The sequence below is a fragment of the Hibiscus syriacus genome, unplaced genomic scaffold, assembly GCF_006381635.1.
Source record: "Hibiscus syriacus cultivar Baekdansim isolate YM2019G1 unplaced genomic scaffold, ASM638163v2 tig00111276_pilon, whole genome shotgun sequence".
NCBI lineage: Eukaryota > Viridiplantae > Streptophyta > Magnoliopsida > Malvales > Malvaceae > Hibiscus > Hibiscus syriacus.
In genome coordinates this window covers 115113-175099 of record NW_024063043.1, presented here as the reverse complement: position 1 = coordinate 175099, position 59987 = coordinate 115113, and the positions used below count along the sequence as shown (strand labels likewise).

The following is a 59987-nucleotide window of genomic DNA, read 5'->3' as shown; positions in this document are numbered from 1 at the left end:
GCTAACCTGTTATTATATTTAATAACTGCCTCGCAGTCGCCTTTCGTCTGCGATTTGTATTCCAACACTAATATATGACTATTAGATTATGATATAAAAAACACAACTTCACATTCTTTTCATTTATACTCCTTTCTTTGGAGTCGTGTCGTCTATTTATTCCTTTAATTATACTTAATTCAAATTTAATATAAAATGTTTATCGGATTTTATTCATTAAAATTGTACATTTTTATATAATACATAAAAAAGCTTTATTATGTTTAGATAAGAAGTAATTTTTTTAATTAATCACTGGTATCTGATCTATTGATCGACTAATCCAGATCGGATTTTGCAGAGGCCCATTATGGGGGAGACTCTCCCAACCCATTTTGCTTTATCACAAACATCAGGATTCGAACCCCTGATCTTACTTAAGAAATCTAGTGTCTCATCTTACTAGACCAACTGATTGTTGATAGATAAAAATAAATTTAAATCAATAAGGTATTGCTTATCTGTAAAGTTGAATAGTTTAAGTTATAACATAATTATAGTTTGAGGTGAATATTAATCGTCATTTAATTTTTATTAGGCTATATTTATTCAGAGTTTATATTTAGTTATTATAAGATAATATAATAATAGTATTTTTATTGGTCACCCTTCGATTAATAAAAAATGATATAATAGTATTTTTTTTAATTAAGGTAAAAATTGATCTAGAATGAATAGGGAGTATAATATCTTAATTACCGGATTTTGTTTATTCAAAACTTTTTATTTATTTTTAATATAATAATACATTTATTATGACATTGAGGCGGAAGTGTTCATGGTTTTGTAAATATTATTAAATATCAAATAATAATAAGAGCATCAAACATTAAGTAATAAAAATCAAATATACCAAACAATAATGAAATTTTAACCTTTTTAACGATGATAGCAATACTTGTCAAATATACCAAAAAATAATTTTTAGTGTGAAAATGTAAATTTGATCGATGTTAATAATGTGTTTATTTTGTTATAAAATAAATATTACATTATTAATTATCGTCAACCAACATTGAAAGGAACGGCGTGATATATTAATTAATGAATATTATTATCTTTTGCTACTTCTAATTAGTTTTATTTTGGTACATTTTCAATATTTTTAAATAATAATTTTTAATTTTTTTAAAAAAAATCAGAAACTATATAAAAAATTATAATATATTTTTAAAATTAAGAAAAAAAAAGCTTGAAACATAAAGTTTTAAATATATAAATACAAAACCTACCAAAATCTTCAAGCTTTGGGTATAATTTGAGCACCAGTCCTCTTGATACAATTTAGAGAAGTGATTGAAAGAATTGGGATAGCTGTTTTTAGAGGAGATGAGAAAATTGGCCCTCCGATCAAAATGAAAAGTACAGTACAAAATAAGCATGTGGTCATGAAGTACCACTTTCGAATTTAGTTTAGCCGCCAGTGCCCAGCTGTCCCTGACGGTAGGTCCCAAAAAGAAAATGTAGTCACCAAAATCATTTAGCTCAATGAGTGGTCTCTGCAAACTCACTGATGTTCCCGGGGATTCCATCATCCACCCATCAATCTTTCAGCACTTCACGTAAAAATTTAAATTCGAATATAAATTTAAGAAATTATATTAAAAATATAAGAGATATGAAAATCTAAAAATATAAGAAAAATTAAAATTTTTATGGGTGTGATTGTATCCATTGGACCCATCTCTCATCCGTGAGCACGAAATAATTTTAATTATAATCATGAAATTATCGTTACCTTAAAAGAAATTCAAAAACATATTATCTTTTTGTAACGTCACGAGTTCAATTCTCGTTATCTTAAAATTATCTTAATTATAATCTTTATATTATAATTTTTAATTATAATCATGAAATTAATTTTTTATTTTTTTATTAAACATGATTATTATATTACATTACATTACATTATATAAAATTAATTTGAATATTTATGAGTTTAAATTATTTTAATGTAATAATTAATTAATAATTTAAATATATTTTACTTTAAAATTTTAAAACATATAAAAAATAAATTTAATTGAGATTGAAAATTGAAAATTTTAAAATTTAAGCATCAATTTAAAATAAATTGTATCATATGAGTGGTGGGATAATTTTTTAAACAAATATTGGTTTTTGAGGGGAAATATTGTGGGAGAGTTTTCTAAAAGAAATATTGGTTTTTTGGAGAATTTTGCAGGGAACGGCGGGAACTTTTGTCCCAAAATTGTTTTGGGTTAATTAAGTTTTCACTCCTCCAACAATAATCAATTTTCTATTTTGTAATCTGATTTTGGATTTCTTTTATTTCAGTCATGATTGAATTGTAAATCTCTTCTTCAATTTTTAATTCAATTCAATTTAATCCTATATACATTTGTGCATAATTACTTTATATATATATTATACTTATATTTATATATAATATATATATATATATATATATATATATATATATATATATATATTTATATATATACTTTATACTTTACTTATGCTTTATATATATATATATTGTTGAATTATATTTTGATATAACAATTTAAGGCAAAATGTTTTTTGACTTAAATTGAATTTATACAAAATTTTTCAAAGTTTTCAAAAATAATTCAAAGTCCTTAAAGTTTGGAATTGAGCACAAAACGTTTTCTGGACAAGCAATACCGATATTGTTCTTACGTTATCGATACCTAATGAACAGTACTGATATTGTTCATATGGTACCGATACCAAGGTAAGGGAAGTATCAGTACTCACTAGGTACTATCGATACTACCAGCTTTGCTCAAATTTCAGAATGCAAAAATGGTACCGATACCCAAAGGGGTACCGATACTACTTTGTATTGTAGTATCGATACCAGCAAGCCCCAACAGCTAGTTGATTTAAATATAACAAAGGTAGTACCGATACTCCCTTTAGGAAAATCATACACTCTGTTCTGGGCAGCTTTATTTTGCACGAAAATTGATCCCCAACGGCTCCAGACCATCTTCAACTGCTAGAAACAACCACAACAACATTCTAACACATAAATACAAGTTGAGGACATTTGAAGAAGGGTTAGAACACCTATCCAAGCAATCAAACACAACAGAAGAGTTTTCCAATCTAATTTTTATCTCTCTTGTAAATATTTGTTCTTGTGAGCTAAATTTTGTAAACACCCTACCTTGTAGAGGTTTATTTGTTTACTTCTTTTTATCTTTTTGATAAAGGGGTTGGTTCTATCTTAGCCAAGTGAAAAAGATAGGGAGTGTAAAGGTTATCTCTTGATCCTTTAAAAAGAAAGGACAAATTAGTGAATTTGTTAGAAAATCTTTGGTGAGGAGCTAAGGTAGTGGAGGTAAACTAATTTGAGAAGTTGAGCCACTTTAAATCCTTGTGCCAAATCTTTCTATCTTTTGTTCTCCTTATTCCTTAATCACAATTTTATCAATTAACCCCTTTGCACATTTTCGGTTATTCAATTGAGCCTCTTCAAAAATCCCAACATATATACACACTTAGTACTTATATTATATATTAATTTTAGTTTCATATTTTACAATTATTTGAATATAGTCCCTATGTGTTGTGTAATTTATTTAAATATTAATTTTTAATTTAGTCCTTAAAATTATATTTTTATATGAATTTGGCTCATACTTATTTATACTTTTGTAATTTACTTCAATTTTGTCCTTAAAATTATATTTGTATATGAAATTTGCCCACACTTTTTATATTTCGATTTGATTCCTCATACATGCTTGTTGTTTAATTTATTTAAAATTTTGTTTGTAATTTGTTGTTTGTTTAATTTTGTCCTTCAAATTATATTTTATTAAAATTGAATGTCAATTATTTATATATATTTTTAATTTAGTCCAAATCATATACAATTAAAAATTACAATTCATCGTTCATGAAGACGAAAAATAATTAATCCAAAAATGGTTTGACATAAAGTCAATCCATACCCGGTATAATCCGACCTGAATTTTGTCTGTCAATGATATGACCCGATCTGAACGAAATCCGACCTGAACTCCATCCAAATTTGAATTAACATGGAATTTATCTGATTCAGACCTGAATTAACATCGAACCGAACTGAAATTAACCCGATCGAAACTCGAACTGAATATGATGTTAAAATCAACCTGAAAAAAACTCGAACTGATTTGACTAAGACCAGACCTGATCCGAATAGAACCATCAAAATTAACCTAAAATGATCTATATCTAATTTAACTCGACTTGTCAAATCCCGACTGAAACCTGAACGATTACATGATTTTACATCCCTAAAAAAGAAATAAGTGTTGGCTCAAAGCAAGTCACGTTTTGAAATCATGAGACATTGACCCACAAATTTAGAAAATTTACACCACTTTATGGGATCATATATATATATATATATATATATATATATATATATATATATATATAATGTGTAACTGTAACAGTAATCAATTAATATATTATACAAACATAATTTTAATAAATATATAGATAAATTACACGGATGATTAATCAATTATCTAAATGCTTTAATTAAACCACAAGTCATTAAAATTTGAGAAGGTGACGTGGTAGTTGATAATTTTGGTATAATTATAAATTTAATCTCTCTTACCTATATATTTTATTAATTTGATCATAATTTTAATAAATTAAAATAAATATAATCATTGAATCACATGGTGTCATGTGTCACCAGTGACAATATTTAAACCAAAAACCCTTGGGTGAGGAAGCAAGCGAAAACCACTTAGCCAAAATAAATACTTTATTTAAAAAGTATCTTACTTAAATTCACACTAATATTTTATATAATCTTAATTTTTTCAAATATATTTTATTTTTATCTTATCTTATTAAATACAATTTATTCTTATTTTAATATAAAAACATATATCTTATTCTTATCTTTATTTAAAATATATTGTATTCTTATTTTAATTTGAAAAGTATATTTTATTTTATCTTAACTTTTTAAAATATATGCTTTAAAATGTCTTAGCATAAAATATATTTAAATATTTTATTCTTATTTTAATATATATATATATATATATATATATATTATTCTTATTTTAATATAATATATATACTTTTTTCATATATTCACTTAAAAATATATTTTATTATTATTTCAACTTAAAAATATATTTTATTCTTGATTTTAAAAATATATTTTTTTCTAAAATATCTTAGCTTAAATATATTTTAAGCTAAGATATTTTAAAATATATTTTTAAAAATTAAGGTAAGAATAAAAACATTTTAAAGGTAAAATAAGAATAAATATATATTTTTAAGTAAAGATAAGAATAAAATATATTTTTATATAATTAAAACAGAAAAAAGATATATTTTTAAAGTTAAGATATATAAATAATTAAAATATAAATTTTAATTAAAATATTTATACCCTAAAATATAGGATATATATTACATGTTGTCTCTAATGTATAAAAATGTAGTCTTGGCTCAGTGGTTTGAGCTTACTACCTAATTCAAGCCTCAAGGGGGTCCTTAGTTTAACAAAAGCCCTCTGCTTGGTGAAAATTAAATCTATTGAATTAAAAAAATAGTTTAATCTTCTAATCGAATGATGACATATGTCCTGATACATAGCATCATATGATTTGAAGGTTAAATTTAATTTAATTTACTTCTTTGTTAAATTTTAACAACTGATGGCTTGATTGAAACATTTAAATAACTTGGTGGTATGATTGGCTTTATCGAAACATCGATAATGAAAGAAGGCAATAGTTGCATGTCATTCACCCTAAAGATATTATATAATTATGATCAAAATTAATTATTATTGTAATATATAAATAAATTTATAGTTTTTTTATGGTTTGAAGTAATTGCAAAGTAGTATATACTAATAATTTTCTTAATTCATTGACAACGTACACACTCTAAAGATGTAATTGCTCGAATCCTAATTATTTTTTTAAAAAAATCCCTTTAAACAAATTCATAATTAAAATATATTTAAATTCATATCACAATAAAATAAATAAGGCTTACCCATTATGATATTGTCATAAAATATTTTTATCATTAATAAAAAAAATTTAGTGTCTTTGCACAAAAGCATTTGAGTCGGCATATTACTAATAATCGCCACACAACTAGTTATCATAAGTCAGCATCACACAACTCAATTTTGAACCCACTTTATTACTATAAATCTTTAATTTAAAACCCACTTTATTTCTATAAATCTTTCATTTAAATTTAAAGTCGAAAATTTATTGTGTAACTTCAACGGTTAAAGAAAGTGTTGGTTTTTCTAAAAATCATAAGTCTGAGTAACTACTTTAAGGATGTATATGTATTATCAATTATTAAAAATAATCTGAACAAATATTATCTTACAAACACCTCAACCTATTAATCCAGAGTCGGATAATAAGATTGTAGGTAACTGAATCGTACATGTCTAGCTTTTGATACTGTGAGAACCCACTGTTTTTTTACCATTAGATTTTGTTTCTCAAAAAAAAAAAAGTTTATATTTTAAATAAAACATATCTCATATTTTGAAATAAGCTAATAGGTTTTAGCATAACGTTTCCTTACTGGATAAGATTAGGACTACATTATTGTGATCGACACATGAACATAAGAATATCACTTCTAAAGATCCTTTAAATATAAAGAAGTTTAATTTTTTTATTAAATACATATTTATATCTAACATTCAGACTCGCATAGATGAGTTCTTGTCGAAATGTGCTTAATTTACAGTGTTATTCACAAGGCTTCTGCAATGTAGATAATCAGGATTTTGAGAGATGATTGAAGTGGAATCGGACGTTGACGTACCTCATCCGGTTAATGAAGATCCTGCCAAACTTTTTAAGGAGTTGTTCACATCTGTGTTGCTCCGATTTCTCAACCCGATACATGAATATAAGGAAATGACCTTCAATGATCTTCCAAATACATGAATTTTCTTTAAAAGAAATCTTGTTATACCTCTCAGAATCATACCTGTAGTCCAGGACTCCAGGTAACATAAATTCATATTCATGTTTCAGTTTTAACTGTAGACAAGTGAAAAAAAACCAGAGGCTTAACTGTCACAATATAGAGTTCCAAGATATAGTGAAATGCATGGTTCTACTTCTTGACATAATGAAAACTAAGCTTGTACGATCCTTTTTCGGTTTCTAATAAACTTTGTTAGCTCTAACGAGTAGCTGTTTAATCCCAACATAGGTGCGATGATAAGAATCATATGATCCTTCAAAGATCCTCCACACACATTGGAATCTTGAAAAAAGGTGAAAATCAAACATATTTGTGTCCAAATAACAGTGAAGAACAAATAGACAGAACATATGCTTATATGCACCCAGGTTTCTGCCATCATGGAATTTGTCAATGAAGTTCTTGAGGTGCAGCATTTTCGATCACTTGCTGCAAACATTCAATGACATAGGAGAATGGAGGGCGTTTCGAAGGCTCCCTGCAGGTTAATGAAAGAACAATATTAGGACGACGAAAATAAGAGAGGGGGTCCCAAGTAAACAATGCATGAAAAGTTTGATTATTGTTTTTTTATAAGAATTGGAGGTCTCGTTAAAAGCACCCTTCATAATTACCAAAAACCGATAAGGTATTCGACAAAAAGCGGAAGGGGAAAAGAGTACCTCAAGTTTTATTAATAAAAGAGTTTTAAAGACCCCAAATTACAAGCTAGACATCAGAACCCATAACAATCATAACCCAGCAAAACTCAATACAACCATTAACTTTCCTAAAGTTACCCTATCCCTTTCTTTTTCTTTTTCTTTTTTTGGCTAATTCATCCGCTTCCCAATTTGCACTTCTATTAATCACCTTAATAAGATTTCATCCCTACTAACCAAAGAAGCAATCTCCTTTACCCACTCAACAGTATTTCTGCAATCACATTCCAAAATCAACCGACCCTTCTCACACCAGTCAGACACTGAGCAAAGAAGGATACCAGCTCTGACAGCCTTTAATTCATCCAAAGCTGGAGGGCCAGGACCTACAGGTTCCGAGAAGGAGCCAAAAGTTTGGCCATTAGAGTCCCTTACTAAACCCCCAATACTTCCCTTATTCCAATCCATTTAACAGCTCCATCCACATTCACCTTCAAAAGCCTGGAGGAGGAGGAATCCAGAAAGCAGCAGGAGGCCTATAATTCTTCCTCAAAATGGAACAGGTGTCTGCTATGGTTGGATCGCTAATCAGAGTTAAACTCATATTCAATGTGTTTGATTATAAAAGACCGAGGTTTAGTTGAGATTCAATCCCACAAAGAAGATAGACGCTAATGATAAGCATTCAATGTTAAACTCATATTCAATGATATGAGACTGATTAAAATAAAAATAAAAAAAAGATGGAAAATCACGGCCAACTTGCTGTTTCAAACATCTTTATTCCAATTCTAACTACGGTTAAACTTAAATACCTGAATATTTCACTTTTCAAGTAAACTTAGATTTATGTTAAAAGCTTATTTAGTTATAAATTTAAGAATAAGGGTTTTTTGGGTAATTAAAGACTTACTTGAAAACAAATTAAAGGCGAAGAGCATATTTGGGAGTAATAAAAGAGTTTATTTAAATAAAGTAGGTTTTTCTATTATTATTTTAATCATAAATTTTTAATGACTAATAATTGTAGTGGCTGAAAGAGGTGTACTAGTTTATTAAGTTGTTCCATCCATTCCAAATGGCTAGAACCCTAATGAGTAGAAAACCATGACCAGTAACCCAAACAAATTGAAATCATGACTAAAACCCAAGCAATTGACAAGGCCAAATGACAAGAACCCGAATCTTAAAAGTTGAATGACCTAAACCCGAAAGAAGCCTGAACTTGAGTGACCTGAAGCCTAAAGATGTCTGAGCATGAAACAATCAGAAACTTGAAATGACATCACCTAAACTCATCTAATCACCTCTTCTATCTTGGAGAATGAGTTCTTTATCTGGTTGATGGCTTCAAATTTTCAGAAATGTGCAGAGTGGTTTCACAAGTTTTAAGATTATTGAGATGTAAACATTAGTGCAACAAACTTTGGCAGTTGATATTGTAAGCAAGCACACTTACTGAGCCCAACAGAGTTCAATCAAGGAAGCCACAATTCGGTTTACATTGCTTGGTATCTCAAGCCTTTTACCTTTAAAACCTACAGCAGCCACAACCTACAGAAACAAATCACCAAGATTATTAAGACTATATACATGTATTTATGCTTCTGCATCTATAAGTATATAAATATGCAGGTTTTATATTTAACCTCTGAACTATACTTGTTTTCCCACTTTAGTATTGTCGCATCCGTCTTTCGGTTGGGCCCCGGAATTGGGCTTCGACTTAGGAAAATGTGGATTGGAGTCGCCACCGATCATTTATTTAAAAATAAATGGGTTGATCGGATACCCTATTTCTTACCTGATCTGTGTCTTACCAGAGATGTGTCGGATTCGGGAGTCGGTTACAGTCAAGGAAGGGCTAGCACCCTTGAACTGCCCTTTCGGTACTGTGTAATTTCCAGTTGTCTTTAATTAAGAAAATTGAAAGTTAAGTTAAAAGGTAAAATATTGATCCAAATTGCTTACCACTGATTGTTTGAAGTTCTCTCAAAAAGGCAAGGAAAGGGTTAGGTAATGAAAGTAATAAAAATAGAAAAATAAGGCGGACAAACGAAATAATATAAAAAAACAATGTATACAAAAAGGAAAGAATGAAATATGACTAAATACAAAATAAGATATGCAGAAGAGAAATACAAACGAAAATACAAATAAAGAAAAAGAAGAAAATATAATAAAACATACAAAAAAAATTACACAGAGTAAGATAAAATATAAAACAATGAAAATGAAAAAAGAAAAAATATGCGTAATATATAAATAAAAAATAACAGTTATAATAGTAAAAATAGTAATGAAATAATAATGATGAAAATAATAAATAAAATATATATACATATATATGTAAAATATGAAAAATACATGAAAGATATATAAAATAAAAGGTAAAAAAAAAAGGTAATACATACACGAATGTAATAATAAAAATATAATATAAATAAATAAATAATAATAATAGTAAAAAGTAAAAGGGAGAAATAATAAAATAAACGTGGAATAAATAATTAATGAATGAAACGAGAATATATATATATTAAAGTATTAAAAAGGAAAAATATCAATAATAGGTAAAATGAATATATATATATATGTATATACATAAATACAAAAAATGTTAATAGAAATAATTATAAGACAAAATGAGTAAGGTTGGTAAATAAAAAAAATACACATATAACGTATAAAATTATAAGATGTAGTAGCTAGATAAAGAAATGACCAAAAAGTTAATTAAAATAATATATATGTATTAACACTAAGTATATAGATGAAATGTATAGAAAATACGTATATATATATAATTACATGAATAAATAAAGAATAGTAATAATAGAAATAATAAGGATATAAAGAATAATAATAATAAAAATAAAATGGTAAAAGAGTATGAAAAGAAATAAATATATACATGTATATACGTATAATAATAATAATAACAATAATAATATATATATATATAATAAAACGTATAAGTGACATAATACTATACTAATAATACGTATATACGAGTGTAAAACACTAATAATAATATAATATATATATATAAATATTATAATGTAATATAAAAAGATAATTAAAATTAAAATCCAGAGAAAGGACTAAAATGAAAGAACTGCAGGTTTGAGGTCGAAATTCTAAAGCAATATTAAGGGTTAATTTCAATTTGGGGGGTGAAATAACTCTCCAAAAGATACGAGGGACCAAAAGGGTAGTTTACCCTAATTTATTTAGAAACACGTGGGTCTGATATAAACAGATCAAATGTTTGTTTTTATTTCATTTTCTCTTCTTCTTCAAGCCGAGGGATCCCCCCCCTTTCTCTTTTCTCTGCCTTGTTCTTCAGTAATGAAGAACACAGGCGACCTTTTCCAGAAGCCGACCGTTGGCCCCCTCGCGCCGCCTCGCTGCCGCCGTTGAACGGCGACGGCCGCCGTTCATCGGCGGCAAAACCCGTTCTTTTTTTTTGTTTTCCAAAGGTTTTTAAATCTAGTTTCAGAAATATAAGGATGAAATTTAGTGTATTCAGCTGCCCCTCTTTGCTCATTGTTGTGTAACGAAAATAGAGCAAAGATTAAAAGACATAAATTTCGTCCATATCGAATATCCTCTGTCGTAGAGTTGAAATTCGATGTTGAGTCTGGTTTTTTTAAAACACGAGATGGCTCCCTCGTCGTGAGGTTGAGTTAAAACTGGAAGATTCTGAGCCTGAATCCTTCGTCGTGAAATTGAAATCGAACTCGTGAAGTTGAAGTCGAACTCAGAGTTCTGGAGGTAGTTCATGGATCGTCTTCTAGCCAAAGATACTTCGTTGTGAAGCTGAAATTGGGAAATTGTTTATCGACAACCAGCGGTCCCTTCGTCATGAAGTTGAACCTGCGTTGTCTGGAGTCCAATATCCTTCGTTGTGAAGTTGAAATTGGCTCTAAATTTGAGAAATGTTTGGTGACAACCAGCGGTCCCTTCGTCGTGAAGTTGAACTTGCGTTGTCTGGAGTCCAATATCCTTCGTTGTGAAGTTGAAATTGGCTCTAAATTTGAGAAATGTTTGGTGACAACCAGCGGTCCCTTCGTCGTGAAGTTGAACTTGCGTTGTCTGGAGTCCAATATCCTTCGTTGTGAAGTTGAAATTGGCTCTAAATTTGAGAAATGTTTGGTGACAACCAGCGGTCCCTTCGTCGTGAAGTTGAACTTGCGTTGTCTGGAGTCCAATATCCTTCGTTGTGAAGTTGAAATTGGCTCTAAATTTGAGAAATGTTTGGTGACAACCAGCGGTCCCTTCGTCGTGAAGTTGAACTTGCGTTGTCTGGAGTCCAATATCCTTCGTTGTGAAGTTGAAATTGGCTCTAAATTTGAGAAATGTTTGGTGACAACCAGCGGTCCCTTCGTCGTGAAGTTGAACTTGCGTTGTCTGGAGTCCAATATCCTTCGTTGTGAAGTTGAAATTGGCTCTGGGTAAAACCTGCAAAGATATGCATATATGTGATGTTATGGATGTCATGCTCTTAGTTATGCCTAAAATGCATATGCAACATATGTTATTCTGAGCTCTGGAGAGTAATCTCGATCTCCGGTGGCCTGTCGTTGTTGATTCTTGAGCTTGAAGTTCCGATCTCTGATCTTGAATTCTTCAAACGTTTGATGATTTTTTTTTTTTTTTTTTTTTTTTTTTGAAGATGCTCCTCAACCATCTCAAGCATGTGCATGAGCCTTGATCGGCTTCTGGGTACCTGTACTTTTCAATGAATCTTTGTACAGTAATATGCGATTATCTTCCATAAAAATAAATAAACCATTAGGTTTAAATCTAATTCACGATGCTCAAAAGGAATTGGAGGAAAGATGGTCTTTATTCATAAGGGAGGAGAATAACAAATAATACATGGCAAACATTCTAGAAAACGAATACACAATGATGTGTAAATGAATGTCTTAGATCTCGATAACGTGGGCACTTCTGAGCTGAAAAGCCGTTTGGTGACTTTGAATGCAGCCTTTGCCAAAGGATCTTTGAAAATGCGACAACATTTGGGAGAGTGCAACATTTCTTCGATTTGTTGAGTTCGTAGAAGATTCATGTGCCGGGGTGTTTCCACCGTTAATATCCAAATCGCCCTTTCCGGGTTTTCAACTTGGACTCATCCTTGGTTGCAAGATGCCCTTTGCGGGTTTTCATCTTGAACCCACCTTATCTTCTTTCTTCTTTTTCTTTTTTTTCAATTTAGGGCGCCCTTTCGGGTTTTCACCCTAAACGTTTTTCTCTTTTTTTTTTTTTTTTTTTTTTTTTTTTTTCAACTTAAGACGCCCTCTCGGGTTTTCATCCTAAGCGAAGTATTTCTTGACTGCGTCCGAGTTAATGGGATGTGGCAGCTCAGGTCCGTCCATTTCAGCCAGGATAAGGGCTCCTCCGGAGAAAGCCTTCTTCACGACATAAGGTCCTTCCCAATTTGGCGTCCATTTTCCTCGGAAATCTTTCTGGACTGGCCAAATTCTTTTTAGCACTAGATCCCCTTCACGGAATATTCTCGGGCGCACCTTTTTGTCGTGTGCTCGGATCATTCGTTTCTGATAGATTTGACCATGATGAATGGCTTTCAGTCTTTTTTCATCTATCAGATTAAGCTGATCATATCTGGATTGTGCCCACTCTGCATCATCTAGTTTGACTTCTGACAAGACCCTGAGAGACGGAATCTCGACTTCAATGGGTAGCACTGCTTCCATTCCATAGGCTAGTGAAAATGGAGTTGCCCCAGTCGATGTACGTACCGAGGTTCGATAAGCGAACAAAGCAAAAGGCAACTTCTCGTGCCAGTCTTTGTAGGTTTCAGTTGTTTTCTCCACTATTTTCTTAATATTTTTGTTTGCTGCTTCTACTGCTCCGTTCATCTTTGGTCTGTAAGCAGTGGAATTGTGATGTTTTATGTTGAACTGTTCGCAAGCAGCACTCATCATCTTGTTGTTCAAGTTTGTTGCGTTATCGGTGATAATCCTTTCGGGTAGACCATACCGACATATAATTTCTTTCTTCAGAAATTTGCAAATAGTGGATTGAGTGACACTGGCGTATGACGCAGCCTCTACCCATTTCGTGAAATAATCAATTGCTACGAGAATGAAACGGTGACCATTCGAAGCCTTCGGATGGATTTGCCCGATAACGTCCATGCCCCACACAGAAAAAGGCCATGGTGACGTCATTACATGAAGTGGATGGGTGGAACATTGATCTTGTCTCCATAAATCTGACATTTATGACATCTCCTAGCATAGTTGATGCAATCACTTTCCAGTGTGGACCAAAAATATCCGCATCTCATTATTTGTCTTGACATCATATGCCCATTTGCATGTGCTCCACAAACCCCATCATGTACTTCTTCCACTATCATTTTTGCTTCTTCAGTATCGACGCACCTTAACAGAACTTGATTACGGCTTTTCTTATATAAAACCTCTCCGTCAAGCACGTATCCCGCTGCCAACCTTCTAAGGGTTCTCTTATCGGTTTCGGTGGCTTTTGCTGGATAACTCCGATGCTTGATATACTGCAGAATGTCGTAGTACCAAGGTTTAGTATCTTTCACTTCTTCAATTTGGTAACAATGAGCTGGATACTCATACGACTGCATGTTAATTGGCATCATTTCAGACTCCCCGCCAGCCTTGAATGTGGCTGCCAAGGTAGCTAAAGCGTCAGCCATTTGATTTTCTTCTCTAGGCACGTAGTGGAAGGTGACTTCGTCGAACTCTTCGAGCAGATCCAACACTAGTTTTCGGTACTCTAACAGCTTTATATCCTTGGTTTCCCACTCTCCTCGGAGCTGATAGATTACTAAGGCTGAGTCTCCATACACCCGCAAAGTCCTTATATTTTGCCCCAGTGCAGCCCGAATTCCCAAGACACAGGCTTCATATTCTGCCATGTTATTGGTACAATCAAAGTTCAGTCTGCTGGTAAATGGGTAGTGACTCCCTTCTGGGGAGACTAGAATTGCCCCGATGCCATGTCCTAGTGCATTTGATGCCCCATCGAAGTGCATTCTCCAGGAACCGTCCGTTGAAATGCTTGCTTCCTCTAACGATATGGCCATTAAGTCCTCGTCTGGGAAATCAAAATCCAGCGGCTCATAGCTCTCATCAGTTCTGCTTGCCAAAAAATCGGATATGGCGCTGCCTTTTACCGCTTTCTGGCTTACGTATTCGATGTCAAATTCAGACAAAAGCATCTGCCATCGAGCTAACCTTCCGGATAGAGCAGGTACACCCATCATGTATTTTAATGGGTCTAACTTGGAAATCAGCCAAGTGGTGTGATACAACATGTATTGTCGAAGTCTTTTTGTAGCCCAGACCAGGGCACAACAAACCTTCTCAATAGGAGGATATCGGACCTCGCAATCGGTGAACTTCTTGCTTAAGTAGTAGATGGCTCTTTCCTTCTTCCCAGACTCGTCGTGTTGACCCAGGACACACCCCATGGAGTTCTCAAATATAGAGAGATACAAAAATAGAGGTTTTCCTGGGATAGGGGACATCAGGACAGGAGTGTGAGACAAGTACTCTTTTACCTTCTCAAATGCAATCTGACAATTTTTATCCCATGCTCCAGGGCTATTTTTCCGGAGGAGACGAAAGATGGGGTCACATTTGTCGGTTAACTGAGAGATGAACCGAGCTATGTAGTTTAGTCTGCCCAGAAAACCTCGGACTTCTTTTTGGGTTCGTGGTGGAGGTAGATTCTGGATAGCCTTAACCTTATCAGGATCGACCTGTATGCCTCTCCTGCTGACTATAAAGCCTAATAGTTTTCCAGATGTTACCCCGAAGGTACACTTGCTAGGGTTTAGTCTCAGTTGGAACTTTCTCAATCTTCGCCATTCCATATAATCTGGAGTGAGCATGCTTCTGGCAGCTACAACATCCATTCGGAATACTTTCCTCCACGAATCGGCTGCTTCTTTGATCATCTTCTTATAGCTGTCGCCGTGATACTCAAACTCTGACCTAGCTAAACCGCATGTTGCTGGGACAAACTGACGTGCTCCATACTGTCTAAGTGTTAATAGCGGAGCATACCCGACTGCTCCCCAAAGTCCAAGTAAGGTCACAGTGTCGGAGTCACCACACCGAAAAAGAACATCACTGAGGAATAACCAAGGGGCTCTCCAGACAATATCTCGGTCTTGAAGATGCGTAAAGACCTTCATCCATTTTTCTTTTGAAGCGCCTTCATGCCATTTTAAGGTAATAAATTCACCTAGAGGTGAATAGGTGGTGCTGAAACGGCGGTAGGCAACCCCGTCAGTCTTCCAGAAGTGGCTGTGAATCCAGACCTGAAGGAGCTGAATGCACCCGGTGAATCTTCCTCCGCCAGTTCTTCGGCAATGGTTGAGCGATCGAAAGGTCTCAGCCAAGATGGCTGGTGCTGGGTTAACTCGTTTAGAAAGTTGCTCAAATAATTCCACCACGGCAGCGTCAATGCACCCCAAAGCCTTCGGAAATATGATTAAACCGTACAGACCCAGTGCAAAAGGTCTATAGTCTTCCACTCATCAGGGTGGTTTTTCATTAGTTGCTTTATATGGATCCATTCGATTCCTTCCCCGCTACCTTTGTGCCGGAGTCGATCAGTCACCCACTTTTCATCAACCCCTGCAATCTTGGCCAGTCCGTTCTTGAAGGGCTGACTCTTGATATGTTTAATATGCCCTCTCTAGTTTGATGCTTTCGCAGTGCAATAGAGTAGTATATTCTTCGATAGTAGGCACCATGTCTTCCTGGTTAAAGGTGAAACAACTATATCCCGGGTTCCAGAATTGAATTAATGCTCGGAGCAAGGGCTCATCAGCCTTGACATGGAGCAAGAGGGCGATATCACCATATCGTTGGCTGAACTTCTGCTTTCTGTCATTCTTCCAACTGTCCCAAATGTTTCGCAGCTCTTGGACATTATTCTGTTTCAGGCTAACAGCGGCATAACTAACCAGTTCTGACACATAGTTTCCCTGAAGACTGTCTCCCTTCTCCTTCTGAGCCTTCTCGGACCATAGTCGTGCCTCAGCGTTTTCAATCTCTTGTATTACAACACCTTTGTCCATTAATTCGAATTATTTTGTGTATAACAAACGCTTTTTAGGGATCAATAGCCTCTTGTAATGATGCAAATGCTAGAAAACAAACACAAAGGCAAAAACGTTAGTAAAATAAGAATACAAATAAAAAAATGACGGAAGGAAAAAAAACGCAACAAAAACATGGTTAGGGTAAAAAAATCCTAAGTTTTGGAACGTGGTTTCGGGGTAGGCTCTAATTCTTCATGTTCTCCCGGTTTAGGTTTTAAAAAACGGTACCCGAGTTTTCCTTGTCGGTGCCCCCTTGGGCTTGCCAGACCCTTAGTCCTAAGCCCATCACAGGCTTGTATGGACTAAGTTAAACTCGAGGGGACACATTCCCTTATGCCCGCACGGTGAATAAATTCACACGAAGACATAAGGTGTATGAATCCCGAAGGCTACTTGCTAGGCCCGCACGGTGAATAAATTCACACGAAGGCGTCGCTTTCACCCCCACTTAAAATAGGGTTCGGAGCTCGGGTATAGAGCCTTTGGATGAAAAAGTTTGGAAAGCTGAAATCATTAGAAAACGGTCAGTCCAACTATTTACTCGAAAAATATAATCAAAAGTAAGCAATAAGGATCGAAATTTTACCTTAAAATTTATACTTACCCTTTTCGTTAAAAAGACAACTGGAAATTACCTTAGCCTGACTCACTTACCTGTGTCCCCAGCAGAGTCGCCAAGCTGTCGCATCCGTCTTTCGGTTGGGCCCCGGAATTGGGCTTCGACTTAGGAAAATGTGGATTGGAGTCGCCACCGATCATTTATTTAAAAATAAATGGGTTGATCGGATACCCTATTTCTTACCTGATCTGTGTCTTACCAGAGATGTGTCGGATTCGGGAGTCGGTTACAGTCAAGGAAGGGCTAGCACCCTTGAACTGCCCTTTCGGTACTGTGTAATTTCCAGTTGTCTTTAATTAAGAAAATTGAAAGTTAAGTTAAAAGGTAAAATATTGATCCAAATTGCTTACCACTGATTGTTTGAAGTTCTCTCAAAAAGGCAAGGAAAGGGTTAGGTAATGAAAGTAATAAAAATAGAAAAATAAGGCGGACAAACGAAATAATATAAAAAAACAATGTATACAAAAAGGAAAGAATGAAATATGACTAAATACAAAATAAGATATGCAGAAGAGAAATACAAACGAAAATACAAATAAAGAAAAAGAAGAAAATATAATAAAACATACAAAAAAAATTACACAGAGTAAGATAAAATATAAAACAATGAAAATGAAAAAAGAAAAAATATGCGTAATATATAAATAAAAAATAACAGTTATAATAGTAAAAATAGTAATGAAATAATAATGATGAAAATAATAAATAAAATATATATACATATATATGTAAAATATGAAAAATACATGAAAGATATATAAAAATAAAGGTAAAAAAAAAAGGTAATACATACACGAATGTAATAATAAAAATATAATATAATAGCATAATAAATAAATAATAATAATAGTAAAAAGTAAAAGGGAGAATAAATAAAATAAACGTGGAATAAATAATTAATGAATGAAACGAGAAATATATATATTAAAGTATTAAAAGGAAAAATATCAATAATAGGTAAAAAATATATATATATATGTATATACATAAATACAAAAAAATGTTAATAGAAATATAATTATAAGACAAAATGAGTAAGGTTGGTAAATAATAAAAAAATACACATATAACGTATAAAATTATAAGATGTAGTAGCTAGATAAAGAAATGACCAAAAAGTTAATTAAAATATATATGTATTAACACTAAGTATATAGATGAAATGTATAGAAAATACGTATATATATATAATTACATGAATAAATAAAGAATAGTAATAATAGAAATAATAAGGATAATATAAAGAATAATAATAATAAAAATAAAAATGGTAAAAGAGTATGAAAAGAAATAAAATATATACATGTATATACGTATAATAATAATAATAAAATAATAATATATATATATAATAAAACGTATAAGTGACATAATACTATACTAATAATACGTATATACGAGTGTAAAACACTAATAATAATATAATATATATATAAATATTATAATGTAATATAAAAGATAATTAAAATTAAAATCCAGAGAAAGGACTAAAATGAAAGAACTGCAGGTTTGAGGTCGAAATTCTAAAGCAATATTAAGGGTTAATTTCAATTTGGGGGGTGAAATAACTCTCCAAAAGATACGAGGGACCAAAAGGGTAGTTTACCCTAATTTATTTAGAAACACGTGGGTCTGATATAAACAGATCAAATGTTTGTTTTTATTTCATTTTCTCTTCTTCTTCAAGCCGAGGGATCCCCCCCTTTCTCTTTTCTCTGCCTTGTTCTTCAGTAATGAAGAACACAGGCGACCTTTTCCAGAAGCCGACCGTTGGCCCCCTCGCGCCGCCTCGCCGCCGCCGTTGAATGGCGACGGCCGCCGTTCATCGGCGGCAAAACCCGTTCTTTTTTTTTGTTTTCCAAAGGTTTTTAAATCTAGTTTCAGAAAAACGAAATATTTTTTATAAAAAACGAGCCTCGGGGGGCTAGATCTATAAAAGAAGATCCCGACCAAGCCCCTCCGTTCATCGGCTGAAAACGCTTTCTTTTGTTTTTGTACAAATCGCAGAGGAATACTACCATGCAACGGCGAAAAGGACCAAAAAAAAAGAGGTAAAAAATGCTACCTTTATTTCTTTCTGAACTGGTTACAAAATAAAGCTTCCAAAAATGTTATATTTCCCCTGATCTCTCGTAATATATTGTGTGTTTTTCTCACCAAATTCCTCGTAATCCCCCCTTTACAATGGATGTTTACATCTATTTATAATAATAAAAAAACCTATTTTTGATTACACTTTTGAATCCTAATGGAACTCTAATGCTGGATTATTGCTTTGGTTGTTGAGGACGGTTGTGACTCTTGCGCCGGATGACTCGGGGACCGTTGGAGAGGCGTGCAAGCTGTGGTGTCCTCGAGCGGCTGGAAACAAGGAATGAGGGGCGTGCTAGGGTTACGTGGGAGACGGATTTGGTCCACTGTTGGGCCCTGAAGAAAAAAATGTAAATATAATTTATAATAAATATATATATTATATAATATAAGGATGAAATTTAGTGTATTCAAGTATCTAAAACCTTTTATTTAAACTATCATTTTATCCCGTTTTGACCTAAAAAGTTATCAACGTTCAATAAGAATGTGCTACGTATCACATTCTTATTGGAAGCCTGTTTTCATTGGCTAAACTAGGACAGAATGATAGATTAATAATCTGAGTGTACCAAAAAAAAACTGTAGGCACCACAATAGCAAAATGAATATAGTTTGGGGGCTAAGTCATGTATTAAGCCTAAATAAAATAACCAGATGCTCTGCACTTTGAAGTGATTGATAGGTCCAAGCAAAAGTCGGTTAAAACCACCTTAACCAATGCTATTCAACTTGGGCAATTCGGTTATGCCAGTTTTAATAGTCATGAGTTCATGAAATATATAACCAAATTGGCCAAATTAACTGACTTAAATAGTTAACCCAAAATTCCAAACCCGGTTCAATAGTTCAATTTAACTGAATTAACCCACCAAAATTTTCGGTAATCACCAAAAGTCAGTCGGTTAATATATTGGGAAGTTGTTTTTCGATTTTTCTTGACTGAATCGACTAATCACTCTACCCTAGTGATTGATTGATTACAGCAGAGAAACAGTCTCCCATCTTTAAATAGCAGAGAGCCAAAACTCTTCTTAAGAACACAGTTTTCCCCAGATAGATTCCACCCCCCCCCCTAACAACAAACAAAGGAAAAAAAGAAGAAGAAACCTCTCATCTAATCTCTTTCAAGAAGATTCCTTCTGTTACTAATCAATTTCTTTTCCAAATCTACGGGCAGCTATGTTACTTGGACTCAAGTGCGATAGGTTTGTGGATAAACTATTTCTGATGAAATGAATGATAAAAGACCTGTTGTGGGTTTAACTGCTTCCATGGTTGTTGCAGTGTCATAAGTTCCCAAAGAACCACTCCAAAGCTATAAACATCGGATTTCTCATTTGAATTCTCATCACATAGAACTTCAGGTGCCATCCACTCAGGCTAGACAAAAAGCAAGTATACTTATCTTTTAGTTGGTAAATCCTCCAAAGGCACATAACAACCGGTAAGGAAATGTAACAAAATATGAAGCATAAATATTAAATCCGAACTGAACCTACTGTTCCGGCAGCTGTTTTTGATGAAAGAAATGTATTTTCCTTTGAACGTGAAAGACCAAAATCACAGACCTGCATGATCATGCAAATAAAATTACAGGTGGGGGGTAATCAGATCATTCTCAAGCAATGCTGCCCCCTTGCAAGTTGCAAAGAACATACCAGAGAGGAAGTGTATCTCAGTTCATATTGGTTCTAACGGAATTATCACATACAGCTGATTGCATCTACTCTAGAACTATACAACAAAAGAAATTACACTGGGCAAGTTTCGATGAGGGATTTCTAAAAGGGATTTACAGAAACCATGCGATAAAATTACCATGTGGGGAGGGTTCTATTCCAAATAGCATTCTGGCACAAATGGTAAAATATAATTTTAATATCTAGATTGTCAAGTTGAAAAACCTCATTTCCCAACAGTTTTGCTTATGAAACCTAATCATTGAGCCAATTAAACAAAAAAAGAGAAAAGAAAAACAAACATATTTGTAACATGTAGTATGTAATAAGTTAACACACTTACTTTAACTGTATAATTACTATCTACCAAAAGATTCGGGGACTTCAAGTCCCGATGAACAATGGGAGGCTTAAGTTGATGGAGATAATTCATTCCCCTTGCCTGTCACCAGAAAAAGATGTCTCGTCAAGCAATGGAAATATCACGTAATCTAAAATATTGCAAGCTAGAATTCCTATATTCATCAAAATCAACAAAGTTAAATGTAAATGACACAGTACCACATCTAATGCCATATTCAATCGAAGCCTTTCATTTAAAACCATCCAAGCATCAGGCATCTGCAGAAGTCTAAACAGGCTCCCTCTAATTCCAAAGAAACATTTCTGTGTATCAGAAGGGCCTTGGATTTAAGCTGGAATGCAAGGAAAGGACATAAGAATGAAATGAGAGAAATCTGGGTACCTCGACAAATATTCGGTAAGAACGGACAACTTTGGTGGTTGAGTAACAGCACCCATAAACAGAACAATGTTAGGGTGCCGTAAGCATTTCATGATGGCAACCTAGCAAGTAGCAACAAAAATGAGAAATGGTGATTTACGAAACTAATAGGGACAAAAAATGTAAAATGGTAGCCCCTTCATACCTCCCTTAAAAATTCCCTGAAGCGTTCTATATGGAAATCTTGCTCCATGAGAATTTTGACGGCAACTTCCTGGTGGTGCAATTAGCATAAACATATGTGCCAAAAAAATCTATAGGGGCAGTGAATAAAAATGAGTTTTTTGATGGTAAAAAGAATAAAAAAACTATAACGTGCATTGACCAAGTTTAAGAAGGGAGATTTAGGATTTCTAATTAATTTCATTTTCCGCATCTCCAAGAAAAGCATGAACTCAGAAAAGGATCAATTTCTGTGCTCCCTCCGTCGCACAACGACAGAAGGGGATTAACAAGTAGCAATTCATACAATAAAGAGGAAAATGTGCTTACGCAACCACGAAATTCAGCACGATGGACAGTTCCAAAAGAACCTGAAAAGCATTTGTGAGCATCCTTAATATAAGATTTTTGAATATGACATATGCTGAAATATATTGCAAATCGTGAAGAGAATTGAGAAAGGTCCAATATTACTACAAAATCATGCAGTTGTAGGGTCTTTCAGAGTTCAAAATATCAAATACCTGCTCCAACTTTCTCCTTTAAAACAAGTTCACTCCAAGGAATATTTAAATCTTCCTGGTCAAAATACATTACTGGATCATCCAATTGCTTGAAGTTCATAGTAGATTGCCTTGGATCAGAGAATGGCATAGCTTGATAAACGCCTTTGTGCGTGTGAGATGTAACAGAACTTGGAAAAAGAGGACTTTTGATCAAGTGTGTCGAGTTGATGGCATTTGGCAACAAATTTGAAGAGTTTTTCATCTGAAGATCTCTATCACAGATGATATTCCTGGTAGTTCTCTGGTGCAGAGGTGACGCAGAAGATTCATTGTTGTCGTTTAAGGTGGAAACAAGGTCGTTCTTGTTAAAGTAATTTATATCAAATGCTTTTCTAGGAAGCTGTGCGCCAATGTGCTCATATTGGTTGCTAGCATTATCTGCTGTAATAAAAGATGAGAAACTTCGTAAGTATCAGGTATCAAGCAGTAGCTAATTTCTCAAGCAAACTCATTTTATCATTTTCTTCGTCAAGCCAAAAAAAAAATGCAATTCTAATAAACCATTTTGAGCATTGAAACTATACTTTTTTAGCATTACACAAAAAATGCTTTCCTTGAGAAGATCATCATTGTTGAATATAATAATTTTTTATAAGAATTGAAGGCCTCATTAAAAACCCCCTTCATGATTAATGGAACTCAAAATGATTTCCTTAATCAGAGGAAGGAGGAAAAGAGTGCCTTATACTTCATTAATAGAAAAGATACACAAGATTTAAAACAAGAAGATAAACCCTTACAAACAACCCAAAAACCCAAAATAAAATACCCCTAAAAACCACACTATAATTAGCCTATATCAGCCTTAGCCAACCCATCTGCCTCTATATTGGTTGTCCTAGCAACCCATCTAATTACACCCTCCACTTCTTTCAGCCTATCAGCTATATCCCTGATTATTAAGACATACATATCAGAACAAATAACACCATTCTTGACCCATTCCACTGCCATTTTACAATCAGTTTCAATAATCAACTAACCATTAATACTTCCTCGCAAGGAATCAAAAAAAGATAAACCCTTCTGAATAGCCTTTAGCTCCATCAAAGTAGGTGGACCGGTCCAGAAGCCTCCTTGAAAGAACCTAAAAACAATCCTGCATCATCTCTTAGAATACCAACAATTCCACTTCTCTTCCAATCACCACTGGTAGCTGCATCCACATTCAATTTGACAAAGCCCTTAGGAGGAGGGGACCAAGGGATCATAGTTATAATCAAATTGTTATAGGGGTAACAAGAATCCCCTAGGGAGGGGTCACAGATAAGAAAATCCTTAGAAATAGAAGAATCTTTAAACTTAGCTAAGAACCAGGAAGCAAGCCTAAATCTTGCTAAGAAAAATAAGGCAATCTGGTCTAACTTCTTGCCTTCGAAAACAATGGCATTCCTAACTTTCCAAATAGTCCAAATAAAAACACCAGGAATAAAATTCTAAATAATAGAATTAAAATTCAAATCTTTCCACGCTAGGAGAAAGCTTTGAGCATTGACATGAAACACCGAACTTAGACTCCAAAACTACATGAATTTGTTCCAAATTGACCACACAATAAAAAAAGAGAAAAATAAATGAGAAAAAGATTTATCCACCGATTTACAAAGAGGGAAGAAACATCTTCAATACCCATAACCCCTCTTTTAACCAATTTTGTCTTCACTGACAGTTTTTGAAGGACCACCTGCCACATAAAGTACTCTACTCTTGGAGGCACCAATCATTTCCACAAGATATTCTTCCAAAAATGAACCTCCTGGGAACTCGATGAATACACCTTCACACATGAACTAATAGAGTAGACACCAACCCCATTACCTTTCCAGATCAGACCATCATAAGCCTCTTTAGACAGGAAGTAATTAGAAACGATTGTCATCAAATTTACCCAATGTTCAAATTCCCAATCTATCATATTCCTTCTCATCTGAATATTCCAAATCCATCCCATTGAACTAAACTCACCGAACTCAATTAATTTGCCACTCTTATTAGAAAAAATAGAAAACAGTCTAGGGAAAGAAACCTTGAGCGAGCAGTCCATCGCCCAGTGGTCTTGCCAAAACCGAATCAACTCACCATTACCAACTTGAATTCTGCACATACTACGAAACTTGGAGCCAAATGAGTCTTCTTTAAAATGATTATTGACTACTGAACTCCATATCCAAGAAGCTTGAGCTGGAACCTTGTTATTAAACATAAATAAGGAGGAGTCAAGATTGTATTTAGAGCATATCAACATCCTTCAAACATCATTCCTATCATTAGCAAACCTCCAAGACCATTTCCCCAGAAGAGCTCTATTCATATTGATAAGGTTCAACACTCCCAAACCTCCCTCATTCTTAGGTTTACACACAGTGGACCACTTAACCCAATGAATCTTGTTTTTCTCTATTCCACCTCCCCATAAGAACTTAGACATAATTTAATTAAGTTTAGAATTGTTCGATGATGGAATTTTAAAAAGAGACAAATAATAGGTTGGAAGTGAACAAAGGACCGATTTAACCAAGACTAACCTCCCTGCCAATGAAAGAGTGGCAGCTTTCCAGACATGACTTCAAAAATTCTTAGAACCCTCTTATCATTTAAAATCTGTTTAAAATCTACTTCTTCGAAACACCATAGAAAATTATAAGGTCATTTGCAAACTGCAAATGAGAGAAATCAACAAAAGTCTCATTTCTACCAATCTGTAAACCACAAAACAACCCCTCAGATATTGCCTTTAGAAGCAGTAGGATTAGAAGGTCCCCAACTAAATTGAAAAGCAGTGGTGAAAGAGAACCACCCTGACGGAGACCCTTAGCCATTGGAAATTCCTCAGAAGGAACCCCATTGACCAAAACAGAAACCGAAGCTGTTGTAACACACTGTCTAATCCAACTACTCCATTTGAAGCCGAAGCTCATTTTCTCCATAACTTTAAATATTACAGGCCAATCCATTGTATCATATGCCTTCCTGAAATCCACCTTAAACACACATCCCTTAAGTCTTTTTTTCCTCCAAAAGTCTACCCCCTCATTAGCTATAAGAGAACAATCCAATATTTGACGACCTAGGATGAAGGCAAACTGTGTAAGACTGATTATATCACTAATGCAGTTTCTTAAGCTCCTCGAAAGACACTTTGAAAGAATCTTGTACAACCCTCCTACTAGGCTTATAGGTCTATAATCATATAAGCCACCAATGTTGGACACCTTTGGGATTAAAGTGATGAAAGTGTGATTTATTCCATGTTCCCAATCTTTCCCCAGATAAAAATTGTGGAAGAACTTCAGGATATCTACCTTGAGGATAGACCAAAATCTTTTTAAAAAGCCCATATTTAAACCATCCGACCCGGGAGCTTTGTTGCGTTCACACGATTTTATAGTCTCCCAAATTTCTTCCTCCAAAAATTCCTTTTCTAAAAGAAGACTTTGTTCCATTGAAATTCTGGAAAAATTCAGCTTCATATCTTCAACTTCCAAGGTAGATCTTGTGTTATAAATTTCAAAAAAATGGTCCCTGACACTAGCTTTTATTATAGCCGGATCTTGAATAATCTCACCATTAACATTAAAAGCACTCATGAAATTCCTCTTCTTCCTGACTGAAGCACATGTGTGAAAAAATCTTGTATTGCGATCCCCTTCTTCCACCCATTTCGATCTCGATTTTTGAAACCAAATCTGTTCCTCAATTTTATAAAGCCTCCATAATTATGATCTCATAGAAGACAATTCTGCTCCTTTTTCTCTTCCACTTAAAACTTGCAACTGCTGAAAATTTTCCTCTGCCTTGTGGATTTTTCTTTCTAATTCAAATCTTTGTAGCTGGAAATTGGTCTCTCTTCCCGCCCATTTTTTGATTGCCAGTTTCGTTGTTTTCAGGATAGCCAGAATACCAACTCTGTTATGTTTTCTCTTGGAGTCTTGAACAGTAGAATCAACTAGTTCCTCAAAGCCCTCCTCATCCATCAAATAATTAAAAAGTCTGAAAGGTTTTTTACCCCAACTAACTCCTCCATTCTCAAGAAAAAATAGCATTACGATCTGACCTAGACCTAGGAAGCAAAGTTTGAATTGTTGCACCATATGAACCTACCCACATTCAAAGGTAAATCAATTAATCTTGTATGCTTAACAAAATGACTGAAAATCCCCATTGAATTTTTGTTTTGAGCTCTCCCAACCTTCTCTTCTTCTGATAAATACACATTAAAATCTCCTCCCACACAAAGAGGGATACTCTGTCCATTAAGGAAATCATCTAGCTCTTAAAAAAAACTGGATTTTTCATCCTCAGCAATAGGCCCATAAACATTAATGAAACCGCACCTAAGTTGGTTTGTTCGAAATTTCCCCAAAAATAGCAATAAATCTTCTATTTATAACATGATCTTCCAATTTAAACGAACTCTCATCCCAACAGCTCAATAAACCTCCAAAGGAACCCACTGCTGGAGATTCTACAAACCCTTGAAAGGTATTCAATCCACTCCTTAAAAAATATCTTTGTACCTTCTCCAATTTTGTTTCTTGCAGCAGAAGAATTATAGGGCGGTTCTTTAAAACCAAATTTTGAACAACTCTCTGTTTTTTCTTTCTTCCCAATCCTCTAAAATTCCATGTAATAATAGCTAACTTATTTTTTATCATTTATAATCAAAAACCAAAACACCCTGAAAGAACAAAACCTCAGACCTGCCTCAAATCTTTCTCCAAGTTTATAATTTTTTTCCAAAAAAGTTGACTTCCCTTCCTTAAAAGAAACCCCCAATAGCTTATTAATTTCCCAAGTAGCTAATGCTTCCTCCAAGAGAACCGAAAAAGCTGTTGAAGAAATTGTTGTTGTGCTAACTTGATCTAATGCATCCCTTAGCAATAATCTTTTAGCTCTTCTGTTGGAAGCCTTAGATTTGAAATCATAATTGTCTCCTTCTGAAAGTCACCCTTCAATCATATTATCGAAACTTCTGTCAGCTATGTGTCTCTCCATAGTAGACTCCACACAGCCTTCCACGTTAAATTCTGCTACTGCATTGACTGGATGAGCTGAACTTAAGTCCTCCTTGTGCCTATCTAAAGCTCCCTCTTTTTCCGGAATAAAAATTTGATCGTTCCCGAACCAGTGTCTTCTCTCCCTGAACCTTTTATACACCCTTTTGTAACTGCAAAATCTTCTCCTCTCCATCGGTCCACTCTTGGTAGATAATGTAGATTTAGACCGATAAAACGATCTTCCCCTAGAAATCCATTCTTTAGAATCTGCATAAGACCCAACCAACATTAAATGTATTGTTTGATTCATTTCTCTATTGCGATCTATCGAACAGGTGTTAGAAATTCCTCCATTATCATCTTCCTCTTTGTTGGGTGGCTCAACCATTATTTGATTCTGATCCATTTTCCTAAACCTATTTAGCTTAATTGCTAGCCTGACAGGAACAAATTTTAACACTGTAGAACCAGACTGCCCATTTTCTGCTGATTGGGCTTGAGATCCATCAGTCGAAAAATTTGAAATTCTGCAACCCAACCCCACATGCTCCCCCATTTTGTTTCTCCCAAAATTCTGAAATTCTAACACCCCTATATTAATGCCTTTTCCATCTTTGTTAAGCATTAGGAAGTGATTTTCCCCACGAACTCCAACCAAACCCGTATAAGCACCCTGGTCAAACCACGTGTCTACCTTTTGTCTGATGTTCTCTGCTGATCGTTCCGAGCTTTCCCCACTGTCTGATAATCCCCTGTCATCTTCCTCTTCAGAAATCTTCTCACCAGTTTGTCTTCCATCGGAACCACCCACCGACGATTCACTAGAAAAAAATGAGGAATTCTCAAGCGTCGATCCCAGCTTAATACTAACTTTGAAAGACATTCCATAGGATCCAAGCGTGATCACCTCTAGAACATCATATTGGCTCACCACCCTGATCAGAATCCTTGTCGTCGAAAGGTCCTCTATGTTCTTTGTAGCATCATGGATGTCTTCCACCGTTCCCCATCTCCTTACTAATCGTTTCAGAAATGAGTTCTACCAGCATAAAAGTGGAACCCCAAATAACTCTACCAGACAAAAAGCCATTGGAATACCATCTTCATTCAAAAAGGGCGCCAACTTGTCAAACCAGAAAAATAATTCATCCTTTTTCTTTAACCAAGCCTCCATCATCACTTCGGTTGATTTAAAAGTTACTACACATGAATTCCAAACATAACCCCATCTGGCAATCTGGACATCATAACCTTCATTAACTAAAGCCTTCTGAACTAACTCTAACTCAGAAGAATATTTAATGATCCTCGTTAATGACCTCTTAACCCAACTGGAACTCTCAGAGGGAATATGCATTTTCCAAATGTTTTTCATTCCTTTTCCCCTGTGAATACCTCCATTTGACATCTCCCTACAATCCGATACATTGCTCTTCAACCTGTTTGACAGTAAGAATCCTTATAGGATCTATCATCCCTTAAACTCCTATTAATGACATCTTTCTCTTTTGACTTTGATGTATATTCTGTATTCTGCTTTGAATTCATCAACAATGAATTGTTCTTCCCCACCGACCTTGAACGAGCTTCCTTGTATCTTGCAATTCCAACTGTAATTCTCCTTTCATCAATCAATGAACCATTTAAGTTGTCTATTGCCCTTTTCAGACTTGCCTCATCACCGAAATGCACAAAGGCGAATATGGAGAATTTGTATTTCGGATTTCTTGTTTCTTTAGGAATGAACACTTTTACTACAGGACCTTGGAATGAAAATAGTTCCCTTAACGCTCGTCGTGACACTCTCCTGCTTAGATTATCAACGAACGCCGTCCAAGCTTCCTCGGAAGAAGACTTTCTTTTCAACTTTTCTCTCTCTACGTCTCTATCTCTCTCACTCATCTTTTTTTCTACGTGGTTGTGGTTTTATATGTATCATCATAGCAATATGTTGATACAGTGCACAATTTGATGTGGTTGAGGCATGCTTTTCATCTCGAATTCCACGGATTTGATACTAATGAACTTTGGACTCACATTGTTGAATATAATCATAGATAAAAAGGAATTTATACACAATGAGATAAAGTAAAAATAGGCAGATTGCTATGACTGGAATATAAAGTAAGCAGCCTAGGGAAAAAAATACTTACAAATAACCAGAAATTACAAGGGGGTCAAAGAAGCAATTGCAATGAAAGGGTTCAAAAAGTAAAATGAGGTAGGGAGCAATATATAAAGATGTTTGATGCAAGAAGCAAGAAGCAATTGCCATGAAAGGATTCAAAGAGTAAAAATGAGGTATGGAATAATAAACATTGTAGATTGTAGATAAGATTTGTTTTATTTTATAAATTGTTTGTTAGTTAGTTTAGGATATATTTCTTCTTTTCTGTAACCAAACTTTTTGAATAGAGTTTATCTCTAATTTAAATTTTAAATAGAGTTTGAATTAGGTTAAACTACTTTTTTTTTATAGGAATTGAAGGCCTCATTAAAAACCTCCTTCTTGATTAGAGGGACTTATAGATAAGCTCCTTAATCAGCGGAAGGAGGAAAAGAGTGCCTTAGGATTTCATTAAACATAAAAAAACCAATATACATCCAGAGATTGACCCCCTACATAAAACATAACACCATAAAACAACCGAAAACACCCCCACAGTAGCAACAAAACTCAACCTAATCCAACATATCAACCGCAACAGCCTCTAAAGGACTGGCCCGACTGAAATCCTAACTCTTGGCTCGAAGGGCACCAGAAAACAAAACTCCTAAAATAAAGACCAAAAAGTACAGCTGACTCGAACCAAACAAGCCAAAATAAAACACAACATCCAGGAGCTTCCACACTAAGAGGGCAGAAAACCCAGCTGTAGACTCTTTCTCCAGAGCTGGAAAAAACGGAAACATATTCTGGCTCCAAGAACAGACAAAACACCCTCACATTGAACCTTCTTCTGTTTCTTGGTTCAGCAGTATCTAGCCTTTATTTGGGGACCCGAATCTCTCTCTTCAAAGGATTGGGAAGAGTTAAATTCCCCTCCAATACTCTAAGAATCTATTCCAAATCCTTATCTACACACCCCGATTTAGCTCTTCCATCCAAATTGCCAACCACATCCCCATCCTGTTGGGCCTCCACACCCTTGGAATTACTAATAGCACGCTTTTTGATAATGTTAATCACGTTCTTCATCACCTTTGCCTTTAACCGACCATCCAAGTTGGACGAATCAAAAAAATCCATTATTCCCACTATATCACGTGCAGACTTACAACTTTCGCTTCTTTCAAAAACTGACTCTCTCGTCGCGTGTTCCAATACAATTAGGTTAAACTACTTGTACAAGGTCGTTAAAAGGATGAGGACTTTCTTCTTTTCTGTAACCAAACTTATGAAAAAAACACTGTAAATGCATGAAATACAAAGAGAATTACCTGAGAAAGCATCGTCAAGAGCATGTTTATGGGATTGTTTATCAATGAAATAAAGTTTAGCCAATGTCTTGATGCTTGTAGCAGTTTCGACCGATTTAAATCTTGGATGACACAGTGGTGAAGAAACTAGAATTGATGATGGACCATTGAGTGAGGAATCTGGTTGGCTTAAGGCTCCCGGCTCCTCAAACAGATCTACTAAATATTCCCTGGAAAATTGTATGTTAAAGCATGGAACGAGAGGAAGGGGACGATCCTATGAACAGTGGCTTCATAGAGTTCAAACTTAAAAAATAATATACCAACAAAAATGTCTAACTACTTTATAAAGATCAATTTAAGGCATTAAAAAAATCATCATTCAAGAAGCTTTCATTTTGCAAATATTTAACACATCAATACCTAAAGAAAACATATACACATTCCTAATTTCCTATAATTGCTGGTGGAGAAAACAATCTGAAGAAGAGTGGGGGTCAATTCCAATTTGCAATAGGTTTAGTTGCTCAACATGAAAGTAAGGCACAAAAAATAGTAAAAAAAATAGTGTGGGATGACAACACTTAATGCGAGTAATTTTAAAAGTAATTATCTTGTTCAACAATAAATTTATAGCTATTTCACTTACTGCTGAAACAACCCACATCATCGATCATATGCCAAATGGCATTGATATATTTTGTATTAGCAATAGACATCTGAATTCCAAAGAGATCTTCCCATAATATAAGCTTGTAATGTCTTTTCCCTGTTCCTGTTTCTTTCGAAGTCAGCCCTGTATGGTGTTTTTGTAAAAGTTTTCTAATGTATCCTGGTGTTATTAATAAAATGATGTACTCTTTTCCTCCTTCCGCTGGTTGATCCTTTCCTTTTCGAAAGGGTTAATTACGAATGAGTTTTTTAATAAGACCTCTTACTTCTATAAAAAAAAAAACCCGTATTTTTTTCTTAAATGACTATAAGCTTCACAAACATTTTCACCCATGAACTTTGAATTTCAATATCCATGATTAAATTCATTCCATCTTCTACTTGGTCCATATGACAACATTTACCTCAGAATAAAATGTTACAAAGTTAAACACACAGTTTTTCCACTATACCACAAAATACTCTCAAAATCATCGGACAAAATCCCTATAAGCTTAACAACATTAATTGCTATGAAAAAATCGTCTGACAAAAACCTACAATAGTATCAATTTACCTGTCAGGACCCAATTGTACAAGACAGGATGAAGCATCTTCCCTCCGGCAGTATTTGCAACCCTTTGTGATTCGACATGGTAGGTTAACCAAGTCTGCTAATACCTGCGAAAGATAAAATTGGACAACAGCTAACTGACGTGTACTTATACACACGCAAACACATACAATGACAACTAAATATATTCAGCAGTGTTAAAAAGGGCGCAAGGCGCACTAAGGCGAGAGGGGTATTATAGTCGCGGCGGAAGGCTTATTGAAGTGAGTTGCACTTTTAAAAAAGTTATATATATATATATATATATATATACAGATTTTACCCTAATATCATTCTTCATTCCTTCTTCTAACATTCCTCCTTTTTAAAACCCCAAGCAAAGTCGATCCTCTAACAGAATATTACCCTAATATCACAGCAACTCACTGTTGTTGTCACTGTTACAAGCATATATTCCTTTTTTTTTTGACAAATCTGTTCTATTTTATTATTATAACTATTTTGGTTGGCAATGTAAAGGGAACATAAGATCACCCATGTGCTAACAGTAGTAGGGCTCATGTGGTGCAGAATATAGACAAAATACTGTTCCCATTCATTTCATTCAACAGTTTTCACTGTCAAATTATTGACCCAAATCCCAGATTTACAAAAGCCTATCTGTGTTTTCCCTAGCCCCAATCAAAAGCTGTGCTTCATAAGCTACACGTTCCTACATTATTTCCCCCCCAAAATGACCATTTCATCGTCTTCTTAATAACCCAGAGATCCTTCTCTTCCTTAAAAACCTATACTTTCAATACTATTTCCCATAACAAAACTCTAAGGTGGCGTTTGGTTCGCTGGAATGTTTATGAGGAAATTAGAATCTGTGAAAGAATTGAAATCTGTGAAGGAATTAGAATCTGAAACCTGTTTGGTTGACAGGAAATTGAATTGAAATTCAATTTCATATTCTGTTTGGTTCGCAGACATATCAAATGAATTTGATTTCAGTAATATAAAATGACATAATTACTCTTCTTATTTTTTTTTAATTTTAATTTGTTTTATAAGTTACATGTAGCAATATATTATAAAATTTTAAAAAATATTAAATTTTTATTTTATTGATTGATTATTCATTTCAATAAATTATAAAAATCATATTAATAAACATCATAAGTTAAAAATCATCTTAATTAAGGATGGTCATGAGTCGGGTTGGATCGGGTTTTTGGTCAACCCGACCCGAGTACAAGGGAACCTCCACCCGAGACCCAACACGACCAAAATAAAGTTTCACCCGACTCGATCCGAATATACGAATTAGAAAACGACTCGATCCGAAATAATAAAAAAAATATTTTTATTCAATAAAAACAGTAACTTAATTGAAAAAAATTATATATAGAGGGATATTATTGTAATTATTCATAAATATATAAGGTAAAATTATATTTTTTCAGATCGAGTATTTTTCACCCTAAACCGGAACCGAATATCACACTTAAAAAAACCCGACCCGACTTGACCTCGATTTTTTTAAAAAAAATCCGACTCAATCCCGATTTTTTTAAAAAAAATCCAAACCCAAATACCAAAAGATTGATGAGGATAATATGGTCAAATTTTACATTCTCTCCTCCAAACGATTTCAATTCCATCATATTATGGATGAAATTTACTTTCCCTCCCTTGATGGAATTGGATTTCAATTCTCCATTTGAAAACTTAAACCAAACATGAGAAACTGATGAAATTGGATTCTAATTCCCTCTAATTCCAAGTGATTCCAGCGAACCAAACGCCATCTAACATCTTCCCCGTCTTCCTAAAAGCTCCCAAAAAGAAACCCAGAGAGAATCAGTGAACCACTAGCAGATATGCTAAAGTTGAGTCAATACGTCCATTCCTGAGGCAACCCCACATCATGGTTCATTCCTTGTTGCCTGATTTTGCATTGGTTTTGGTTGCCTAACACGTTCCCACCACTTCGAAGTTTCAAAGCAGCATCAGTGTCAGCAGCAGAATTTGGGTTAAACTGAGGATGAAGCTGGGTTGAGCGCCAATCTCATCAAGGTTCAAGTTCAAGGCCTGAACCATTCTAGCCGGAAGCAGAACAGTAGGACAAGCATGTATTCTAATAACACCTTAACTAAAGGCTGTTTCTAATAACGCCTAACTAAGAATTCTTCTCTCTATGTTCTCTCCATCTCACTCCAAGCCTAATTCCAGCACCAAACCCAACTGTCTACTGCTTCTGATTGTCATCCAGCCTAATTCCAGCACCAACTTCAGCACAAAAGAACAAACAATTGGAAAGGTGGAGCCTTTATGCGCCTGATAAAAATTGCCTCACCTAGACCAAAATAGGCGTTTCAGGCTCGCCTCGCTTCGCCTCAGCGCCTAGGCGCGCCGTGGATGCGCCTTTTTAAACACTGGTATTCAGAGATATACCTTAAATAGTAACACACGATGAACACAAAGCCCAGAAGATAGACTTCCAACTGGAAACACAACAGAGCCTAGGCAGTTTTTCAGAACTTCGGTGCACTCCTTCCATTGTCTATAAACACCTTCTTCAGAAGACGCTGCACCCCTGGTGGTGAAAACAAAATTTTGTTAAGTGATGTGACATAAAACAATCAAAATTTAAAACCGATGCAAAGTGGAGAACATACCCCATCTGGTTACAAACAAGACATGCAAGCTGATTTGTTGCCTCTTTTGTGCTGATCCAGCTGCTAGAAACATTGAGAACCCAGTTCTGAATTTCCTTCAAACTAGGATCCCTCAATCTATCAAACAGAACAACTGTAACTGACAAATCATCAAGTGGATCAATGGCCTTCAATGACTCAAGGGATGGCATCTGGCCAGTCTCTCCTTGATCAGCACTTATGGTCCATGCATAAGGATCCATCCCATTGACTAGGTAAAATCCATCCGGAATTCTATCAAAGTAAGACAGAATGCCATTTACCTGAATCAAAGGAAATCAGAGTACCTTACAAATTCCTCTTATCTAACATTTAATCATTAAATTATAATCTATTTTATTCAATTTTCCAGTCTTGAGGACATAAAATACTTCGACCAGCAATAAATATAATATAGAACTAATTTCCCAGATGAAGATCAGACACAGAAGTTATAATTATAAAGAATTTGGACGACATGCCCGCTTAAATGGTGATTATTGAAGGAATAACTTCATGAATTTTTTTATTAAAACTATAAAGAATACGGTTTCATTGAGAATTCTAAAAGGTAAACACACATTGTTTGACCCACAAGAGATAAACTGCACACAAATAATTCATTTCTGAATTTACATACACAAAGAAAGGAACAGGTCTATCATCCCCCCTCCCCTCACCACCACCCCAAAACAACTAAAAACATGATAATTTTAAACAAAACTGCAAATTGAAATTGCAGAAACATTATTGATAGAAAACCCGATAATTAATCACCAACCATAAAGCATTAAACCCGTTATTAACCAAGCATTCAAGGGAAAAAAGAAGAAAGAAATGATACCCAGAATCGATGAGACACATGCTGAGGTGAAGAAGAAGGAACTCTGTTACTATTAGCATCAGAACCGAAATCCAAGAAGTTAGAATCAGCAGCAGTAGCAGCCTGCGAGGAAACCCGCAGAGCCAGGGCCAGTTGCAGCTGGTAACTCTCTTCGGTCTGCTGAGCCCAGCTTCTACTGAAGGACGCAGCCATCATTTCCTTACACTGCAGCTGGTGCTCGAAACCATTCGATTGGATTTGTAAACTGTAGCTTTTACAAGATTGATCCCCGTTCATTGTTATCCAAAGATTTTCTTTTCACCTATTGCTCATTCTCTGAATTATGCGATGGAATGGAATTTGATCCTCGAAAGACGATGACAAGACTGAAAACGGGAATTTTGGCTTTATGATTAAGTTAGCGAGAACAGAAGTATGCGAGTGGGACAAGCAAAAGAACGATGGGGACCGCCATTAATTAAATTAGAATGGGGGGATTCACTGAATCTGGGGACGGTTTTGCATTATTTTTTCTGTCTCCAATATTTATGGGTATAGTTTTGGGAATTTTATTATATGTTTCAATAAAAAAATTTCATCTAAAAAATTAAACAAATATTTTTTAAATAATACAATACTTAAAATTGGTAAGAAATATCATATTGTTTTAAATTTGTCTATAAGAAAGTTTCAAATATTAATATTTATCTAACATCTAATGTATATGTATAATTTTAACTATTTTCGATATCAACAAATCAATGTATATTAAATGAGAAAATATCTAAACTTCAATTTTAATTATTTTGAAATGTAACAGTGGTAACACGTAATCTTACAAATATTTTTCGAGGCTCCTCACAATTATTTTTGTAAAATATTTGAGATCTATTATTTACATCGGTACGATTTGATTATCTATACGACTCGAATATATTAATCTATATTCTTATCCCCATTTAAATTTCGGGGAGTGAAGATTTCGGCTATTTCCATTCCTTTTGATTCATATCTCCATAATTTTCGGTTCCCCACCCCCACCCGATTGCCACCCCTAGTCTTTGTGTTCCACTGTGCTTCTTTTACAGGCGGGACGACCGGGTTCGTTGAATGTAGATTCCTCTCTTTATCAACTGGTGGAAGTCCTTGCCAAGTCCCTCTATTATAGAGAATATATCATTTTTAGTACCATTTTCTATTAAATGGAGCAATTTAATCCTTCAATTATAGAGACTGTTTCAAATTAGTCCCTATAATATAGAGATCGATTCAAAGTTATCCCTCTAGTACTCTCTGTACTACTAAAATGAATCGAACAATTTCAATTCATTTTACAAATCTAACATTTCTTGTTTAGAAAAATCAATTATTATTCAATAAAGTTAATAGTTTCGTAGATTTTATGGCCCTATCGATGAAGTCTTTTTGTTTGAAGTTGAACCCAAAATGAAAAGAATGATTTTAATATCATTTTTAAATAATAAATGTTAAACCTATAAAAAAATTTGACATTATTTTTTTAGTACATGGACTAAATTAATTCATTTAACAGAAGGAATAATTTTAATCAATCTCTATACTAGGACTATATTGATTCATTTTATAGTAGAGAATTAGATTTATCCATTTAATAGTGGACGATTAAATTGATATAATCCATGAAATAAAGGACTTGATAAGAACTTTCACCTTACCCATATCATTGAATCAGTTTATATCCTCCAATCATCATCTAGCATCAGACAAAACATGCCGAAATCCAGAGCATGAAAGATGAGGTAAGGCACAAGCAATGAGCAGTAATATGCACTGCTCCTCATAATGCTCGCCTAATGCAAATCTATTCAGGGTTTTACTTAATCAAAATGCTTTTAGAAACTTCAAGCTGAGAAGTTACCTGGTTGTGGAGACAACGCAAACACCTTTTCCATCGAGTTCTGCTCTTATGCACACTCCATTTTTCCCACAATCCTCTGAGCAAACAGAAGAATTGCCCTTTCGAATTGATGTTCTATCTGCCAGAAAGTTCCATACAAACCTTGAACGTCATCCACCTGATTGGGGTAAGGTGTTGAGGAAGGTTCTCCATGAACAACACCAACATAATGGCTTGGACATGTATTGATGCTCTTAATATAGCCACTAACCAACTCACATGACAGACCAGGATTACATGTCAACATGCAACTAATTAGTTCTTCTACCAGAGAGGCGTTCACATTGATTTCACTTAGAGCCGAACTGGTTAAATCTTTTTTATCACTTGCAAGAAGATAGAGGGTCCGTGCAACAAGAGATGCAGCAGCAACTATCGATGAGGAGTTTATATTTGCTGCAAAATAGATGATGCCCAGCGTAGCTGCAAATCTGAGTAACGCAAGGACAAAGGAATACAGCAGAGAAAAACAAACAAGAATGCAGATCAGCTCATCTGGATCATCAAGAGTTCTACAAGAGAAAAAATAAACAAGAATGCAAATCTGACTATGGTAGAACTTGTTGGCAAAAACAGTATCAAAATCCTCAACACAATCCCGGAAGTTGAAGAGTTCTACAAGGAGATCAAAAAGCAGATTATTAGATACGGTTTTACTTGGTCTGTATATGTAATGTATAAAGAGACAAACTTGGCAGCGCATAGTGGAAGAGCTAATTAAAGAAAATTCATATGAAAAGCACACATTAGGCAACAAGAATGGCGAGAATAGTTTGTGCTTAGACTTTCAGGACAATACTCGAACAGAACCAAAAATATTTCTTACGGAATAAAGGGTTAAATAATAAAGCTACAGTTCGATCCGGATTTGTCTTAGTCGAAGCTTGTTTGGGTTGGAATTGCACCTCCCAAAGTGGAAGCATTTCTATAGCAAAATTTTCACCAGAAGATGACTGTTAAATCTGTTCTAATTAAACGTGGTGTAAGTGGGATCGAGGATCCTCTTTGCCCACTGTGTTGTTTGGAGCACGAGTCTGTTTGTCATTTGTTCTTCTCATGCAATATAGCTTGGGGATTATGGGTGCGATTTCTAAGTTTGTGGAATATATATACAGCCTTGCCTAATAATCCCAAGGCGTTTATGTACTCTTGGTTTGATTTACTTCTGACATCTCATATTTGGAAATTCATCTCAGGTGCTGTAATGTGGACTTTATGGAGAAGTTCTTTTGTAATCTATTCTGAATATCTATAGCTGAAGCCAGAATAAAATTGGGGGTGGGGAAGTGGTAAAGATATTATTTAAAATTAGCGCAATTGTGATACTCATAATTATCGCAATAGCACCTGCTATTGCCATAATCGCGAGAAACAAAATGTAACCAAAAACCTATTGTAATTTTAATTTAAATCTTTTGGGCAAGTTATTTAATTTTAAAATAAACAGGATCTTAAAAAATAATTAAATTATAAAAATTAAGAGTTGAGGGTTTAATTCTATTAATTTTAAAATTTAAATGCCTTAAAAAATAATTAAATAAGATAAATTTTGGGTCAAGATTTGATTCTGTTAATTTTAAAACCGACGGTATCCAGAAAATAATTATGCCAAGGAATTTGGGGGAAAGGACTTAATTGTAGAAGTTTTAAAATATCCAATGACCTAAAATGTAATAAGTCTGTCAATGTTGGGGGCAGCTGCCCCTCCCATCCATAACGGTGGCTTCGTCCCTGTCCCTAGCAATGTATCATACCAATTAGATTGGAATAGTTGAAACCCAAAACGAGAGCCATTACATATGAAATTAATTAGGAAACTTTCAAATACAATCGAGCAAATGTTTATAAGTCAAACTGCAACATACAAAGTAAACCTTAGGTCGATGTTTCACTTTGATAGAGCTGCAAGAAGCAACCAAGAATTTTGTTTCGAGTGCGATAATAGGTATTTGACGGATTCTTCGTACTATCGACGAGGGGACTTGAGTCGATGTGAAGAGAGGAAACCCACAATCTCAATATAGGTCTATAGAAAAAAACCCAGAAATGATAAAAGGAAGGAAAGGAAAGGCGGAGAAAACCTTGGCGAGATTACCATAAAAGAAGATGGGTTTTTAGGCATAAAATTATTGTTCAATGAACTATATGATATTTTGGTTATATTTCAGGGGTAAAATTAAATATTAACTATTTTATTAATGATGTTATGTCATTAATTTAATAGGGTAATGGTAGAGTGATCATTTTATTGTAAATCAATAATATTAATGATTAATTTGTTAGTTTTAAAATTTTAGTGAGAAAACGAAAAACTTACTCAAACATTAGTGATGTAGTTAGATAGTTAAAAATTAATTTTTAGATAAATATACAATTTTTGTTAATTTTTAATCTAATAAATTTCTAACTAAATAAATAAAAAAAATTGTTTTCAAATATAACAAACTTGCACTTATTTTCATTGGAAAAAGTTAAAATAATTTTAAGAGTTAAGATATAATATATGGGTAGGATATAATTCTATACATCATCATCAGATTAGATGATGTGATATTATCTAATTCACTGATAATACATAAAATCATATGACATCAATACATTAAATATATATTTTAATTTTAAATATTATAATTATCAAATTAAGTTTAAATTAAGTACTCTACCTCAATATATATATTAAAATCAACTTTCAATTTATAAAAAAACTTCCAATTTAATCAAATATTGATTTTCAAATGAATATTAAATTTGTAATATAGTCCTTTTACGTGATTTTAATCTAATATTATTTTTTTTTGAAAGAAAGGCGAGCCTCATTAAAAACTCCTTCTATCGACGCAAAGTTAGGATCCTATAAGGGGAAAAGATTACCCAAAATTCATTAATCAATCAGGTAATAAATTGTTCTTTACAACATTTGCAATGATCTCATGATATTCAACCTCGAAGAAAAAGGAAACATTACAATTGATGGCTCGTTTAGCTATAAGGAAGGGGAACCTTATTTGATTCCCTACAAACTAGGGGCGGATGTACTAAGTCTCCTAGGGATCAAGTACATTCTCATTATTTAGGGGAAAAAAGTGAAATTTAGTATAATATGTTAGAAAAATTGAAAAAAATAAAAAGTTTTGCATCCCATTATTTTTAAGAAAAGAAAATTAAAATTTTGAACCCCTATTTATAAATTTCTAAATCTGCCACTGCTACAAACATGTTACCGAACAACTATTGAAACCATTACAATTATCCCTTATAGGTTGTAAATGGACACCAATCGTAAAACTCGTACCACTCGCATTGTTGTACAGATTGACCACCATAGTGAAATCTATCTCAATAATGATGTTTCGCCAACCCTCAACCAAAGTCAAATTAACTCATTGAAGAATGATTAAATCAAAATCCGAATGATTAAAGTTGTATTTCTATTAATATCAAAATTATTACTTTATTAATATTTATTTTTTGTATTGTTTTATTAATGTTTAACTTTTTATTAATATTTAAATTTTAAAATAATATCATTGAAAAAATGTTTATAACTGTCGAAATAAATAATTACAAAACATAAAAAAACTAATTACGGGCATATTTTGTAAACTCCGTGAAGTTTATAGATTAATATAAATGTAGGATTCGATTTCGCCATATTATTATATAGAAACTAAACTAATTTTAATTGGAATATAGGGACCAAATACATAGTTTACCCAAAAGACAAGAATAGTAGATGTTACGAACGTCAAACAACGTCGTTTTAAAGAGGGTAATTTTAAAACAAAATAGCAAAAAGGAAGGCAGAGGAAATAAGAGGTTTTAGCTTTTATCCCTCCCGAAAAAACCCTAATCCATCTGAGCTCCAAACTTCGCCGTTCGCCGGCGTGTTTATCTCCCGCCCCGCCACCAAACTCAAATACTTGAAATCTAGAACTTTATGGCTTATATCCAGCGTGGTAGAAATGCCCTTAGGCAAATCATCAAAGAAACGAATGTCCAAAGCCATGATCGTTTGATGCAACCTCTGTTCTATGCTTGTCAAGGAGTAAGATACAGAAAGTTGGACGTCATTCTTACGACGGTGAATCTTTCAATTGGATAATCTTTTTTTAAACTTTTTTCTGTTGTTTCATTTTTAAAAATGATGCTTATTTTTGCTTTGCTTCCATTGTTTAGAGCATTGAGAAGCTTGGCAAAGCTGGCGAAACTGTTAAAGTTGCTCCCGGTTATTTTCGCAATCATCTGATGCCAAAATTGCTTGCTGTTCCTAATATTGATAAGTTCGCTTATCTCATTAAGGAACAGCGTAAGGTCGCTTTTCTTCTCTTCAATTTGTGTTTGATGCTCAATGCTGTTTGTTTATTAAAAAAAAGCAGTTTTTCGTTGACACTGATCAAAATTGGACTGTTAATTTACGAAGAAAATATGTATCAAATTGTTTTCCCTTAAACAAGCACATCTCTATGCGTAACAAATTCTTTTAGTATTAACCTTTTCTAATGCCACATTTAAGGTAAAACAAGCTTGACACATTGGTTGATTATAAGTTTTCTAATATATTTGGAGGAGTATATCTCTATGCTATGTACAAATATATGTCGGGCACAAAGATATCAAGGAAATGAATAGTCCATCTTAGGGAGTGAATGCCAATATAAGTATGTGTTAGAAATGGATATGTTCATTTATTTTCCTAAGTTTTTCTACTCTTCTATCCATATCCGAATGTGTTTGATACTTTGACATGGATATTCTAAGAAAAGAGAAGAGTCCAGGTAACAGTAGTTTCATGTTGCTGTTGTCTTTTGGTTGGTTCTTGCTGGTTATAATTTAAGAAGTGCCTTTTCTTAGATGTGTATCAGCTTATATCACAGCCTGATAGAGGAAATATGCCTCCTAATGCAATTATATCAGTTCTTGCTTACTTTCTCACTCTATCAATCTTTTTGAGGATTCATATGTTTCTTATGGATATTTGATACTGATGAAATTCATTCTTAATTTTAGAGAATATTCTGCTTATCTAGTTTATCAAATTGGGTTACCGTTTTGAGGTCTTGAATTCGGTGGAGTCACTTCTGATATTTTGGATATATGTACTTTTTATTTTCAGTTAAATGATAACTTACCTGTGATATACTTCCTCATCAGATTTATCAACCAAAGGATGAAGAAGTTAAAGTAGTTACAAAGAAGAATGTGGAAGATAAGACCAAAGAATATGAAAAGGCAGCATATCGTCTACTTTATAGCCGGCTGGTTAGTTCCCTATCATGAAGCCCTTAATCTAGTAAATATTTTTTTCAGGTTTAATTTTCTGATACTTTTATCCCCCTACTCCTGGATGAACGCAACTAAACAACAAACGACCCATTGGCGGTATGTGTGTGTTTTCATTTTAAAGGGTTTGGGAGAAACAAATTTAAGGCTTGAGGGACTGAAACATTGGACCTTGCCTTCTAAGGGCAGGCTAACAACCGCCAAACTATGCATATGTTGTTAAACAGTGGTTGTTAAGAATTTGAAGTAGAGCTGTTGAACTTCTGGAAAGTGCTAGAAGTGATAATTGATTCAACTTTTTTATTGGTGAACACTTATCTTCTTATAAAATGTCTGTTGAAGCTTGAAAACAATCATTGAATCTATGTCGGCCTTTTTTGGGAATTAGTGTATAACTTGTATTGCATTTTATAGGTATTGAGGAGATCTATCAATGTTCAAAAGTTCTGTGGCCGTTCTACTAAAGACGACCCAATTGAATTGAGCTCACCTGTGTCAAAAGATGAACTTGTTGCTGAGGTATGGCGGTGTTATGCATAGATGATAATAGTTTCTCACTTTCTCTCACATCTCTACGATATATCAGCTTGTTTCTTTGCTAAATGAAAAACAAAGCTTATGGTATCTTATTGGAATTATGGATTTTGTTAATGAGCCTAATCATAAACGTTTGGAACACTATGTTTTTGTTATTTCCATGTATGTACTCCATTGTTGAATAATCTTCTCCATACTGTTTCAGATTGCAAGGCAGCTTTGCGTTAAAATCGAACCTGAAAACCTGCTCCTTCCAACTCCTTTGGAGACGTTTGGAATGTTTGATGTGCAATTACGGATACCAAAATCCATACCGCTCCCAGAAGGAAGGTTTAATTGGACGCTTAAAGTTAAGATCAGAGGTAAATAAAAAGAGAAGAGCAATTGGAGCTCGACTGAAAAATGAGATTTCAAACTCTGGTGTTGCCTGAGAAATATGGCTTCATATTATATTATTGCATAGGTACCTGTCTTCTTTTTGAATTAGCTTGAGAATGGGATGATAGGAATCAAATGACGGAAGACTATTAATCTTTGTTGTCTAATCATCCCATTTATTCTTCCAACTCTTTGTTTGACACAACACAAGGTAATAATTTCTAGTTTTGCTTTAAGCGATGTTATCTAGAGTATGCAATATTAGAGACGCACTACATGATTGAAATGGACTAAAACTTTTTACGAAATTATAAAATCAGTAGAATGTTTTTTACCTCATGGATGATTAATGAATTAAAGTTTGTATAAATACGATTTAATGTTAGAATAAAATGATTAGAGACTGCTTATTCAAGTAAAAAAAATAAAGGGCTTAAGTATACAAAAGGTGCTCAATCTATGTTCATTTTTCTACTTTAGTGCCTAACGTTTATTTCGTTCTAGTTTGGTGTTTATTGTTTTATTCCGTTACTGATTTAGATGTCTGGGTCGTTAACGGCATTAATTTTTCCGTTAAGTGACACGTGTTGCAACTTAGTAATTTTAAAAATTCTATTTTAAATTAAAAAATTAAAACTATATATATTTAAAAATAAAACACAAATTTTGAAAATAAACTCAAAACTTTGAAAACCTTCATTTCAACTACTAAACCCATGCTGACTGTCGCTTTTTGCCTTCGACGAAGTTACACCCGACCTCCCCTTCCCTCGGCGTCCAAAACCCCCATAAAACCATGATTGATCCACGACTGATCGATGACGAATCAATGTTTTATACCCGCGAACCCTATGATGAAAATCATGATTCCGACGACCAATCGACCTTCGATCGGTCATGATTTCTTAGGTGTTTTGGTCACCGAGGGGAGGGGAGGGGAGTGAAGCTTCGTCAACGACAAAAGGCGACGATCAATGCAGGTTTAAGGGTTGAAATGAAGGTTTTCAAAGTTTTGAGTTTATTTCAAAATGTGTTTTCTTTTTTAATATATATATATATATATATATATATATATATATAATTTTAATTTTTTAATTTAAAATAAAATCTTTAAAATTACCAAATTGTGGCAAATGTCACTTAACAAAAAAATTAACGATGTTAACGACCCAAACACCTAAATAAGTAACATAATGAAACTTAAGCACCAAACTAAAATAAAATAAACGAGAAGTTAAAAAAATGTCATAAATTGTATACCTTTTTGTATACTTAAACCAAAAATTAAAGTTTGGTTTTGTGGTTCTTTTCTATTTTTCTTATATTATCATTGACTCGTATCTCAGATCAATCAATAAAATGTCTGATCAAATCAGTTTCAATTTTACAAGAATAGCACGTATGTTTTGTAGTTGTAAAATCATGTTTTTTCTTTTCTTTTTAACTTAGTAAAGATTGAATAAAATATATCCTATTTTCACCTTTTTCATATATTCTATTCAGCACACCAAATAATAATAATAATCTTTCACTTTTGTCTTTCTAATTATATTCTTTCTATCAATTTTTATTTATCAATTCGAGAAAATAAAGCATAGCCTGAGGGAGGGACAAAACAAAAGAAGCAAAATTGTATGGCAAGGTTAAATGTTTTACAATCTTTAATTAGGAATACATTCTACATAACCAAGAGCAAGATGTATGACCGCGGAATAACATTAAGAAATATAGAAACCACAGATTAAACCAAAAGCATTCAACCAAAAAACAAGTCATGAAACTAAAGTGCATTCCTAGAAATGAGTGAGCTGCTCGAGCTTACGAGACTGGAAGAACTTACATCTCCCTTTGCCACTCGATTCTATTTCTTCACTTTTTCTTTTTGACACCGTGCTGAATCCAACATTACTTAATTTCAATTGCTTCCCGCTGCTGCCATTGGCAAAATCTTCATCCACTTTATCAGATTCCCTATCACACACAACATAAATAATTCTAGACCCGTCCATAAACATAAATAATTCTAGAGGCATGCCAAGGCAACAATGTCTTTACTTTTCTACCGACCAGCAGATTGTTGTATATGTTTCTTTTCAAATGAACAATAAATCATTGAATTTTCTTGATTAAAACACCAAAACAGACTTTATAACATTGTGAACACAAGACCAAGCACAATTATTGGGAAGTTTTAAAAATTAAATTTGAGTGTTTGAGCAAATACCATAACACTTCGACCATATCTTTGTAATATGAAGTGCATGTACCCCAACTGAAGCGGACTAGTGATGGGAACCCAAAGACTGAATGTTTGTGATGTGCCAGCCAAGCTTTTGTTTCAGGATCTAGACAAATCAAAGATAACCAGATTCCTTGTTTAATTACCTTTGCTATATATATATATGATAATGTAAAGCACTTCCAACCTCCTGGATATCCAGAACCAAAACTCCTATGCATGTTTCAGATGTTTCCTCCAGCACCCATTCTCGCAGGGCTCTGTCTCTCGTTACCTGTATGGTTAAATAAAAATAAAATAAACTAAAAATAAAAATAAAAGCAGTTTTGATTTTGAACGAACCAAATGTGAGCAATTGAAATGAGGAGCTGATTACCTTAGCAACTATACTTGCTCCACTCACTACTGGATAAAGACTATCAGCCTTCTTTGCAACAACAAATTTAATGGAGGGAAATCTTTCAGACAGTTTGATCCTATACTTGTCGGCATCTCCAACTGTATCGAGGTAAACCTGAAACAGGGACATGAAATCGTTACCCTTCATAGGATTCCCCTAGAAAAACTTGAAACAAAAGGATGCTTCTAGATCTCTAAATCTTGCCAAAAATTAATTTTAAAAGGATACTAAATTAGGAAGAATATTCAATAATATCATTTTCCTTTGCTACCTTCGCAAGGTTTTTCCATCCTCTCCTAGGTATAGGTGTCATAACAATATAGTCACCTCACTTAACATGTGATGACCCAAAATAGGTTTATGAGTAATTGACTTTCAAGACTCTTAAATTAGATATCCTGGAATATATGATATTTTTATCAGATTTTGATTACATTTTAAGAAATTGGGAGTGAGCAATGAGATTATGAATGTATCAGTTCTTTTCCTATTTTACCAGAATTAGATCATTTTTCTTACATTTTGAGTCTTCAATGAGATGTACAGTATACTTGAAGGCATGAAAGAATAAAGTTTTGAAGATATTAAAAGAGCTATTGTTTACTAATTGTGCTGTTGTGCACTCACACCCTGGGAGTGAAACCATATCACCGATACTCGAATTCCTTCCATGAACCTCTTTACACCTTTAGATAAATCAGAATATTCAAGCAATAGCTACCACTTATGCCTTTAGATCAATCAGAATATTCAAACTCTAAGAGTAAAATCCTATCACCCATACTCGTTCATTCATTAACCTGTTTAGATTAACCAGAGTACTCAAGCAATATCTACCACAGCGAAAAAAATATGACTTATTATGCGATATGGTTAATATTTCTGCCAAGCTTTCCTTATACATGATGACATAATCATCATCCAAGAGTGTTTGGTTCTATTCCAACCATAATTTAATATTAGCTTACAGCATCTAAATGCAAACAATGTAATGTCTCATAACAATAACAACATGCCATCGAGTTTACTTTATTTTGCTCGTGAAGTACCAAAATTCACTAGAGATATTCGTGTAAAAACAGCAGTTTTATGCAATAGCAAGCTCATTTCAGAAGGCTTAGGAGAAGTTGTACCTCAGTTAGAAGAACTCCCATGTGCAATACCCTATTGATGAGACCAATTGCAGAATCATGCGATATCTCATTCAGGTTCACCTTATTCCTATTAGCAATCCAACATGTGAAATATAGTGAGATGAAAGGAAAAACGCACAAAGGAAAAACTAAAAGATATTACAATTTGAATAACTGACTTCTTTAGCATTTTAGCTGAGAGCTCCCTTGGATCTATAACATCAACAGACCACCCTATTGATTCATCAGCCTTTAAATTCTCGAACAATTCTTCCCTTTTCTCTTCCTTTAGAGTCTTTGAATCTATAAACACAAAAGGAAGCCATAAAACTTATGAAAGCATACAACTCTTTTTTAGCTTGAAATGAAGGAAAAAATACAAGCCTTTCATCAAAACCACCAATCAGTTTAATTAATTTTTGTGAAAAATGCTTTTGAAATAAAATCAGACCAAAATTTACATTCTCAAGTGCTAATTTCCTCAACGAAACCCTTATCTTCCTTAAAATTTATATGCTTACACCGGCCAAAATAATTGAATGCCACGTTCTTCAGTATGAATATGAAGTGCCCAGCAGCAAAATATATCATTTTACAACGATTTAAACTTTGAAATAAAATTGAGCTTAAATGGGGAAAGCAGAAAGAAAAGAAATTCTGAACCGGCAAAATTCAAGGTAGCAAGAGTTTTCTGATAACAGCGAGCACAGTAAAGGCATCCGTACACCATAGGTCCTGAAACGAAGAAAACCAAAAGAAAATCGATCGAGGAAACATGGGTAAAGTGAGACAGTAAAATTCGGGGGAAGTGGAATGAAATCAAAGAAAATAAAAAGGAGAAGAGGGAAAGATGAAAAACCTAAAACAGGGCCACGGCCGGCTTCGTCGATGCCCATAATGCAAGGAGTCGATGCCCATTTTGGGAGAGGAGCTTCCGATACCATTTCTTTATTTCGATTCTACAAAAGCTACCGAATCACTCAAACGCCGTGGCTGCTACTACCGCTATTTAAGGACTACCCTTTTGTTCTTACAATTATTCTCAGGATTTATTTATCCAAAAAAAAAATTATTCTCAGGATTTTCCCGCCAAGTATCAAAGGTGGGGCGCTATCCATGGTCAAAATACAAAAATTATCTTAATACAACGAGTTCCGAGTCATCTGATTTAATAGACTAATAGTACAATCAAATCTATTAGCTTATTTTTCCCCTTTTTTTTTATTGGAGAAGAAATGGATGGAAAACAAATCAATGTTTAGTGTGTAAGAAAGGGATCAATTGACTTACATCCTTAAAGAAACAGTGTCGTTTACTACTTGATCTCTTACAATTAGTTTAAATAATAAACTTATAGCTTCCAAAATCAAGGCCTATTAGCTCAGCTGGTTAGAGCGTCGTGCTAATAACGCGAAGGTCGCAGGTTCGAGACCTGCATGGGCCAATAGCTACGATATTCTTAACGTGGATTATTTACTGCATTTTTAAGGAAACGCTGTCATTTTGAGTCATCACATTCAGAGATCTCTTCTTGAGGAACTCTATTTGGAGCGCAGTCAAATATTTATTTTTTAAATATAAGATAAATCCTTCCAGATTTATTATTTACCTTTTCTGTAATATATAAAACAAAATCAGTATATCAACAAATTTTTTATTTACAAAATTTATTGTATCTCTTGTTAAGCCAGCGTAACACGGTTAAAAAATTTAAGCCTTAAATTTATCTTTGGCCTCTGCAGTTTTTTTTAAAAAATAATGTGGCATTTATCATTTTTTTATCTCTTTATTTTTTTTTATCAATGTTGTCCTCCAACTCGAAAAAATAACTTAATGTGACCGTCATTGACCAAAATTCTGTTAATTCCTGCTTTTATAAATTGGGTAAATTATACCATTCATCACTCAAGTATTTTATTCTCTTTTATTTTGGTCACTAAACTCTAAAAATTTTTAATTTCAAAAATATTAAAGACTTCAAGAACTAAGGTTGTAGTTAACCCATTTTACCACATTTCTCAACTTCTTCCCTCTCCTCCTCAGTCCTCACCGACTGAAACTGGAAAAAATAGAACTCAAAGCTTGAATGATAAAAATAATAACCCAATTGAAGGTGAATAGAAGACAAGTATTTGTTTAAACTTTCTTAACCATTTGACAATATGTATATGAAAAAGTTTATAGCGCACGTCACATATCGTGCACTATAGGATTATAATGACTTATTTAAATATTAAGGAATTTATGTAAATATTAAGGAGTATAATGATTTATTTAAAATTAATTAATTAATAAATTTTAATTTTAATAGGATTATAATATTAAAAATGTTAATTATTATATATGTTTACCACCACCGTGAACTGCCACCGTGTTTAGTCGGGAAACAATTTTATACAATATTCAGTGTTGTTGGAGAGTCATACCAAGAGAAAATCAGCCTTCCTCCACCCAACATCGCCTGGATCGTCGTCGCCAGAATCGACGGTCACGAACGATATTGTTTTTGTTTATATTGTCGGCCGCCCAATCTTTTTCTCTTGTTTTAAACGCGTGTAGACAGTCGGAGAACCATCAACGACCATCTTCCATCCCAGTCGTACCGTCTTCGACCACCGCCACTTGTTCAAGGAGAGTCTCAGCTTGACGCTTCTTGTTCGTCGGCCAGTGTTTCAAATTGCGGTCGCGTTTTCGGTCATTTCGTGTTTACCATGATTGTGGTCGTCGCAGGCGCTACTAAGCGCTATTGCGGGTGTAGCGGATAATTCGAACGACAACGTTACCGCTATTTCGCGACGCTGTCACATGTTCAGACCGCATTTTGAAACCTTGGCCTCCCTGATCTGGTTTGTGTTTTAATAATTTTGGTCAAATCGCTTTCCAAGTCCCGTAGTTTTGTTTTATTTCGTATGGCAAAATTGCTTGCACCCCCATGTTTCCCCCTGAATTTTTATTTTGGACTTGAACGTATGTGTTATTATATTCATGGCTAAATTACTTGAAAGCCCCTCATATTTCTATTTTAGTGATCAAAATAGAAGAGAAGAAAATAGTTGAGTGATGAATGGTGTAATTTACCCAATTTATAACAACATGAATTAACGAAATTTTGATCAATTTAAGCGGATAGAGTCCCTTTTTAAACTTTAGGGGCCAAAGATACATTTAAGCCAAAAATTAAATAGAATAAATGCGAACAATAAATGTTCTGGTGTGATAATAATTTATGAATTTTCATCAGGATCAGTCGGATTATTCAAATACTATTTAACGTAAAAGAAAACATTTTTAAAGGATGAAATGAGATTTTAATTTAAAAGAACTTTAATTAAATTTCATTAGGGTTCTGCTGGATTTTTTTTCCTTCTGAAAAAACAGTTATTTACAAAATATAATGACTTTCATTTGAAGAGGATTATTTTTAAATATAAAATCTAAATTTATTATTTCAAATTAGAAAATAATACATGATCAAATCCTACACAAAAAGGGAGTCCCGCTAGACGCTAGTCTCTGAGCTCATTTATTTTATCCGACAACACTTCAGACAGTGTGATAAGAGATGATTAAGTAAGCTTTCAAACTACTCCCAAGTTACCCGCTAGTGTAGCATCCTCATCTTCATCTTCATTATCTAATTCTCGCTCTACACCCTTCACCTGTATCACGACATTTGAAAGGAAACCGATTAGAAAGGAGGCCGAGCTCTATAATACTCCATAATTCCACGACAAATAACAAGCAATCAACATGCATTATATTTAACATATTCTTTAATGCCCAAGAACAGTGTATGCTTTGAAATTCAAGAATGGAATTAAAAGGAAAAAGTTCTATTGCCGGGTACTATTATTGAACTTGAAACCGAGAATGTAAACGTACTTGTCAGCATAGACATCACCATCACCATTACTCCATTAGTATTCAGATCATGATCTCAATCATGTACTCAAGAGCTGAATCAGCTGATATGTGTAAGTATGCACAGTGAAATAATGCTGACACCAACTTATAGATTTATGCTCATTTAATATAATTTAACTCCTATTTCATCCTCCTCCTTCCTGATACAAAAATCAGTACTTCAGCATTGGGGTGAGAACTAAAGCAAGTGCATACCCCCTTCACCACAAAAGAATTCAACTCAACAAGAGTCCCTAAAGCTAATAACCATTGATAGGAATAAAACCCTGCATCAGTGCATGTATCGAGACACGGACCAGACTAATCACTCCATCAGATACCAAAGTCAAAAGACGATATGATCATTATAACCATGCCAAAAAGTGAACAATTGCATTTCCTATATTGTTTGGCAGACAAAGATGGTTTCGCGCTAGGTTATAAATGCTTCTCATCCTACATTGTCAAGATTGGACTGAGGATGGGATGACTATTCCTTGACTATATGATCCAATGAAGGGGGCTGGGAGGATATAATTTAGAATAAAATGGAATAAAAGGTGATAAGTCATTAAAGAGGGGCAGACATGGTATAATTTGACACTTCACTACCTTACCATGTCAACAAGTACTGTAACGCAAACTTGGTTCTTAATGTCGGATACATGTATGAGTACGACACGGATATGTTCAAATTTTTTTAGTAACATGGAACTCACACATGCGTTTTCTTGATAGGTTTATGAGGTAGACAGTGATAAGGCACAAGCAAGGAGATTTGACCTCATAAAATTTATTATCCAATTATATTTTTTTAATTTTAATCACATTAACATAAACATGGAATACCAGAAACTTTATCCTTTTCTATTTGTTATTTCAGTATGTGTTAAACACACAATTTGAAACCAATCACTTTCCTTTTCAAATGTCACTCATCCCATTGTCTCCCGCCCATATTCATACCAAATAGATTCTGAATAAAGAAAAAGAGAGGTCATTGGTTACCTCTGGAACGTAATGCATTAGCATATTTTCAATGCCTGACTTTAAAGTAACAGATGAGCTGGGGCAGCCACTGCATGCTCCTTGCATTTTCAATTTAAGTATTCCTGTCTCAACAAACGCAAACAGGAAATGTTCAATCAATGATAATTCAAAAAGCATATAAATAAAGTGTGTTTATACATCCAAAAGATAATTTAAACCAAATAAGGATAAAAGGAAGTTTACGGATCAAATCCCCGATATTCAATATCCCCACCATCATCTTGCACTGCTGGTCGAATTTGAGTCTCCAGCAATTCTTTGATCATTGTTTCAGAATCATCCTGAATCATGCAGTAGCATTTACATGATTGATTCACAGATCTTCACAATAATGAGGTAGTGATTCTGATTAATAAAGATGCAAAAAAAGGGGAAATTCTCAACTAGAAGAATATAAACACATATTTTTATTTTCCAGTCAAACAATGTTCAATAACTGATTTTACTATCCCACAAACATTACACCGTTTCCTTCCACACTGGTACATATTCGCTTCCTTTCATCTTCAAGTATGGGTAGCACGATAATCATTAATGGGTTGAGCTTAAGAATATAAATAAAAACATACGATTTTATCTTTTTTAATTAGTTGTTGGTTTGGTTTAAAAAATTAGAAAACACAAAATGGCCAAATAAACCTATTCCAACACACTTGACAAGCCAAAACCGACAGAACTGAATCAAGTGAACTGACTAGCAGTGGTGGATGCATGTGGCTCTCTAGGGGAGCACATGCACACCCATTATTTTGGGAAAATTTTAAATTTAGTTTAATTTGTTAATGGAAATAGGAAAAATAAGGAAATTTGCATGCCCAAATTTTTTAAAAATAGAGTATTATAATTTTGGACCCTCATTTTTTAATTTCTAGATCCGCCGCTGCTGACTAGGGTCTATTTCAATGTTTTACTCAATTCAACCATTTATTACTAAGTCCTACATAACATATGTGGGGAGGAGAATGATTTTGCAACAATTGCAGAAATATCATACCTAAACATTGTAATTGGAAACTGATTTTCTTTTTGATGACATATTTTTTTTACCCAAGATAAACTCTAGCTAAAAAAACAAATGCCAATTTCATTTAATCTGTCCTTCATAGCTTTGAAGACATGACATTACAACATACAAATTCAAAGAAACAATCCAATATTAAAATATCAGATACAGATGATAAAAACAAAAAAAATTTAGACAGAGTACACCAAACAGTCAACAAATATGTGTAAACTCTTCCAAAAATAGGAAAAACTGAGGTTAGAAAAAGTACCTCATGAATAGTAGTGTTTGTGGATGTTGCAGTTGTTGAGTCTAGAAACAAATGATGTCCAGAGGAATAAAACTCCATAATTACAGCAAAATTTTTTGTCTTGAGGATCTCCCAAGAAGCATCATCAGACTTTGTTACGGTGATAAAATCGGATCCAAAGAAATACTAGTGATACCTGCAATGCAAGGAAACATGATTCATTTCATCCAATCATCATTCAAAATTTAGTTGAATATTCAATCCCAATAATAGCAAAAAACACTTTGACACAATTTGAAATGAGACTAATAGAAAATAGCAAGCATCTTCGTCCAACTTTTAATGTCTAATTCATTTCAAGCTTAACTAAATGGATCCGGAAGCTTAATTCCTTTACCTACCAGGGCTTCATTGTAAGATATAAACCTGATTGAGCAGAAGCCAATTGGCCTCTGTTTCTTTTTCTCCAATTTTTTAGTATGAATGAAATAGAGTTATACAATGAGAGGTAACCATCTTTTTGTTGGATCTCTCCTTAATTGGAGAGGTTCTAGAAAATTCTATAGCTTTCTAGAGAAGTGTAGAATTTTCTAGAATATTTCGGAGAACTCTAGAAAAGAGTAGAACTCTCTAGAAGCTTGTGGAAGAGTGTGGAATCCTCTGAAATATTCTGGAGATGTGTGGAACCCTATAGAACAGTATGGAAGAATATGGAAGGTAGTAGAAGAGTGTAGAGTTTCTTAGAGCATATGGATCATTCTATATAATTAATCTCCACCCTTGGATGTAAGTAATCTTCACCATTCATTATGGAGGTATAGTAGTATAAATAGGGGTGAGAGACTTTATTCCTAACCATCCAAGAGTTCCAAAATTACTAAGAGAGTTCATTTCTTAGAGTGAGAAACTAGAGAGTTAGATAGCCTCTTTGAGAGAGAATATAAATAGCTTGGGAAGTCTTTATCCTCAAGCTTGAGAGAGCCACCGAGTGTGAATCAAATTTTGTGAAAATATCATTGTAATCATACTATTCTTTTGTATAGTAGAAGAATCTCCAAATTGGATAATTATACTCTTATGCTCTCTTTACTATCCTTAATCTCTAAGTGTCTATCTTAACTTCATGAAGCGGGAAAGACCGTGATACCCAGTAGTGGTATCAGAGCAAGGTTCATCTGTAACCGTAATTAGCTCGTGCAGTTCAAGATGAAGGATAACATTGCTCATGATGGAGACATATTCAAGCTCACAGCCAATAACTACACATATTGGAAGCCGATGATAGAGGATAAATTGTACTGTAAGGATCTGCATGAGGCCATCATTTACAAAGACAAGGTAGAAGGCAAGAGTGATGCTTAATGGGAGCTACTAAATAGGAAAGTCGTTGCTATGATCCGTAAGTACATTGATAATGTTAGAGTATGCCCAAAGACCAATCATATGATGATTGTAATAATATTTTTATTTACCGATTTTATTGAATAAAGGCATTGTCGTTGTTATTTTTAGTTATATATATGTGTTTAACATAAACTGTAAGATAATAAAGTCCATATAATGACATAATTGTTATTATTAAAAGATCCCTAGTCAAGTATTATTATGTGCATGGACAATAATAATACGCTTAAGACTAACATGTTATTGATTGATGATAACGAGTTGTCATTGACATAGAGATGTCAGAATTAATACATGATTACATTGTTAGAGAACAATATATTGGATTGACCCACCATGAGTATATGTCTTGGATTATTATGTGACAGTCATAACATTGCTCATGGTGATGACTATATGTATGATCCTCAGACTTGAGATCAATATTATCCCAACATATATTGTTGTATGTTTTGATGCAGCTAAACAAGCTCCGTAACGGGTTGCTTTATAAAGACTATTATTGAATATATCTCAATATATGTAGTGGGTGTGTATGATTAAGATATGATTTGCCCTTCCTACATAATAGGAAATATATCACAGGTCACTTGATTGAATAAGACTAGAAACGCATGGCCATGCTCGAATAAGTTGATATGAGATATCATAAATTATTCGTTAATTAAAGTCTACACTAGATATCAAGAAACAATAGATGGGCTATACAAGTGTGACTATTCCAAGACTTGTGCTTATTCTAGATATAAATGATATAAGTATATAATACATAAAACAGTTAATCACCAAGATGATATGTCGAATCATATTTTCTTGTAACTTAGGTGACAATGATATATTGCTAGATGTCACTCATTGTATGTAATATTAGAATTGTTCTAATAATTACTGCTAACATTACAAGAACCTACAAGGTCACGCCCTATGATTGAAATGAGCAAAAATGTATAATTTGTTGTATGTTACTAAAATATATCTGGAGCTAATTAAATATATATTTTAATAATCCTGAATATTTAATTTCAATTAATTAAATATATATTTAATTAATTTGAAATAATAAAATCCATAATATGATTAGGGTAACTTGGATATAAAAGGATTATTAAATTCCAATTAATTAAATATAGATTTAATTAATTTGAAATAATGAAAGCCCTAATATGATTAGGGTAACTTGGCTATAAAAGGGTGTGTTAGGTCTAGCAGCCGTTTTACAACACACACACACACACAAAAACCTTCAGTCGTTTTCTCTCAAAAGAGTTTTGGAGAAAACAAAGATTGCTCTCAATCGGGTGAACTGAGTAGAGGCTGAGACGTGATTTCGTGGAGGCTTACGATTCGAACCGATCTACACCACCAATATTCACTGCTGTCCTTGCTGTTTTTCAAGGAACCCACTGTAAGTATTCGCATCTCTTCCTCCCGATTTTAGTTTTTCGTACTTGGATCGCTGGTGAGACCGTCGAGTTTTATTTCCGCTGTGCCATGGGGTGTGCCGACAGTCCCAACAGATAAAACCCTCTTTGGATATATTTCTACTTATAAAAATGTTTATGAATTATGGACAAAGCTTGAGTCCATGATTTAAAAGAAAACGCCTCGTAACAAAGTCAATTTAGTTCTATGGTTGGTGAAATTGGAGTATAAAGATGGTCAAAGTATGATTGAGCACTTAAATAATTTCAAGGGGCTCGTAAATCAATAAACAAAAAACGATACAAACATTGATGATGAGTTGCAAACCCTTCTACTCCTTAGTTTTTTACCGGAAAGTTGGGATACACTCGTTGTTACACTTAGTAATTCAGCTCCAGAAAGAAAGCTCACAATGGATACTGTTAGTGATAGCCTCCTCGGTCAAGAAGCAAGGAGAATGAAACGAGGTGAGTTTATTCATCCCGAAGCTAATATTATTGAGAATCGAGGTAGGAATGAAACTCGTAGATGTAACAAAAGTCTAGATCTGCATCAATCTCGAGGTAGATCCAAGTCACGCTTGAAGATTACATGCTACTACTGTGGAAGGATGGGCCACAAGAAAATAGAATGTTGATCCTTTAAGGAGACCAGAAGGGTAATAATGTTAAGCTAGACCAAATCAGCCCAACGAAAAAGCAAGAAGAGAATAGTTCTACTGTCGTAGTATCAAAAGAAGATATGTTATATCTCGTTGATGAAGGTAATATCCTAAACATTGCTTATGATGATAGCTCTTGGATTGTCGATTCTGGTGCTTGCTTCCATGTTACTCTATATGGAAGTTTCTTCTCATCCTACCGAAGCGGTGACTTTGGTATAGTGCAAATGGGAAATCAAGACAAGAGTAAGATCGTCTGGATAGAAGACATCATCCTGACGACAAGCACTGAATGCAAGCTTATCTTAAAAGATGTGAGGCATGTTGCAGCCATACGCCACAATCTTATCTCCGCTGGGAAGCTGGATGATGTTGGTCTGATAAGTTACTTTGGTCAAGAAAAGTGGAAGCTCACCAAAGGAAGCCTAATAATGGCTAGAGGAAAGAAAGAAGGGTCATTGTACGTGATGTAAGCTAAGCTCTGCAAATGAGAGCTAAATATCACCACTGAAGATGTGGAGATATGACATAAACGACTTGGGCACATTACTGAGAAGGGTCTTCACATTCTCGCTCGGAAACAACTTCTACCTGACGTGAATGACAAACCACTTGATCCTTGTACTCATTGTTTAGCTGGAAAACAACACAAAGTTGCTTTCCAAAGATCTTCTCCATACACAAAAAGAAAAAATATCCTAGACCTTGTACACACCAACGCGTGTTTGATGTTCGAGAGATCAATTGGTGGTGCATTGTACTTTGTCACCTTTATTGATGACCATTCAAGGAAGGTGTGGGTGCACCTATTAAAATCAAAGGATCAAGTGCTTGAAGCATTCAAAGAATTTCATGCCCTAGTGGAGCGTGAGACCGGATAGAAGATCAAGTGTATAATATCTGACAATAGATGCGAGTATAAAGGTCATTTTGAAGCATATTGCAAAAAATATGGCATTAGACTAGAGATGACTACACCCAAGACACCACAATTGAATGGAATAGCTGAGAGAATGAATAGAACAACTGAAGAAAGAGTTCGATGTGTGCTCTCTCATGCTAAGTTACCCAAATCATTTTGGGGAGAAGCTATAATGGTAGTAGTTGATATTGTCAACCTCACACCATCAGTTCCCTTGAACGGGGGCATCCCAGAAGAAGTCTGGATAGGAAAAGGGCTTCATACAATCATCTCAAGGTATTCGGATGCAGGGCATTTATTCACATACCCAAATATGAGAGAGTCAATCTTGAAGCAAAGATGAAGGAATGCATCTACCTTCATTCACCTAAGGATGAATTCGATTATTGGCTTTGGGATCCAGTCAATAAGAAGGTTGTTTGCAATAGAGATGTTGTTTTCTTCGAAGACCAAACAATCGAAGATATCAAAAATTCAGAGAGGCCGAGATTGAGAAGTAGTAAGAACACCGATCCTACTCCAATTTGACGTGAGGATAATAATATACAATAAAACAATGATGCTGAAGATCATAAACCTATGTTAGAGCAAAGCAACCAGAAGTCTCATGATGAACAAGTTCAGAAAGAGCCTCAATCTAGCTCTCAAACAGCAATAGAGCCGAGACGATCCTCGAGAGATAGAAAACCATCCACTTTGTATAATACAAATAATTACGTTATGCTCACTGATGAGGGGGAGCCTCAAAGCTATAAAGAAACAATGAGTGATAGTCATAAAGAAGAATTGAGAAGAGCCATGCAAGAATAGATGCAATCATTGCATGAGAATCATACTTATGAACTTATGGAGCTACCAAAAGGGAGAAGAAACTTGAAGAATAAGTGGGTGTATCGGATCAAGACTGAAGATAGTAGCTCAAAGCCTCGCTATAAAGCTCGGTTGGTCGTTAAATGATTCAGACAAGAAAAATGTATAGACTTTGAAGAAATATTCTCTCCCATGGTAAAGATGTCATCCATCCGAATGGTCCTTGGCTTAGCAGCCGTGCAGGATTTGGAGATTGAACAACTTGATGTCAATACGGTATTCCTACATGGTGATCTAGAAGAAGAAATTTACATGGAGTAGCTTGAGGGATTCAAAGTTCCAGGCAAAAAAAATCTAGTGTGTCTTCTGACTAAGAGTCTGTACGGGCTTATGAAAGCACTGAGGCAATGGTACAAAAAGTTCGACTCTTTTATAGTAGAACATGATTTTAAAAAGACAGCAAACGATCATTGTGTCTTCACAAAAAGGTATGCAAGTGACGACTTTCTCATACTTCTGCTCTATGTTGACGATATGTTAATTATTGGACAAGATCACATGAAGATAGCTGCTTTAAAGAAAGAACTAAGCAAGAGTTTTGCCATGAAATATTTGGGGCCAGCTAAATAAATCCTTGGGACGCGAATAACTTTTGATAGATCGAAGAGACTGTTATGGCTATCCCAAGAGAGATACATTGAGAAGCTGTTGGAAAAATTCAACATGCACAAATCAAAGCTGGTTAACACACCACTTGCTGGACACTTCAAGCTGAGTTCGAAGCAGAGTAAGTGAGAATGAAATGGAGGAAATAA

The 59987-nt window shown here is 34.2% G+C and overlaps 3 protein-coding genes, 1 long non-coding RNA gene and 1 other non-coding gene across 5 annotated transcripts; 2 read left to right on the top strand and 3 right to left on the bottom strand.

The window, feature by feature from the left end:
* Positions 1 to 7194: 7194 nt before the first annotated feature.
* LOC120157828 (serine/threonine-protein kinase CTR1-like) lies at positions 7195 to 36248 on the bottom strand. Its single transcript, XM_039168834.1, has 16 exons — positions 35866 to 36248; positions 35004 to 35305; positions 34780 to 34921; positions 32344 to 32447; positions 31137 to 31345; positions 22873 to 23079; positions 22657 to 22827; positions 22463 to 22503; positions 22116 to 22184; positions 21932 to 22032; positions 21748 to 21832; positions 21530 to 21628; positions 21007 to 21075; positions 20756 to 20887; positions 9127 to 9221; positions 7195 to 7504 (listed from the first exon to the last, which is right to left on the bottom strand). The coding sequence occupies exons 1-16, from the start codon at positions 36139 to 36141 to the stop codon at positions 7417 to 7419; spliced, it is 2190 nt and encodes a 729-aa protein (XP_039024765.1). The 5' UTR covers positions 36142 to 36248; the 3' UTR covers positions 7195 to 7416.
* A 5351-nt stretch (positions 36249 to 41599) lies between these two features.
* Positions 41600 to 44142, top strand: LOC120157829 (50S ribosomal protein L9-like). Its single transcript, XM_039168835.1, has 5 exons — positions 41600 to 41861; positions 41957 to 42091; positions 42932 to 43039; positions 43475 to 43579; positions 43803 to 44142. The coding sequence occupies exons 1-5, from the start codon at positions 41718 to 41720 to the stop codon at positions 43965 to 43967; spliced, it is 657 nt and encodes a 218-aa protein (XP_039024766.1). The 5' UTR covers positions 41600 to 41717; the 3' UTR covers positions 43968 to 44142.
* Positions 44143 to 45593: 1451 nt separating this feature from the next.
* On the bottom strand, positions 45594 to 48826 carry LOC120157767 (ribonuclease H2 subunit A-like). Its single transcript, XM_039168795.1, is given in 9 exon segments — positions 45594 to 45946; positions 46200 to 46320; positions 46402 to 46437; positions 46440 to 46488; positions 46591 to 46728; positions 47748 to 47835; positions 47927 to 48050; positions 48411 to 48482; positions 48607 to 48826. Coding segments are annotated over 9 exon segments (891 nt in total). The 5' UTR covers positions 48692 to 48826; the 3' UTR covers positions 45594 to 45768.
* A 291-nt stretch (positions 48827 to 49117) lies between these two features.
* Positions 49118 to 49191, top strand: TRNAI-AAU. Its single transcript has one exon. It is a non-coding gene; the product is annotated as a tRNA-Ile (tRNA).
* A 3465-nt stretch (positions 49192 to 52656) lies between these two features.
* LOC120157779 lies at positions 52657 to 54047 on the bottom strand. Its single transcript, XR_005519164.1, has 3 exons — positions 53975 to 54047; positions 52884 to 52981; positions 52657 to 52762 (listed from the first exon to the last, which is right to left on the bottom strand). It is a non-coding gene; the product is annotated as an uncharacterized LOC120157779 (long non-coding RNA).
* Between the last annotated feature and the right edge of the window lie 5940 nt (positions 54048 to 59987).

Bases quoted from the DNA above. Each gene is read 5' to 3' on its own strand.
- LOC120157828 (XM_039168834.1), bottom strand. From the start codon at position 36,141: ATGAACGGGGATCAATCTTGTAAAAGCTACAGTTTACAAATCCAATCG. The intron at 34,922-35,003 runs GTATGTTCTCCA...TTTCACCACCAG, and splicing joins CTTGTTTGTAACCAGATGGG to GGGTGCAGCGTCTTCTGAAG. The intron at 32,448-34,779 runs GTATATCTCTGA...TATCTTTCGCAG, and splicing joins ATCGTGTGTTACTATTTAAG to GTATTAGCAGACTTGGTTAA.
- LOC120157829 (XM_039168835.1), top strand. From the start codon at position 41,718: ATGGCTTATATCCAGCGTGGTAGAAATGCCCTTAGGCAAATCATCAAA. The intron at 42,092-42,931 runs GTCGCTTTTCTT...CTTCCTCATCAG, and splicing joins TCATTAAGGAACAGCGTAAG to ATTTATCAACCAAAGGATGA. The intron at 43,580-43,802 runs GTATGGCGGTGT...ATACTGTTTCAG, and splicing joins AAGATGAACTTGTTGCTGAG to ATTGCAAGGCAGCTTTGCGT.